This window comes from Benincasa hispida, chromosome 6 (assembly GCF_027475165.1).
Source record: "Benincasa hispida cultivar pf3 chromosome 6, pf3_genome.v1.1, whole genome shotgun sequence".
In the NCBI taxonomy this organism is placed as follows: domain Eukaryota; kingdom Viridiplantae; phylum Streptophyta; class Magnoliopsida; order Cucurbitales; family Cucurbitaceae; genus Benincasa; species Benincasa hispida.
The window spans coordinates 4,906,774-4,975,981 of record NC_143483.1 but is presented as its reverse complement, the minus strand read 5'-3'; the positions used below and the strand labels follow the sequence as shown (position 1 = coordinate 4,975,981).

The 69,208-nt window shown below is 35.4% G+C and overlaps 1 protein-coding gene, 1 long non-coding RNA gene, 1 other non-coding gene and 2 pseudogenes across 3 annotated transcripts; 3 read left to right on the top strand and 2 right to left on the bottom strand.

Moving 5' to 3' along the window:
- Positions 1–19,229: 19,229 nt before the first annotated feature.
- Positions 19,230–21,140, bottom strand: LOC120080513 (transcription termination factor MTEF18, mitochondrial-like; annotated as a pseudogene).
- Positions 21,141–33,823: 12,683 nt separating this feature from the next.
- Positions 33,824–43,026, bottom strand: LOC150035370 (uncharacterized). The gene is made up of 3 exons (XR_016530343.1): positions 42,872–43,026; positions 42,227–42,764; positions 33,824–33,994 (listed from the first exon to the last, which is right to left on the bottom strand). It is a non-coding gene; the product is annotated as an uncharacterized LOC150035370 (long non-coding RNA).
- Positions 41,641–41,740, top strand: LOC120080655 (U6 spliceosomal RNA). The gene has a single exon (XR_005482606.1). It is a non-coding gene; the product is annotated as a U6 spliceosomal RNA (small nuclear RNA).
- An 18,753-nt stretch (positions 43,027–61,779) lies between the features above and the next one.
- On the top strand, positions 61,780–62,849 carry LOC150035369 (uncharacterized; annotated as a pseudogene).
- A 699-nt stretch (positions 62,850–63,548) lies between these two features.
- On the top strand, positions 63,549–68,509 carry LOC120080546 (Thioredoxin superfamily protein). The gene is made up of 5 exons (XM_039035241.2): positions 63,549–63,928; positions 65,995–66,358; positions 66,729–66,872; positions 66,979–67,184; positions 68,055–68,509. The coding sequence occupies exons 2-5, from the start codon at positions 66,111–66,113 to the stop codon at positions 68,219–68,221; spliced, it is 765 nt and encodes a 254-aa protein (XP_038891169.1). The 5' UTR covers positions 63,549–63,928; positions 65,995–66,110; the 3' UTR covers positions 68,222–68,509.
- Positions 68,510–69,208: the final 699 nt, after the last annotated feature.

Here is a 69,208-nt window from a genome sequence, read left to right as displayed (position 1 = left end):
GTAGAGAAACCGCCCCTTCGCTATCTAGGTTTCACAGAAATTCTAGTTTTGGTACAAGATGGCGACGTTTAGGAACCGTTGTCTTATCAGAAGGCAATGAAGGATGTTGACCGGGATGAATGGGTCAAGGCCATAGATCTCGAGATGGAGTCGATGTACTTCAACTCAGTATGGGATCTTGTAGATCAGCCTGATGGGGTAAGACCTATAGGTTGTAAATGGACCTACAAGCGTAAACGGGGTGCTGATTGAAAAGTGCAAACCTTTAAGGCTCGACTTGTGGCAAAGGGTTATACCTAGGTATAGGGAGTCAGCTATGAGGAGACTTTCTCGCTTGTTTCCATGTTAAAGTCGATCCATATCCTTCTGTCCATTACAGCTTATTATAATTATGAGATCTAGCAAATGGACGTCAATACGGCCTTTCTGAATGGCAATCTTTAAGAGACCATTTACATGGTGCAACCCAAGGGATTCATAGCTAAGGTCAAGAGCAAAGGGTTTGCAAATTGAATCGGTCCATTTATGAGCTAAAACAGGTGTCTGGAACATACGGTTTGATAATACGATCAAGTCGTATGGCTTTGACCAGACGTTGATGAACCTTGTGTCTACAAGAAGATCATCAACGCTTCAGTAGTTTTCTTAGTGTTGTATATAAACGATACAATACTCATTGGGAATGATGTAGGTCTACTGACTGCCGTTAAGAACTATCTAGCGACCCAATTCTCAATGAAAGATTTGGGAGAGGCTCAGTTTGTTCTGGGTATACAGATCTTTCGGGATCATAAGAACAAAGTCCTAGCACTGTCTCAAGCATCGTGCATTGACAAGATGTTGCTCAAGTACTCGATGCAGGACTCCAAGAGGGGCCTACTGTCGTTCAGGCATGGAGTCACTTTGTCTAAGGACATGTGTCCTCAGACGCCTCAAGAGGTTGAGGAAATGAGACGGGTCCCATGTGCATCTACCGTTGGCAGTTTGATGTACACGATGCTCTGTAATTGACCAGACATCTGCTACGCTATGGGCATAGTCAGTAGGTATCAGTCTAACCCAGGTAGGGTCACTGGATAGCAGTGAAGAATATTCTCAAGTATCTTCAGAGAACGAGAGACTACATGCTCGTGTATGGATCTAAGGATTTGATCTTTACTAGATATACGGATTCTGACTTTTAGACTGATAGGGACTCTTGTAAGTCCACGTCAGGGTCAGTCTTTCCTCTTAACGGATGAGCTATAGTGTGGCGAAGCACTAAGCAGGGGTGCATTGCCGACTCCATTATGGATGCGGAGTACGTAGCGACTTGCGAAGCTGCTAAAGAAGTCGTCTGGCTCAAAAAGTTTTTGACATAAGTAAAAGTTATTCCAGATATATCTAGGCCAATCATCCATTATTGTGACAATAGTGGGGCTGTGGCGAACTTCAAGGAGCCAAGGAGTTACAGCCGACAAACACATAGAGCAGAAGTATCACTTGATCCGCGAGATAGTGCATCGAGGGGACATGATTGTCACGAAGATCGCTTCAGAGCACAATGTTGCTGATCCGTTTACAAAGGCTCTCACGGCTACAATGTTTGAGCCTTCAGACCATAGGTCTATAGGACCGCCTACGGCTGGACTAGGGCAAGTGGGAGATTTTCTTGTACTGGGCTTTTATACCCTAGTTTATTGTTTTGTACTAGTTTTGTACACCCCACTTCGCTTTAGGACAAGTGGGAGATTGTTGGGATTGATGCCCTAAAGTCTCGTGTCCTATAGTTTGTAAACAGTTTGTACGAACGATTGTGATTTATAATATATGATATTTTACTTCACTTCTTGATTTTGCTCATCTGATTGCTTTATTTGCTTTACACAAACCAAAAAACTAACATCCCTGATTATTTTTATGTAACTTAAGCATGTACATGGTGACATACAAGTGGATCATGTCTTAAGGGATAGCCAAAATGGTCTGTAGTATATGGATAGGAGGGAAACCTTATCCTGGTAACGCTACGAATGCGGCTCGCTTTGTGGAATAGTTGCAAGTATTGTGACTTTTCACAGATGGTTTGATCCTAATCATTCATGTAGGGGACATGTGAGTGGGGGCATCCTATACAAAGAGTTTGTATCAGACCTAACCACAAAGTATTAACGTCTCGTTATATAACATCGTTCATGACAGAGACTTCACTTCACTAGGATGACCATAGGTAACATGACCTCAATCTTGCGTGAGTTGGGAACTGCTGCCATTGAGGGAGGTCCTTTGATTTTCGTAGGTGCGAGTGGCCAGGCCGCCGACTCAAACCTACCACTTTAGGGATTCGTCTGATTTCGGAGCTGGAAACTCAGCTACACAAGATGAAATTTGGGTAAGTAGATAGATAGCTCCCTTAAAGACTGATTCTAGGGCTTGAATGATGTGGCGCCACACACATTCTCTTAGCCTGAGAGGTGTTCACACATAGTTGGACTATGTTTTATTTTTCATTAGAGGGATCAATGGTACTTAAAGAGTGAGATGTAACTAGAGGGGAAAATGGTAAATTGGCCCAGCTGTACTTATGAACATCTGTGAAGGGTTATCATACTCATGATTAGTTATATCCAATGGACATAAAAATATATCTATGGTAAGAAGAGTTCAACTATCGGTCTTTAGTGGAATGCCTGGTAGTTAACGGGTGGTAGATCTCGTGGCTAAAGAGTTCAGTCAGCTATTCACGTACCGTTGGAGCTTCGAGCCATAGGTTCATAAGGTTCCCTTGGTAGTTTGGATACAAGTTGAGAATCAGTTTTTGGGTCAATTTGAAATGTTTAAATTGACAAGAGGAAGTTCGATTATATATGATATAATTGGGCTGGTTAATTATATATGTTATAATTGACTAAATGTATGGGATACATTATTTTAGAGGAAATTGGATATAAATATTATTTATATCAAGTAGAGGAGAAAACACTATAGTTGATATATGATATTAAACTATAGATTAAGAATATAATATGATTATACTCATTAATTAATTAATTAGGTGATTATGAGATAACTGGCCATGTTTTTCTCCGGATTCGTGAGAAAGTGGGAAGTTCAATTCAGTTATTGTAACTGAAGAATAAAAATGAAAATAGTTTTCATTTTGCAAAAGATACGAAAATTCACTCACAGTGTGATTACTATTCGATCACTTAGCATTGAGATCCTTACGATAGTGCCTGTCTCCTAAACAATCGCACACCCGCGTTGCCTAAGCGATTGCCCGCGATTATTTAAAAGATCGCTTACGTTTACTAGACGATTGCTTAGCACGTCGAGCCCAACTAAACGATCGCTTACCTTGTGATAAACGATCGCTTAGTGTTTACTACACGATCGTGTACCCTAACCTAAACGACAAGCACCTGACTATGTGGTAGTCTTTTCCTTTCTCCTACTTGTTTATTCGTTTTACACGATCACTTTTCCTCCTCCCCTCTACCAATTCCATCAAAGTCCACCCTTTGGATTCTCACTCTGAGAATACTGAGGGTTTCGAGTGGTGGTGTCATCCCCGATTGCTTGTTGTTCGTGCGTTACTGATCGTGTAGACGACCGGGGTGCTGCTAGGCGACGGCTTGCTGGACAAGAAGAAACGAGAGGAGTTTGTTTGCGTTGGACCGAGTTCTTGTGAAAACTGTCTTCAACTGGTAGGTCTCTCGGTCTTTTGTATTTATTTGTGAAAGCATGCCAGTAATTAGTGTTTACAATGGATATCTGTATGTTAGAATGTGTGTGTGGAAATTTTGTCACAATAAAATCAGAAAGATCCGCTTTCATTCCTAAGTACTCTTGTATAAGAGTTCCTTCACTACTGACCATACTTGTTGCATAGGACAAGTCGTAAGATACATAAGAGATTCTACTGCTTGGGAATAAGGGACAAACTTCATATGGTTTAAATGCTTTTCATTTGTGCTCTTTGGACTACTGTAGCTGAAAGCTTGAAGTGAGGTGCAAGAAGAGTACCTACTGGCTTAGCATTCTCCATTTTAAACCTCTGTAATATCTTTGAACAATATTCAGATTGACTAACAAGCAATCTACCCTGTTTTCTGTCTCTTTCGATCTCAATGCCTAGGATCCTCCTTGACTCCCCTAGGTCTTTCATATCAAATTCCCTCTTAAGAAGAATTTTCACTTTCTTCAATTCCTCTTTGGATCTCTCGATCAGCAGCATGTCATCTACATAGAAAAGTAGATAGACTGATTCCTTGAAGCTACTAGAATTTGTGTAAACACACCAATCATATGAGCTCCTCATGAACCGCATCTTGGAGATCACCTCATCAAATCTCTCATATCAGCATCTCGGTGACTGTTTGAGGCCATATATGGACTTGTTCAAAAAACACACTAGGTCTTCTTCTCCACTTTCCACATAGCCTTGAGGTTATTTCATGTAAATTGTATTCAACAGCCCATGTAGAAAGGTTGTCTTTACATCCAACTAGTCTAACTCTAATTCCTTTTGCACAACTAAGGAAAGGAGTAGCCAGATGGAAGTATGCTTCACAATTGGAGAAAACACCTCATCGTAGTCAATGCCTTCCTTTTGAGTGAACCCCTTAGAAACAAGCCTAGCCTTGAACCTAGACTTTTGTACACCTGAATCTCTTCTTATTTGTAAATCCATTTGCATGAGATAGGTTTGTACCCTTTAGGCAAAGGTGCTAGTTTCTAAGTGTCATTTTGATTGAGGGACTTCATTTCATCATTCATAGCCTCAATCCATTTTTTAGCATCCGGGCTGTTTGTTGCTTCTTCAAAGCTGGAAGGTTCATTATTACTCGAAGAAATGGCAGCGTTCAATGCTATGCTAGCAAAATCAGACTCTTGGTAACTTGCTGGTTGTACAATTGTTCTTCTAGGTCTGTCTCTTGCCAATGAATAGTTGTGTAACTCCACACGTGTCTCAACTTGATCACTTGACATATGCTCACTGATTTCAGCAGCCTTATCACCTTTTAACTCTAGATTTTGAGAGGAAGTAGAAGCTTCATGATCATTTTGAGGCTTCACCTTAAATCTAGTGTTACTAGTCTTTGTAACTGTAGAAGATGGTTGTTCTGACATCATGAACATCTCATTTTCTCTAAAAACCACATTTCTACTATTCAGACACCTCTTTTCAACTGGATGCCACAACCTAAAGCCCTTTACTCCTGGTGTAAAGCCTAAGAACATGCACTTTACAGCCCTTAGTTTCAACTTTTCTTAGCGTTGGTGCACGTAACCTACACAACCAAACACTTTTAAGTGTTCCAGCTTAGATGGTTGCCCTGTCCACCTCTCTTCAGAAGTCTTCAGCTCTATGGATTTATGAGGACATCTATTAAGAGTGTATATAGTGTAGGAGACAGCTTCAGCCCAATATTTTTCAGGCAATAAGGCATTGGACAACTGACATCTTACTTTTTCCAGTACTATTCTATTTAATCTTTCAGCTACTCTATTTTGTTAAGATGTGTGCCTCATGATTCTATGCCTTACTATGCCATGTTCACTGCAACAAAAATTGAATTTCTCTCCATAAAACTCTAAACTATTATCAGTTCTCAAGTGTTTAATTTGTTTAGAGGTATGCTTCTCAATTAAGGTCTTCCATTCTTTAAATCTATTAAATCCTTCATCTTTGGATTTTAAAAAGTAAACCCAACTCTTCCTTGAGTAGTCATCTACAAATGAAAGAAAGTACCTTGCTCCACTAAGAGATGGAGAGTGAGGTGGCCCCCACAAGTCTGAATGCACATATTCAAGGATTTCCTTTGAAGTGTGTTGTCCTTTGGGGAATTGTTGTCTTGTTGCTTTGCCCAATATATAATGTTCACAGAATTTAAGGTTATCTCCAACACCCCTTGGTAGAATTCCCTATTTAGATAGCACTTGCAGCCCCCTCACACTGATATGAGAGAATCTTTTGTGGCACAACTCATCTTCAATAGGTTCCTCATCAGTTGCTAACAAAGTCGACTGTGCCATTTGCACATCCTTGATGACATATAAACCATTTACCTTGGTTGCCACCAAAACCACTTTAGAATCCTTAATAATTTCAAAGGTGCTTCTCATACCCCTATATTCACAGCCTATGGCATCGAACATCCCCAAAGAAAGGAGATTCCTCTTCAAAGTTGAAACATGTCTCACGTTCCTTATCAATTTGACTAAACCATCTTGCATTTTCAAGGACACAGACCCTATTCCCCCAGCTCTGCAAGTATTGTTGTTTCTCATATAGATCAGCCCACCAACCCACTTCTTATAAGTGCAAAACTATCCTTGGATGGTATCATGTGGGACTAAGCAACCAAAATCTAACACCCAATCTTGAGTCTCCATTGTATTCTGATCTCCACCTTCTTTAGTAGCAGCTAAGGCATCTGAATAAACTAGGGAATTTTCTCCTACCGCTGCCTCAGTCTGTTTACCCTCCTTGTTCTGATAGTTCAATTTTCTTTTCAAGGCATAGCAGTCCTTTTTCATGTGCCCCATTTTGTGACAAAAATGACACTTTATCTTGGACTTATCACCATTGTTCTGTTTGCCTTTCTCATTGTTCTTGTTCTTCCCCTTTGAGAAAAAGCCGTCACCTCTTGGTTGATCCTTCTTAGTCATTTGCAATTCAAGTTCTCTCTAACTCTCATAGCTGATATAATAGCTTCTGTGGTAATTCTTTCTTTGTCGTATTTCAATGCAATCTTCACATCTTTGAAAGATTCTAGTAGAGAATTCAATAGTATGAATGCTTTATTCTCTTCTCCAATATTATCTCCAATTGATCTGAACTCGGAAGACAGTCTCTTGAACTCATTAAGATTATCTGTGAGAGACTTTGTTGCATAAATCCTATAAGTGAAGAATCTTTCCCTCAAGAAAGCTTTGTTGGGTAGATCTTTATTGAGATATATCTCTGTCAACTTATTCCACAAGGCATAGGCAGTAGGTTGGTCGACAATCTGCCTCAAAACACTATCTATGATATTGAGAACAGTGGTTCCATATGCATATGATTCAATAGTCTCTTTGTCTACCTCAAAAAGTGTTTCAGGGTACTTTGCATGGTCCGTAATGGCCAAGAAAGCCTTTTGCTGCCTCAAGACTGTCTTAATCTTTGCTTTCCACAATTTAAAGCCTGTCTTGCCATCGAATTTCTCAATCTCATATCTGGTAGTTGCCATTCTTGGTCTTCAAGATTAATTATTTTGAATCAAGAATTCAAATCTTGGAGCTGTCTTGAACTGTTCACTATGCTCTCATACCACTTGTTGTCCCAGATGACAAGATCTTCACGTTAACAATCACAAAACACTTAGATACAACAGTCGATAACAATTCAAGAGTCAAGGGAGATAGAATGTTGAAGCTTGAAAAACCTTCTGTCGTTTACCGAATGGTTACACGATCATATAGACGATGCACCAAGAATTAAACCATAGATCAATTAAGTAAACTATTGGAGGAAACATTAAACGATCGTGTAGACGAAAGTTGATTGAAGCTAGATGATCGTGTAGACGACAGTTGAGGAGCTAAACGATCGTATAGACGATTTAACACGGAGCTAAACGATCGAGTACACGATGCGATAGGAACTACATGAACATGTAAACTATACTTTAGTGTAAACAATAAGAGCGTAAGACAAAACCGAAGAACAATAACAACTCAGCTTATTCGAGAGAACGAGAATTTAGTAGCCTCTCTAGTATTGAATGTACTTGGAACTTCCCTTGTCAAGCCTAACACCATTAATTAATTCTCATCATCCTTGTAACAAAACTGAAGTCAATCCTCGCTTCAAGTAGTAATATTTCTTCCCAAGGAATTTTAGGACCTATTCGTGATTTATATGGTAGTTGATGCTAGTGTTGTTCGTATTGATGCATGGTACAACATTTTTATGTGTTCCTCCAAGATGATCTTTCAAACTTTTAATATACCCTTTTGATAATCTTGTTGCAAAAATTAAACTTGACATAAATATAATTCGCCAATTCTACGTTCTTGCACTTCAGTACCATACTGGAATATTCAATCTTTCCTACCCCTTGAATTGTTTTCTTTTAAATGTTTCCTACATCTGAATGAAAGAAAGGAAAAACAGGGAAATGAAAATATTGTTTAGCCTTAATCCCAAATTAATTAATTACTTAATTATTTGATGATAACTAACCTTCTTTTATTTACTAATAATTTGAGTGTTTTGAAGTATCAATTGTGTAGAGCTTGGAACAATGGTTCCAATGCAATTCGAATCACTCAAATCGGAGTTCAAACGAAGAAGATATGACCGAAATAATGAAAAAATCGATAAGTTTTCTCATCAAAGTGGACCAATTAAAAGGTGCCACTTGAAACAATAGAAGAGTGGGTTTTTGGTCTTTGGATTGATTTTAAAAAGAAAATGTATATAAAAGAAAAAATGAATTTAATATTATTTTATATTTGAGTCTAATGGCTAGTTTTGGACACATGGTATATTTTTGCATTCTGTTGAGTTTTTTTCTTAAAAAATGAATTTAAAAAGAAAAAAAATTTAATATAATATTTTTTTTTGTATAACGGCTAGTTTAATTTAAAATCTCCACCATTGATTTTTCTTTTCCAATATCCAATGGTCTAAATTAAATGTGATTTTCAACAACTTTTCCTCTTTATTTAAATTCATCTTCTTCTCCAAATCATAACAACTTTCCTTATTTTCCATCCTCCAAAAATACAAAGTCTCCATTAACTTTTCCTCTTTATTTAAATTCATCTTCTCCAAATCATAACAACTTTCCTTATTTTCCATCCTCCAAAAATACAAAGTCTCCATTATTGCTCTCTCCAAGTTTCAATTTTCTTCTTTTCATCTTATTCTTGAGAGAGATATTTTATGTGGTGAGGATTGGTTTGTTGTAAGCATAATATTATAACTTCACTCTATTAAAAGAGTTGTAAGAGTATTCTTTAACAATTCCAAACTTTTGTAAAGGTTGCTCTTGAACCCGAAAAAAAAAAGCGGTTGTAACGGTTTGATTGTTAACTGTGGAAATGATTGAGTTTGTTCTTGAACTCGCAAAAAGAGCGGAGTAGCAGTTAGACTTAAATCCGTGGAAAGAGTCGATGAGATTTATATCCGCATACCCAAAAAGAGCAGAGTAGCAGTTTCACTCTAACAATTGGTATCACAGCGAGAAGCTCTTCTACATAAATTATTTTTTAATATTATTTTGATATATATAAAGTATCTTATTAATATTTTGAAAAATTATTTGAAAGTTTAATTGCTAGAGTTATAGCAACTTTAGATGATTGTGTTGTTAGACCTCCATTCTTTGATAGTAATAGAAACTATGATGCTTGGAAAAATAGAATGAAAACTTTTGTGCTTGCTATGGATTTCAACATTTTGTATTTTTGTGAGTTTGATTTATCTGAAGCCATAAATATCATATATTGTGCATTTGATAGACAAATATGTGATAAAATCTTACATTTTGAATGTGCATATGATATTTGGAATTTTCTTGATAATATGTATAGTTTAGAAAATTCTCCTTGTGATACTAATGATTTATTTGATATGAAGGAGAATTATAATTCTCATAATCAAGAAAAGTTTCATGAAGTAAAAAAGGAAAAATGTGATCAAATCTCTTTGTACATAATGGTTAATTCGGATAAAGAATATTTCGGTGATGGAAATGAGGTAAATCACAAATCCCCAACTTATGATGAGTTATATGATGCATTTAAAAGCATGCAATGTGATCTTGAAAATGTTAGCTCTAAATATTTAAAATTATCAAAGAGACATAAGATCTTGATTATTGAGAAAGAAGTTTGAATGATGAAAATTCTTGTTTAAAGAATAGAGCTAATAACTCTTTGTTGCATGATGAATGTTGTAAGAAAGTCAGAGAGGCACGGGAAAGCTTTGAAAGAGCCTCCCCCTTAGGTCCCTCGCTTCCTCGAGAGTTGGATCTTCTGCCACACCACTGAGAAGATTGTATTGAATGATAGAATTACTTTTTTTTTTAAAAGAATAATGATGAACTTAAATCTTTACCTTGTGAGTTGAAACTTGAAGTGAATCATTTAAGAAATAAAAATGAGAAAATTAGATATTGTTCTTTAGAGTTGAAAGATGAAATTGCTACCTTAAAAGATAAAATTCTTGATTTGAAAAATAGCAATAAATGTTTAGAAAAAGATAAGTTTGTCTCTTGTTGACCAAATTAAATTTTTTGAATGTGATATTTATAAGAAAAATGATCTTTTGCATATGCTTAAAAAGAAAGGATTGTTTGCTAATAAAAAGCTTGAAATTACAAAAAAAAAAAAAAAAAAAAAAAAAAAAAAAAAAAAAAAAAAGAAGGTCCATAAATAAATTGGCTAGTGGTGCACAAAAATGAAACAAAATTATTGACATGAGTAAATCTTCCAATGATAGAAATGGATTAGGCTATATGAATAAAAATTGGTCATTGTTCATCCACTCCTAAAAGCCCTACTTTTGTTAAAAGCGTCTCTTATATGTATCAACTAGGCTACATGCTTTGCCTAGTGTATCTAATTTTGTGCCAAAGCAAAGTTAAACATATTCATGAAGATTCAAAGTTTGTGCATAAATAATTTCATACTAGACCAAATCTTGCTCATAATGTGAACTTTGTGGATAAGCTTGAAAAATCAAAGTTTAGGCCTAAACATTCATTTGCTAAAACTCATTGCATGAATGGTGCTAAACTTGTGTCTAATCATAAAAAGGCTAGAGATATCTATGTGAAATCAAAATTTGTGTCTATATATCACTTTTGTGGAGTTAAAAGTCATGTTAGACCTATATTGTTTCAAATTGAAAAATACTCATAAAAAGAATATCTTTGAGAAAAAGAGGGTGAAAAGTCAATTAGTTAAAAAGAAAATCTTATCTAATGTTGCTAAAATCTTATCTAATCTTATTTATTAATTATTTTGGATTAAATTTATTGTTTAAATTACTTTCTAAAAAAGGTTTATTAATTTGGTTAACTGAACCTACTTAATTAAAAAGTTTTAATTAATATTAAGAAACTCTATTCACCCCTCCAAGATTGCCATACCGATCCCACAAATATGAGAACTCTCAGAACATTTTGAGCAAGAATTAGAAAAGCAATGAGCCCTTTGCCTTAATGCACACCTTGGCCTATGCTTTGAACTCATTTTAAAAGATTGGTAGATACACATTTTCATAAATATTTACAAACATAATTAAACTAAGAGAGGGGGACTCTGATAAGATTCCCTAGTCAAGAATTCAAAAGTAAGAAGTAATTAGCAACCCTAAGTAGGAAACCACAAAATCACAAAAAGTAGCGAACAAACAAACAAACTGTAAAAGGATGTCCTCCATATACTAGCAAATGAGCAAACAACGAAGTAGAGTATTAAAAGTATTAAGGCAAAGGGTCTTACACAAGTCTGAACCACTAATTTTATTTCCGAGAAAGACAGAATCTGATGAAGAAGGGAGTCGGATAGAATGCTGATACTATCCAGGTCATTCATGATCGGCAATCAAAGGGCACAGGAGAGAGATTTTGAAGGTCACGTTCGCTGCAAGAAACTGAATCCCTGGTTTTTGAGACGAATTTCCTTTGGAATTTGGAGTATATTTTTGAGAAATGCTAAGTCTGTCTCATGGACCAACCACTCTATTTTCTTATTTTGATTACACTGTTGGGTGTTTGAGACACCAACGTGAGTTATAATAGCCAATACATCATAATAATCTATATTTAAGGTACAAACTAAAAGAAGAAAAAATTGTACGAATGACCTCTATTAGGGCCCAAATGAAAAATGGCCCAGAGCAAAAAAAATCTTAAAAAATAGGCCTTCTCTTCTGTTAGCCACGTGCGAAGTACCGATTTGTTCCTAGAACACACGCGAAGGCTAGACGCTACTGTGAATTCTCGTTCATTCCTCACTGTTAGGCCTGCACACTTGATATCATGAATTGTGAAAGCCCAAATGATGAAATGTTGCCCTTGTTTGTTGATCCAAATCGTGATCCACCAAGTTATTTTGCCCCAAATTAAATTGGTTGGTAGAAAACTTGGTCCTCCTTTCTCCACGATCTTCCAGCTGATGTGCACCACATGGAATAATCCACTATCTTCTGCCTGACGGAAAGGAATGACTATTCTGTTTCTGATGGGATTTTTTCAGAACAATAATTTCTTTCTCTCTCTCGTTCTCTCTATCGTATGCAGAAAATTTGCTAACCCTTTCTTTCTTTCTGATTATTTCAAGTGATTGCCATGAGTATGAAGAAGATGATGAATATGCAATCTTGTAAAAGAAAAGAAGAGGAAGAGATCTACACAAATGTTATACGTGGTTTGGCAAACGATGCCTACATCCACAGGAAGGAGAATAGTTTTTATTCAAGAGTTAAGTCATACTTTTTCTTTACAGATTTTAGCTTTCTTGTAAGCTTCTGTAGTTGTTTCTACGAATTGTAAATGATGCATATTTATACATTTGTCTAATACAAGTAGTTACAAAAACAAACTGTAAAGAAAAAGAAATGTAAACGACTGTTGAATATATGGTTGAATGATTGAGCTTATTTTACTTCACTCATGTACTGGATTTCTTCCTCACTTGTTCGCTTGTTCTTCATTTCTTTTCCCTCATTTTGTTTCTTTTTTTTTTTCTCTACATATGTGTTCTTCTAACTCTTGATCTACAATTTTTTCTTCTCCTTCCTTCTGCTTCTGCGTATTTCTTCTTATGCCTTCTTCTTTTGCAGTAAGAGGAAGAAGCAAGAAGCAAGAGGAAGAATCTAAACAGAACAAATTGCAGTTGCATCTAATGAGGAACGAGAGAAAGAAGTGAGATGAAGGAATGACGTGCGAGAGGAAGGAATGAGACTAAATGGGAGCATTAGGCCTTCGTGCACGTTTTGGGGTCAAATTGGTACTTTCACAAGTGGATGACGTAAGCAGAAGACCATGTCTTGAGCGTTTGTTAACCTTAGACCATTTTCCATTTAGGCCCTGGAAAGGGGCATCTGTACAAAATTTTCTAAACTAAAATAGTCTAGGTTACAATAGTCTATTTTTTGGGGTGAATACCAAACGAAACTATCTAAAACATGTTTAAACCTACTCTAAATCACCTAAAACACATCTAGAAGTGATTTGGGGTTGGACATTCCAACTTCGGAAGTTGGAAAGCTGGGAGAATATACATACACACATGAACATGCCTACGTGTTATTATGTTACAAAAAAGAACTCATTATTAGATGAGCAAAATGCAAATATGTTAGCGGATAGAATGAAATAATTTTCATTTAGGGAAGAAAAAAAAAAAAAGACCATGGCAGAAACTAGTTTTGGTTGAGATGAATGAAACTAGAACGAAAATAACCAAACCAAACCAAACTAAGGTGAGTGTAAACAAGAGTTTAGATGCATGAATCTAAAAAGAAAGATGTAAAAAATCCTCTTATAATATAGAGAAATTATAAGAGGCCGCCAATGTTAGATGTATGAAAAAACTACAAAAGTACTTTGAATTTTGTAGACAATGTTACATCTCGACTAGTGCCTAACGGGTGTTCATGGAAAGAGAAGATTAAGTTTGTGAAGTTTAACAATGGAGAATGGGCAAGACAGTGAGTTAGAACGCACAAAGTACACTATTCATCGGAGATGAGGGCAAGAGTAAGAGCGACGGTGGAAGCTTAAAGATGCGGTTGAAAGCCAAAAGATTTTCCATTCTTTTTATACAAGAAAAAGGATTCCAATGAGGATTTGAGTATCAATGAAAGAAAGAATATTGCAGAGAATGTCATCTGGACATGATCATCCAACCATCGATTGCTGCACCTAGTTGATCGTTGTACTTTTGGGTTCTTGATTTATAACATTTAACAATTGTCACAATCAAAATATTTGACACTTATTTTGTGTCGTTATATTGCATATAAAGGTATGAATATAAATGACAATTTAAAAAAAAAATGTTGTAATTAAATTTTTAATGACAATAATGAAACTTAAAATTGTCACTGTCAAGTTTACTATGACAAGTTATAATTGTCATCAATTAACTCAAACTGGCTTTATTGTTGTAGCGCAATGAGTATTGATGACAATAATAAAATGTCGAAAAAGAATATATAGTGACATTTTTTTCTTGTCAAGAATATATGATCCATGACACTTTGTCGTTGAGAATATTTAAACCATGACAAATACTTTAAGTCAACCAGTGTTTTATCACGACACATTTTTGTTGATACAAAATTTCATATTTAAGACACTTTTATATTGTCAATAAAATATGTCTTGATAGTTTGTTATTTCTTTGAATCTTGTTATTACACATATGATTTACATTATCAAGTAGTCTTATTTTAACCAAAAAAAAAATACAAACATAAATAAGAACTTTCGTGTATAACAATAAAAATAAAATAAAATAAAACTAAATACAAGCAATAATAACCAAACTTGGTAAAAATTTTACAAAGAAACTAAATACAACAAGATATTGTCACAAGTAACTATATTACAACAACTTTTGTCACTAACCAGATGTTGATCACTTGCTTGGTAGCTTCACCACTTTAATTGATTCGTGCAAGATCTAGTAAAAACACAAAATTCATTTCAAAATTCAACTCAATGCATCAATATCAACGATAATCACAATAAATCTAATTCCCCTATAAAAATGTCTTAGTCATAATTTAAAAGGTATAGTGACTAAATCATTGATTATCAAAGTTTTAAGATCAATTAAAGCTAATAAAGAGAGAGTACTACAATCCACCAACTAAATAAAACATGTTATCCATGTAAAAGGATTCGACCGTGGAAACGATCCGATGCAATTAATTTTTCGTAAGGATATTGAATAGTTAGAAGCAAACGATTTGCATGGGATAAAGTAATCATGAAACCCTGATCAATGTACCTTGCGGCTCGTACTGTTCGTTGACCATAATTCATGAACCCAGTTACCATAGGGAACATATTGTAATATCTCTAAAGAATTTTATGTCTGTTTCTTTCTCTTGTTTGAGCAAGTCGTGAATATAGAATATGGTATTCCTTTTACAGTGAAAAGAATTTTAAAGAAGCTGTTAATAATAGATTACTGAGAGATATAGGTAAAAGAAATTTTCATCTTAGATTTAATAGTTGATCTATTCTTAGTCGGGGTAAAGTCCATCTTGTTGCTATAGAAATGAACAAGAACAAAAAAGTTTTTGTTAATGTAATAAAGATACTAATTGTCATTCCAAAGACTTTATATGCTTTATTTATTTCAAAAAATTCATAATCGAATATGTATGTAATAGAGATATCCCAACCACCCAAGTAAAGAACAGTTACAAATAACGAAGAAACTAATAGATTTAGATAGGAAGCAACATAAAATAAACCAAATTTTATACCCAAATACTCGGTTTGATAACTCGCTACTAATTCTTCTTCTGCTTCTGGTAAATCAAAAGGTAATCTCTCGCATTCTGCTAAGCAAGAAATTAGAAAAATAACAAACCCTATAGGTTGAAGCCACAAATTCCTCCCCAAAAACCATATTTTGATTGAGCCTCAACTATATCAACGATACTCGAACTGTTAGAAAATCATAACCGATAATAACATCAATGTTCTCATCGCTATTACAGAACCGTACATGAGATTTTCACCTCATGCGGCTCCTTGAGGACTTTAAATAAATATAAGGAGCGTATCAGGGTAATAGCTATGAATAGTCATCGACTCCTGGGAAAAGGTAGAAAAATGGGACCTATTATGGGATATACAATGCATTACATACATATGATCATTACGCTTCAACCGGGTTATTCTATTCCACCTATTAGAAAGAAAATAACTTAAATCAAAATACTTAATAGCATGGCGATAGATTTATACAAAACTTCTACCCCAAACAAATGCAATGCAGCCGTATGGTTTTTTCATGTTGTCAAAGAGTTAAACAATGGTTTTTTCGTGTTGTCAAAAAGTTGAAAAATGAAAATATACGGCGAGTGCCTAATCGAATTGATCGAGTTATGTAGGAACAAGGTTCAAGTCTACCAGTTTGTTAGGATGTCTCAGCTGCATACATCACTGCACTTCCACTTAACACCTATCATGATGATAAACGGCTCATCTCACTGTGACCTTCTCTTGAATTCTCAAACCTTCTGTCACTCCATCCCCGTAGGGGCAGAGAACCCATCGTTGTCTCAGTTGTGCTACCGGAGGCTCTGGGGAAGTCGGAATATGGATCCCTATCTACCAAAATTTTGACATCTAGTTCCAGCAAACGAAAAATCATTGAGTCCTCCTCTTTCCAGACAACACATACAAAGAGACCCGCCAACAGTTAAGTAATTAGTGAACCAACATTTATTGGAAAAAGCAACCCCAAAGATTTGGGATTGCGAGTAAAGGATCGTCAACAAGGGCATTCTAGCGCGTTGTAGATTCTTATCCAAGACTTGTGTCATTTGATGATGCCATGTGAATCGCTAGAAACATGTAGTGGTTAACCCAATAATGAAAGTTTCGTAAGGGAACTGGAGCAGGCTACCATGAGACAAACAAAATGTCTTCTTTCTAAAGATATTCGATTCAAAACTATTATATGTCCAAGGTCCAATATTGAAATAATTTCAGAGGTTTTCCTTAACTTTGTCTGTGTCAACAAACAATTCGAAATGCCTCATTATTCCTACCAAGCAAGCCACATGTCAGATCTGGGGCATCCCAATTCGATTAAATGGAATGATAGTTTCTCCTTCTGAATCTATAAAATCAAAATTTTGATCAAATCACACATCCAATATACTGAGCCTTCTAATTCTTTAAGAGATTTATCTAAAAGATACGCGATATAACTAGGAAGATGTTTTAAATACCACACATGGGTTACTGGGCATGCTAGTTTAATATAGCCCATTTGATATTTCTGTATTCGAGAATCAACAAATTCGACTCCGCATTGTTCACAAAATTTCGAATCTTCTTTTTTATCTCCGATTACTTGATAATTTCCACAAGCACAAATCCCCGCCCAAAAATTCTTTCACAAAATAATCTATCTTTTTCAGGTTTATTGGTTTTGTAATGAAAAGTAAGGGTTTTGTTACCTCTTCAAGGTTTTGTTACCTCTTCAACTATCTTGCCATTAGGTAGGGCTTTATTGGCCCAAACACTTATTTGTTGAGGAAAAACTAATCCAATTCAGAGTTGATGTTTATACCGATCAATCTAAATTTCTGATTCATTTTGATTAAGCTTCCTTCCTATTAATCTGAAAGTTATTCATGTTCAAGCAAGTTTCAACAATACAATTGTGACTGTTACATACATACAGGATCGGATAATTTCTTGGTCCTCCACTGATACGTGGACATTCCAACTTCAGAAGTTGGAAAGTTGTGAGAATATATATACACACATGTACATGCCTATGTGTTATTATATTTTACTAAAAAGAACTCATTACTAGATGAGCAAAATGCAGATATGTTAGCGGATAGAATGAAATGATTTTTGGAAGAAGAAGAAAAAAAAATGACAGAAACTAGCTTTTGAAACAAACAAAAATAATCCAGCCAAACCAAACCAAAGGCGAGTATAAATAAGAGTTTAGATGCATGAATCTAGAAAGAAAGATGTCAAAAATCCTCTTATAATATAGAGAAATTATAGAAGGCCGCCAATGTTAGATGTATGAAAAAACTACAAAAGTATTTTGAATTTTGTAGACAATGTTAGATGTATGAAGATTTACTTTTTCTAAATCTATATTGCTGTTGGCTACTTCATTCCAAAATTTCCCTCCCGCCAACCAATATTCAAAATTTCCTCATTTAAAAAAATATCTTATACAACCATGAAAAAATAAAATTGCCAAAACATTGGGGTATTCCAAAATAAAAACAAAGGTTTTTTTGTTTTTTAGTATGATATGAATTGCCATAGCATATATACAAAATAATTCTTGCAATTACAACAGGCCAATCTCAAGATGTATCCTTCCTCTAAGTAATATGGGCAAAGAAATCCTCCTAATAATAATAGGCCTGTTTGAGAGGCTAAAATGCGGTAGGTTTGTAATGAATTGTAATTTCAAGCACACGTTTGGATTGAGGGCTTTGAACCTGGTTTGTAATCCCTATTACATTCCCTACCAACCGTTTTCAACCCAATCCTCTTTTGTACCCTTTTCACGCTTTACGATCTCATTCCAACATCAGTTTTAATATTTCATTGTAATTCTGATTACATTCCAATCTCCCAAACTTGCCCAAGAGTTTACGAGACAACCATTTCTCTCTATCTTGTATAGAGATGTATTATGATCACAAGCTAAAGATACAATTTAAATGACAATAATGTGGAAATTACGCAACTCAGCAGTAATATATTCAGAAAGCTCCAATTCTTCTGTGTTAAATAAATAGTTAACAAGTTGCACAAGAGAGATGGTCTACCACACAACACCTACAGAACGTGCCTATCGACAACATTTAGAAATTTAGACGTCAATACTATGCTCGCCATGTATCCACAGAAAAAGTGCCATAAATACTAAAAATGCAATCATAAGATATACTTGGTCATAAGCTAAAGTGCCATAAATACTTGGTCATTGATAGAATGAGAGGTATAACGCTTTGCCGCAAAAGCACATAAGATATACCTCTAGGGCATTTAGTGAGTAAAGAAAAGAATGTCTCAAATTTCCATGATTGGTAATTACTATGTTAAAAGAAGCTTGAATAGTGAGTAATGAGCAAAATAATGTTGTGTTATACTGCCCCAAGAGGACCACCAAAACCTGCAAATGGTTAACGAGGTAAAGGTTAATTGGAAATAATTGAATTCGGAAGGAAAGGAGTTCCGATCGTGTTGCAAGCAACAAACAATTTAGTATGTTAACTTACGTTGTGAAAATGATACAGTATTTCGAATTTCAACTGTTATTTCACTGGACAAGGAAAACTTGCTCTGGTTCAATAGAATATCACACTTCTCCACAAACTTTACAGCAGATTAGCCTTCAATTCCATTAATTATTGAAAACTTGTAGTATAACAGCTATGAAGCAATTGGTTATCGATTGGTGCAAAGAATATGTTAAAATAAGATCGGTCTAATGAGCTAGAGAATATGTTGGCATAGAATCTGAATATATTTCTCTCTTCAACTTCTGCCAAACTTCCATGCCTCTGGGATGATGATTGACATACTGTCTTAGAAATTTTTTCTCCGAACACGCAACAATAGTGCTCAATGCCAACATCGGGTCGGCTGTTCCTTGTTCCTTGAGCCAACTATACATTAAGAACCTAAGAGTGACCCTCTGAGTTGTATAGCTAAGATATGAAGGGAAACTTACTAATGATGAAGCAGGGTACCCCAAATTATTCAAAAGAAAATCTATCTTTTCTTCTATTATATATTTTGTTTGGTTAAGGATTTGTGGAGAAACTTCAATCATTTTGTAAACATCCTTCTCATCAATGCCAGCTTCAACAATACAATCAAACCGCTCTTGAAGCTCTGCTCCCTTACCTCGAAACACCTTGAATGCTTCTTTCATCTCCCTCGAGTTTTCTTCTAGACCTAATTTCAACAAGAACTGAGTTTTCTGTTGCTTTGATCGCTTTTCAGAGTCTGGAAGTGGTGGAACTCTTGTCCCGAGCTTCCAGTTCTTCAATTCTTCTGGTTTCTCTAAGATAAATTGACATAGCCGTTTCTTCCCGACGTTCAAGTTAGCGAGCAAGCTGCTAGTCTTTTTCAGGGTACACAATCCCAATAACAAGGGATGTGATCTGAAAAGGTATCCTATCTCTTGCACACCCATGTCTATTTCACTGAAGAACAAAAGGCATTGCCTCATATTTGATACAAACTTACTAACTCGGATTTGAGGGAATTGCAGGAACACGGAACATATCTGGTTCATTGAGGATCCCATTTTCAGTAATAACCCAATTAAGGAAAGTGATTTACTTCCTGAATCCTCAAATAAAAAATCTGGATGTTGCCTGATTAAATCAGCCAACTTCTCATTACAGTAACCCATCTGTTTAAACCAGAAAAGCAACCCAAGAATTTTCTTCCAGTTATAGGAACTATCATCAGTCAGTTGTTCTTCAACCCAGCTTGATTCAAATCCAATGTTCTTCAATTTGTCCAATACCTGAGCAAACCCATCATTAACACCACCAATTAATAGATAGGGGCTACAAACAACAAATTTAGCTACGGTAGCTCGGCTGAGACCAAGTTTTTCATATGCTTTTAATTTCGACAGCAAAACACCATAATCACACTGAAATATCTGAGTTGCCTCCTTGTATATCTTTCCTATCTTATTTTGTTCAATTCCATAGCTACACAACACAAGATAGTTCTGAAGCAATAAATCATCATCATTCAAGAACATCAAATTGCGTGGAAGAAACGCATTATACTCTGCAGGTTGCAAGCCCAGACTCTCGAAGAAAGGCTCGAATTCATTAATCGGATGGTAGCGCAAAAATCGCAAAACTGACCGCCCAATATCGCCCTCGTGTTCAACTCTTTCCAGAAGTTTTTCAAGAAAGGTTGGCGAATTTCTACTCATATTCTCAGCAACCATTAATTGAATTCCTCTAGTAGAATTCAAATACTCCAATAACGCAGCCTGAGCCTCCTTCATAGTGGCCCGAGAAATCCGACGACCGTTTCTATTAACCTTAGTCGAATTCCCCCCAGAATTTTCACATTCTTCCGATTGGGGAGCCTTTTTAGTTCGATAAAATCTAGGATTTGAGGCAACAGGGGAAAACCCAATTCGCCAGTACAAGACTCGAACTAATTTGAACTTGTTATCAGCAATAATCGAAGAAGAAACCATGGAAAGTGCTCTGAGTTGCTGAAAGTAGAACATGACAAAATACACAATGTATGCAGTTCAAGCTCATTACATATATCAACAATGAAATTTCAACGGGTACCTCTCCACAAAAGATTGAGAACTTCAGCTGTTTGAGATTGAAAAATCTAACGGTTTCAGTGAAGATTTCAGTAGAAAAATGAGAGAAGTAGCTCCTGGAATTCGCTATACCAGTGATTGGACGTTGAGAATACGAGAAGTTTTGATGAGTGCGTCGGCTAGGTCTTTTCTGGGATCTTTGAAAGATTATTTTTTCACCAGCACTTTTATGTGAGATATTAGGAGGCGTTGCGACTACGAGACAAATACATAGTACCTAACAAACTATATATAAAAGGGAAATTCTTATAAATAAAAAAAATCTAAAAATATATTTACACTTAAATCACATAAAATACATATAAAAATAATTTAGGTTAGACATTTTAATAGATTAAAAAAAATACTTATCTCACAACCTAAAAAATGTCATGTTTGATCCGTTATAGTTGAAAAACTTTTTCGGAAAAAAAACTATATTGCACCAGATTTCTATGGGATATACATGAATTAACTCGTTTGATTGGAGATGCTAAACACGTTTTCAATGAGATTGTTAATTAAGCATCAGATTCATTCTTTTTATAATATGATTGTTAATTAAGCATCAGATTCATTCTTTTTATAATATAATTGTTTGTTCGATAGATAATTTGAAAAACAATATTTAAAAACGAGAAATTCAAAGCAAATGCTTATTTGCTTATAAATAAGTTTATATAACATAAATTGAAACTTATTCTAAACATATTTCAAAATGTGTTAGATAAAATATTTTATAACAACTATTAATTCATTTTATGAACATGTTTTATGTTAACATTTCTATATAATAATTTTTTTTTTCAAAGAATAATACATCTAGTTTGAAAAAGAATAATTTAGTTTATAATATAAAATATTATATTTGTTATCGTTTTAATCTTTTTTAATTTAATTCTGTTATAGAATTTTTAATTTAAAATTTGATATACTTAACCCATAAAAAAGTTCCTTTTTTAGAATTTGCAAATCTAAAAATGTAAAATAAAATTTGGATGGTCTATTAATCGAGTCTTTATAAAATTAAAGTTTGTAAAAAAAATATATAAAAAAATAGAAATGAACAATTTTTTTTTTTATTGAAAATATGCTTCTAACTTGAAATTCACATCATCACTTGGTATTTAATAATCAATCAAACTTTAGAATTTGAAATCAATCTAACCATAAGTTAACATGCACCTTTTTACTTTTAAAAACACAAAATACCTATAAGAAAAAACACTTGAAATATAGTGCAAGTACATTTCCAAACTCTATATATCTAAACTATGGTTTCAAATCATATCACATCATTCGTACTTTAAAATGTGCAGTTAAAAAAGGTATAGTAAATTTTTATAAAAATATAGAAATTAAAATAGAACCATAAAATGTAGTTATGTAAAATTACAAAGTTGCTTCATTAGTGATTTTTTTCTTAAAGATAACCAACACACATCTGCGACCTTAAAAAATAAAAGCACCAATTTTTTAAAACCAAAAGATATGTTGATTTAGTTTTAAAAAATCATATAACATTGTTTTCAAAGAAAGGAAAACAAGTCAACTTATTTATAAAGGAAGTAAAATGTCATTGTCTAAATGTGATAAAGTAACATTTTGCTATACTTGAAAATATTTTCAGTAGTTCATTAAAATCAACTACCAAAGATCGTTAAGAAGTATGATTTGCTAGATTTTTGTTTTGTTTTTATTTTTTTTCAAATCAAACTTTAAAATCTGCTACGGTACCAATTTATCTTATTAATTTGGTGCAAAGCTCATCCCATAGTTTGCATAGAGTCATGAATTTATCTGTTATTTTTTTTAAAAGTATCTTCGTCCCAAAGTAATTTGAATATTTTATTAAAAATCACATTTCGCCATTTTTTTAAATCCTAACTCATTTAGGTCCCATTTGGTAATCTTTAAAAAAAAATAAAATCTATATTATCTATATTTCTCATCATGATTTACATATTTCTTGTACAATTGTCGAATTCTTAGTCAAATTCTAAAAACAAAAACAACTTTTTGAAAGTTCATTTTTTTAGTTCTCAACATTTGACTTGGTCAAACCATTGGCGAAAAGTAAATAATAAAGAAAGAAATTTGGGGGTGGAAGTAGTGTCTATAGGCTTAAATTTTTTTAGATAAGAAACAATTTCATTGATTAAATGAAATCCATGGGTATCTATTGGTACACAAGGACCCCAATCATAGGGTATACAAAAAGACCCTTTCAAAGGGAGTGCAAAAGGTGTTTCCAATTTACAATAAGGAAAGAAAAATTTTGATTGTGTATAACCTGTAAATCTTTGCACAAAAAAATAAAAAATAAAAAAATTGTGTATGATGGTATCAATAATGTTCTTTGTTGTCTTAGCCTTGTCTTGGACGATTCTAGCATTTCTTTCATCTCAAATCTTCCACAAAACAGCATAAAATGATGCTTAACCAGAGACGTACTTTGTCAATTTTGAAAGGAGTCTAGCCGATTAGTAGGTGAAGCCAACTTTGCAAATCATTTGGAAGGACCACGGACCATCTGAAAGCAGAAAAAACTTCCATCTATATCCTTCTAGAGAAAGGGCAGTCAAAGAAAACATGTTGGGCATCTTCATTGTTCATTTGATAAAGGCATCACCATGAGGGAGATAGGTGGATGTAAAGGCATCGTTTTTGTAATCTATCCATAGTGTTTAGACTAGAGTTAGTGATTTCCCATAGGAGGAATTTAACTCTCTGGGCAGGAACAGCTCCACAATTTCCCGAAAAGGTCGGTTGAATGTGAGAGTGGATTGGATATGAGGGAGGAGTATAAAGATTTTGTATTGAAACTAGTGTGGCTAAGCTTCCATATCCATTGGTCCTTTCTATTAGTAAGGTTCAGACTTGGAATAAGATGAATAAGAGCAACCCATTCTTCAATCTCATCTTCTTTAAGATTTCTTCTAAAGTTTAAGGACCAAAAACAATTTCTAGTATTCTAAGCCTCCTTAATAGAAATATTTTTCTAGGTAGATAGTCGATAGAGCCTAAGAAAGGTGTTAAGGTAGAATCAGTAAGCTCTGTCCAAAATGCTGTAAAGGAACCATCACTAATCTCACGCTGTATATTCCCATAGATAAAAATAAAAATAAAAAACAAAATAATTACTAAATTGGGTCTTACTCTTTAAAATTAAACAATTCTCTTGTTGTCGTTCACTATTGATAACAAAGATTTATATTTTAGGTTTTAATGAGAGTGAAATTAAAAACATAAAAAAAAAAAAAAGTTTGAAGGAACCACCTACAACAAGTCTCGTTCCTATAATTGCATGATTTGTTTTTACTCAATTATTCGATTACTCGTTTACTCGATGTTCGATGGTACTCAATGAATTTTTGCCCAGTTCAACCCAATTTTGAGAATTTGAGGTCAGATTTGAGAGGTTAGGGTTCGATTCAGGGCGGTTTGAGCAGTCCAAAAGTGTTTTGGAGTCAGTTTGGTTATTATTGTAATAATTAGACCTTTGTTTGTTTGAGAATGTCGAAACTAAACCATATCAGTTTGTGTTTAATTATTTATGCATGTGATGTATGTTATAATTAAATAAATATTGTATGTTCTATAGTATGCCATGTAGATTTAAAATCCCACCACAGGAAGCATGTTACATGCATTGAAAGTATGTAATAAGGTGTTATAATATATAATATGCATGTTTAGGGTTTCAGATGTTTTAATATAAGTGTTATATTATAGGTTATTATGAAATTGGATTAGACATGAAAATCCATAACAAAGAGAAGTTGCATGCTCACATAGGCTAACTACTTGTTTTAATAGTTAAAATAGGTCGCAATCTTATAAAACTTTGGTTACAAACTCAACCGGTATATAATCTTGTCTAAGGTTGGGGGTATTTAAGTTGACGATCTATGACACACCTCCTACCTGGGGATTATGGCCGAATAATTGAGCGTTGTTAACCGATTTTATGAGCACACAAGAATAGTTGAGGTGTTAAAATTTGTTTATTGCCTAGACATCATAGGTTATATCCAATTATAAACGTTATACTTGGATAAATAACTAGACTAAGGTTGTTTAGTTAGCCAGAACATTTCTAAGTAAAGATTTACCTAAAAACAAATAGAATACTTCAGTGGGAGATTAATAACATATGAGATATGTTGTTCTTAGCTCTCATGTCCCTAAGAGTTTACACTGTGAGATCCATGCAACACTTTGTGTCACCCTAGAGTGACCTCCATTTAGAAAGTGTTTGCATGGGACAATAGCAAGGTGAATAGGGGAAGTAGTTCATAGTAAGTGGGTGAAGGATGTGTGTCAACGTGTCCTATGGTCTCTTTCATTGGTTTAGATCATGAAATTTCTATGTTGCGCTGTTTGTCGTCCTTAAGGTGGCATTAGCTAGTCGCTAACCATGACTATCCCCTCAGAAGGTTGTAACATAGGATTCGAAACAACTCAAACTCTAGAAATAGATAGGATTTCTTATGTCGTTTCCCACTTTGACTCTCCAATTCGGTAGCATCGTTGGGGCCGCTAATCTCTAAGATTTAAAAATGGAGAGTTACACTTACAGAATTACTAAATGTTAGTAAGTTCTTGACCGAAAGCAGTAGCTAAATGACTATCAGAATATGAGTTATTCTGGAGATAGTATTTAGCCATGAATAACTTGCTTTAGTAAAGAAGTATTTGACTACCCCTTGGTAGCATTTACTCTGACTCACTATAGTATCGTTGCAAATAAAATAATGAAATTTGGGTACATTATCACTTTGCTAAAAATTTGATTAGGTTTAGAAGCAATTCACTAATTAGAATTTGTTTATAATTTCAGCATGTTGAATTCTTCAACTTTACTCACTTTCGACACTTTTAAACGTTAAATCAACATGGAAATCGAATATACTAGCAGTTGATGATTTAGACTATGTTTTATCAGAGGAATGTTCTCTATCTCCCAATTTTTATATTGACCAGAAGACACAACAAAGTAAATATGATTTACTTGTCATTGTGACGTGCTTGGTGAAAAATGATAAGTTAACTTGGATAATGGATTCAGGAGCCGTTAATCATATCTGTACTTTTGCTCAGGAAAGTAGTTCCTGGAACCAACTTATAGAAGGTGAAGCAACATTTAAGGTAGGGACCAGAGAGGTTATTTTGGCTAAAACAGTGGGAGATATAAAGTTATTGGAGATAGATACATTTTACTTGAAAATGTTTATTACATTCCTTTTATGAAAAGGAATTTAATTTCTATCCTATGTTTGCTAGAACAAAATTACAAAGTTTCTTTTGAATATAGTGAAATGTTCAGTATCTCAAAAGGTAATATAGTATGCTCTACAAATCTAGAGAATAACTTATACGTGTTAAAACTAACTGAGGTAAAAGTCATTTTAAATAAAGAGATGTTTAAAACAGTTGAAACTTATCATAAGAAAAAAAATTCTCTAAATGCCTATCTTTGGTACCTAAGACTAGGTCACATTAATCTCAATAGGATTGGTAGATTGGTTAAGAGTGGACTTCTAAACCAGTTAGAAGATAGCTCTTTACCACCATATGAATCTTGTCTTGAGGGCAAGATGCCCAAAAGATCTTTAGTAAAAGATCTTAGAGCCAAAGAACCCTTAGAGCTAGTATATTCAGATCTTTATGGTCCGATGAATGTTAAAGAAGGGTATGAATATTTCATCAGCTTCATCAATGATTATTCAAGGTATGACTACATTTATCTAATACATCATAAGTCTGATACACTTGAAAAGTTCAAGGAATATAAGTCAGGGATTGAGAACCAATTAGATAAAAATATTAAAACACTTCGATCAGATCAAGGTGGTGAGTACATGGATTTAGTCTCGTGATGAAGAGAAGTCTTTTCCGATCTTCCACTAGGAAAAGAATTGGTTAGTCACAACTCACAACGCTTGACACATCTTAACAAAATGGCATTGCAAAAAGAAAAAATAGAACCCTGTTGGACATGATTCGTTCTATAATGAGTTATGCTCAGTTGCCAAATTCTTTTTGGGGTAGTATGGACTGCGATGTATATATTCTACATGATTCCCTCGAAAAGTGTTTCAGAAACACCTTACGAGTTATGAAGAGGACGTAAAGGTAGTTTACGTCACTTCAGGATTTAGGGATGCCCAACACATATGTTGATGAAAAATCCAAAGAAGCTGGAACGACATTCAAGGGTATGTCTATTTATAGGCTATCTCAAAGAAACAAAAGGTAGTTTCTTTTAAGATCCTTGGGAAGATAAAATATTTGTATTGACAAATGCAACATTCCTGGAGGAAGATCACATTAAAAATCATCAACCTCACAGTAAGCTAGTATTAAGTAAGATAACCAGAGAAACTACAAATAGATCAACAAGAATTGTTGATCGAGCAGGTCCTTCAACAAAAGTTATTGATGGAACTGGTATTTCACGTCTTTCTCAAGAGTTGAGAATACCTCAACGTAGTGGGAAGGTTGTGCAACAACCTAACCGGTACATGGGTTTAACTAAAACTCAAGTCGTCATACCTGATGATGGTTTAGAGGATTCATTGACTTTTAAACAAGCAATGGTGATGTGGATAAAGTAAAATTTCTGGATCTATATGTTGATGATATTCTACTCATTGGGAATGAAGTAGAATTTCTAGTTGCATTAAGACATGGCTAGCCACGCAATTCCAAATGAAAGATTTGGGAGAAACACAGTATGTTCTTGGAATCTGAATTATTCGAAAACACAAGAACAAAATAATAGCCTTGTGTTGGACATCTTATATAGACAAGATGTTGTCTCGATATAAGATGCAAGATTACAAGAAAGATATGTTGCTTTTCAGGCATGAAATTCATCTATCTAAGGAACATTGTCCTAAGACACCTCAAGAGGTTGAGGTTATGAAACAAATTCCATATGCATTAGCAGTAAAGAGTTTAATGTATGTCATGTTGTGTACTCGTCCCGACATATGTTATGCAGTTGGAATTGCCAGCAGATATTAGTCCAATCCTGGATATGATTATTGGACTGCTGTTAAAAACATCCTCAAGTATCTTCGGAGAATGAGGGACTATATGCTCATATATGGTGCTAAGGGTTTAATCCTTACTAGATGCACTGATTTTGACTTCCAAGCCGATATAGATTCTAGGAAATCTACTTCAGGGTCAATATTCACTCTGAACGAATGAGCTATAGTGTGGAAAAGTATCAAATAAAGTTGTATTGCTGACTCCACCATAGAAGATGAGTATGTACATCGAAGAAACGTGATTATCACGCAGATTTCCTCTAAAGACAACTTGGCTAATCCATTTAGAAAGGACCTCTCGGCTAAAGTGTTCGAGGGTCACCTAGTGGGACTAAGACTAGGACTACAAAATAGATAGAACTAGGATAAGTGAAAGAAGTACTGGGTATTTGATGTCCTAGTTTATTGTATTTATTCTCTTATTACTCAACATTGTATATATATTTGTGTATATATAAAAATCCACTAGAGGTTTAGTCCAAGTGGGAGTTTGTTGGGTTTTATGTCCTAATTCATGGTTCGTAAAAGAATAAACTTATTCTGAAATTCAATAATGTTATTATTGAAGTTTGATTCAATAAAGTTGTTATTGAATTTATGAATTGCTTATTTTGTTTTAGAAATGAATCCAATAAACTAAAAGATCCATGACTATTATATGAGTAATTGAACTTTATGTAGAGACATAAAAGTGGATTAGGTTCGAGTAAATAGTCAAAATGATCTATAGTATACGAATAAGGTGTTGGGAATGGCGTCCTAAATCTCCTTGTAATCTCGTAGTTTGTAAACTCTGTATAAACATATTGTTGTTAATAAAATAAGTGTTATTTTATAAGCATATACTCAATCCAATAAACTAAGATCCGAGGTTATTTCATTTAATTTAAACAAGTATATTTAGACATACAAGTGGATCTTGTTTAAATGATAATTTAAATGGTCTGTAGTAAATGGATAATACCGGGTACCTTATCCTGGTGACACTATGAATACGACCCGCTTTTTAAGTGTTACAAGTGTTGTAACGTGCTATAAATGATCTGATCCTGATCATTCATGTGGAGACATGCAAAATGGGATATCCTATACAAAAAGTTTGTATAAGACCGGACCATGAAATGATTAGTCTCTTTATATAATGTCGTTAATAATAGAGATTTACATTTTACTAGGATGACCATAGGTGACATGACCTGAATCCTGAGTAAGTTGTGAACTCCTGCTCATGAAGATAGTCCTTTGATTTGTATGGGTGAGAGTGGCTAGATTGCCAACTCAACAAGTCTACCATTTTGGAGATTCGTCTGATTGGGGAGTTGGGAATTCAGCTACACAAGATGGAATTCACTCTTTCCCCGATGCAGGGACAAGTAAATAAATTGCTCCCTTAAAGGCTGATTCCGGGTCTTGAACATAGTGGCTACACCCTCTCTTGGCCCGAGAAAACTTGGTTATAGTGGGACTATGACTTATTATTCATTAGAAGAATCAATGATACTTAAAGAGTTAGATGTAACTACATGGGCAAAACGGTATTTTGGCCCAGTTGTACTTATGAGCAATTTGTGAAGGGTCATCGCACTGTTGATTTGTTATTTTCAATGGACACAAAAATTTATCTGTAGTGCAAAGAGTACACTTGTCGTCTTTAATGGAGTGACCGATAGTTAACGGATGTTGGATAATTTAATTAAAGAGTTTAATTATTTATCCGAGTATCATTGGAGCTTTAATTTATAAGTCTATAAGGTCCCTACTGTAGCTCAACAGAGATTTAATATTTGGATTAATTTGAAGTGTCCAAATTAATTATATTTGATATAATTAATTATAATGTATTTGATACATTATGAGAGGAATTTAAATATGATTCAAATACCAATTATATGAATGAGATTCATAAAGTTAAATATAAATATGATTTATATTAAGAGAATTAAAATATTCGGATATGATCCAAATATCATTTATATGGATGAGATTCATATAAATGGATTTAATATAAATGTGATTTTATATTAAATGTCATGTATAGTTAAGAGAGAATAAAATTTATAGTTTATGTTATATTTGAAGCAATATAAAACTATAGGCTATGTGTTATATTTGATATAGCATATAGTGTACATATAATAAAGTAGTTACTATATATTTTATTAATGTATTTGAAATTAATAAAAAGGAAGGAGTTATAACTCACTCCTCACATTCTCTCAAAAAAATAACTAACAAGTGATAAAAGAAGTTGAGAGATCATCTTCTTCATTAGGCTTTTATGTGAAAAACTTCCTCTAATCCTCTCCTTCTACTTCCCTCTACCAAGGATTCAAGTAAAGCTCACAACTCCTGCTTGATTCCTTTAATCCAAAAGAGAATACAGAGGGTTCTCAATTGGTAGTGTCCCTGCGTGAAGAAAAAGGAGATCCACGAAGAAGAAATTATGTTCGTGAATGTTCGAAGGATTCATGAATAAAGGTTCTTCAAAGGTGATATCTCTTGAACTTGTTTCTTGTTTAAAAACATGTTGTAATTTAATTGTTAAATGCAAATATCTATTGTATGTTTACTGTAAATTTTTTATTAAATAATTAATGGAATTTGGACGATCCGCTTCTGCTCAAGGTTTTGGGGTTGATGCCTTAAACTCTCGTAGGGTCTTGTAGTTTGTAAACACTTGTATTGAACAAACACTTGTGATGTAATAATATGAGATTTTTTCTTCACTGTTGTCTATGAAACATGAGATATTTTAATTGCTTTACCACAAACCAATAAATTAAGATCCCTGGTTATCGTTGTAACTTAAGCATGTATGTGGAGACATACAAGTGGATCATGCCTTAAGTGATAACCAAAATGGTCTGTAATATATGGATACATGAGGGAAACCTTATCTTAGTGACACTATAGATGCGGTCCGCTTTGTAGATAGTTACAAGTGTTATGACGTGTTACAAATAGTCTGATCTTGATCATTCATATGGAGACATACGAGCGGGGTGACCTATAAAAAGGAGTTTGTATAAGATTGGACCATGAAGTATTTAGTCTCGTTAAATAACACTGTTCATGACAGAGACTTCACTTCACCAGGATGACTGAAGGTAACATGACCTTAATCCTGAGTGAGTTGGGAACTCCTGCCTTTGAGAGCAGTCCTTTGATTTGCATGGGTGCGAGTGGCCAGATTGCCGACTCAAACCTACCACTTTAGGGATTCGTCTGATTGGGGAGCTGGGAACTCAGCTACACAAGATGAAATTCACCCATTCCCTGAAGTAGGGGTAAGTAGATAGATTTCTCCCTTAAAGGCTGATTCCGAGGCTTGAATGATGTGACGCCACACATATTCTCAAGACTCGAGAGGTGTCCATTCATAGTAGGACTATGATGTATTGTTCATTAGAGGGATCAGTGGTACTTAAGGAGTTAGATGTAACTACAGAGGCAAAATGGTAAATTGGCCCAGCTGTACTTACGAGCATCTGTGAAGGGTTATCGTATTGTTGACTGGTTATATCCGATGGACACAGAAATATATCTGCAGTGAGAAGAGTACAGTTGTCAGTCTTTAGTGGAATGCCCGACAATTAATAGATGGTGAATCTCGTGACTAAAGAGTTCAGTTAGCTATTCACGTACCGTTGGAGCTTCAAGTTACAAGTCTATAAGGTCCCTTTGGTAGCTCAATGGATTCGAGTTGAGAATCAGTTTTTGGGTCAGTTTGAAGTGTTCAAATTGACAAGAGGGAGCTTGATTATATATGATATGATTAAACTGTTTCAATTATATATGATACAGTTGACATGATGTATGAGATACATTAATTGGAGGAAAATGATATGAATATGATTTATATCAAGTAAAGGAGGAAAAGACTATGGTTTAAATGTTGCATAGAAAAGGACTATGGTTTAAATGTTGCATATGACGTGATATTAAAACTATAGGTTATAAATATAATATGATAAGTTAGTTATTATATTTATTTATAATTAAAAAAATTATGAGATAATTGCTGGTGGTTTCTCCATAACCATGCATGAAAGTAGGAGGTTGTATTCAGTTTTCATAATTGAAGAATAAAATGGAAAATGTTTTCAGTTTGGAAGAGAATCGCAGAATCGCTTAATTTGAGTACACTACCTATCGTTTAGCTCACGAGAGACTCACGACAACTTCAAGTGTTTGTCTAAACGACCGCATACACGCGTTGTTGACTAAATGATCGTGTAAAGTTTTACTAAATGATCGCGCACCTTAGCGAGATTCTCTAAACGATCAAGCTACTTTTTCCTAAACGATCGTGTACCTGCTGATCTTTACTAAACGATCAAGCACCAAAGTCTATACGATAGACACTATACTCTCCCACTTGTTTGGTCATTGAGTTCGATCGTAATTTCCTCCTTCCCTCTACCAAATCCAATAGAGCCCACACCTTCTGGATTCTCACTCTGAGAATACCAAGGTCATTGAGTGGTGATGTCCGAAAGGTTGCTTGTTCGTGGAGAAGGTTGTACGTGATTGACCAGACGATCCACGAGAGCAAGAGAAATTTAGAAGAAAAGTTCTTCAAAGGTAAGTCTCTCGTTCCCTTTGTATTTAATTTCTAAAGCATGCCTAATTTTGTTAATGATGCATAACTAGTTTGTATGTTTGTGAATACTTGTAATTATGTCACAATGAATTTGGAATGATCTTGCTTTTCCATTCATAGGATCTCTTTGATAAGAGTTCCTTCAATTAGTATTAGAGTCAGGTTACGATATTCCAAATTCATTGATGTATAGAATAGAATTTACATTCTTGGTGGGTGTAAGCATGTCTACATTCTGTTTAAGTGTTAAATATGTTTGTGGATGTAGATTAATGGAGTTTCTGGGATGGTTGCCTCTAGTTATTGAGTTTTTTTACATTCAAAGTTAACTGTAAGGGCCCTTTGTGTTTTTGGGCATATTAACTTGCTATCGAATCTGTAATTCCAAGTTTTTGAGTTAGTGTGAGTCGCTTGTGATGAAGCTTCATGGCAAGGAATTGTGTGTTACTTCAAGGAAGAAGAAGACCAAGCATTGGTCATATCGTGTAAACAATGGGGAAAACGACAATTGAGTATGAGATACTCGACACCAAGATGAACGTACGCACACTAAACGATCGTGTAGCTCAACAAGTACTAGAAGAATTTTGGGCTTTAATGTCGGTTGACAACCGACATTAAAGATAGTGTTAGTAAAGCCCTTTAATGTTGGTGTTTTTAATGTCGATTTTAAATCGACATTAAAGAGCTTTAATAACATTGTCTTTAATGTTGGTTGCAACTGACATTAAAGACCTTTAATGTCGGTTGACATTAAAACCCTTTAATAAAATTTAAAACTGACATTAAAGCCCTTTAATGAAATTTGCAACCGATATTAAAGCCCTTTAATGTCGGTTGCAGTTGAAGCCCAAGAATCAAATGAAGCCCTTTAAATCGACATTGAAGCCCAGAATCTGTCCGTTTTATCAATTATTGTCCATTTTTTTAAATTCCGTTGTCAAATCCATTTTTTCGGTCAAAAAGTATAACATGACACATCATCATCGAACACTATGGCTATGACATATTATTCATGTATGGATTGTAAATCTATTACATTTAATCCGTAAATAAAATTATAACTTAAAAGGTCGTACAATAATTCAGGCCTTGAAAACACAAATTAAAAGTAATACAAACATTATGATTTTACAAACATTATGAGTTTACTATCCCTCTCCACTTGGTAAGTATGGATTCCTTCATAATTCTTCTTGAACATACCCCCCAGCTTCAGCAGTGTTTGGTTATAGGCATCTTTGTCTGACCACTGTTGTTCAAAGGATCACAAATAATAAAGGTTTAAGACAAAGGATTGCTTAGTCACTGACTACACAATCGTGTAGTAAAAGTTACTTAAACACTTGTTTTATGATCGTCTAGACGATTGTGCTTCATAGCAACGTAGTCGTCTAAACGATCATTTAGACTTGCATGTTTAAATTAGTGCGCTAAACGGCTGAGTGGCCTCATGCTTCATCACATTGTAAATGGTACTCTATCATAGCTAAGCGATCGTGGTTACTCGACCAGTTTACTAAACAATGAGGGAGGCTTCGGCCGGGCAGTTCAAGACTCGGTTCGCTTGTGAACTAGTTTGCTCGATGGATTTATGTAATAGATAGAATTATTTTCTGGTTTTTTAGGCTAATCATCTCGGTCCATTAATTGTGATGAATGTACATGAGATGTATGTTTTATTATATGTCATATGGTATGTCATATAGTTGAAATCCCACCTTAGGTTATGCATTGGTCATGCATCATCTCTATATTGTAAGTGTTATGATATAGTAGTTTGCATGATTTAAATTAAATAAGAGCATACTCATGCATCATATAATATAAGAGTTATATTTATGCATGCATTAAGCATAGACATGCATCATTTTTATATTATAAGTGTTATAGTATAAGAGTGTATGGAGGCATGTATACTTAGTTCATTACGAAGTATATAAGAGTTATATATAGTAATGAATGGATATTGCATGAAGCATGACACATAGATTAAATTTATAAGAGTTATAAATACCTAGTTATGCATAGCAATGTGGAATGATTTTGGTTGTTTCTTTTATAAGTGTTATAAGGAAAAATAGAACTAAAATCAATAAGAAAGACAGGCATGCAACTTAGGCTTGAATCATAGTTTTAAAAGAGTTTTAAAACTTGGTGGAGATAGACCTAAGATCACAGTTCTAATGAGATTAGCAACCTAAGGTTAATCTTTTAATTAGTTTAATATGATTAAATTGACTAATAATAGATTAAATATGTAGCAAATCTATCTACAAGGACCTTTTGTCTAAGGCAGATTCTGTCTAGGCTGAGGTACTTGAGCTGACAGAAACGGAACACCCTTACCTGGGAACCTGCCTGAAAAGGTGAGTTGGATAGATTTGATGCATGCATGAAAATTTAAGGATAATCCGTTAAAGAGTTTAATGGGACTTGACTTGAACTTGTTTAATTTCAAAGACAAGAGTTGGTTTTTAGCAAATAAAACTGACTTAGATAGAATCAGTAGTCGGATGGTCTAAGTTAATGAACCCCTAGGTAGAACATTCAACGGGAGGTACTTGGGGTATATGATACTTCACTTAAACCTAATCACGTTTCTCCATTTATGTTCATGTCGTGAGATCTATCCTTGACCTCGTGGCACCCTGGAAGTGTCCCCCTCAAGGATGGTGTTTGGGTTGGTCAATACCAAGGTGAATGGAGAGAATGTTCATAGTAAGTGGGAGCGGGACATGTGACAACATATCCCACGGTCTCTCTCATTAGGTTGGATAATCATTTATGTACATCGCCTCGAGGCACCCAGGGAGTGTCTCCCTATAGGGTGGCAATTTTGCATGACTCTTTATCTAATCTCCTGTATAGGATAAGGTCACTTTAGTCTCTTGTCCTAATATGCTTTTTCCTTACAGTGGACATATTAGGGCAGGACTCCAAGGCCGATGAGAGGTTACACTTATGCAAAATTGTTAAAGGTTTAACAGTTCTGGACCGAAAAATGGTGATTGTTAGGGTCAGTTACAAAAGTTGTTTCTGCCTAATGGTTGAGAGTGTCTCATCCTAGTGAAGGGGCATTTGATCACCCCATCGGTGACATTTGTCCTACCTCGCTAGGGCATCATTGCAAAATAGATGTCTTTTCATTCATGGTACATGGAAATTATTTTGCTAAAACTAAAATTGGTGTTAAAAGTGGTATTGCATAGACTCATTAAGTTTGTTCGTTTTTCAGCAACGTAAAAATGGCTACAGCCACATTAGCTCTATTAAGTGTCGATAAACTGATTAATGAGAACTACGCTAGTTGGAAACACACAATCACTACAATTTTAATCATCGATGACTTGAGGTTCGTACTTACGGAAGAGTATCCTTCTATTCCCCCTCAGAATGCCACTCGAAATGTTCGGAAGGCCTTGAGAGATGGACACGGGCGAACGAAAAGGCCCGAGCTTACATCTTGGCTAATCTTAATGACGTTTTGGCCAAGAAGCATGAGCCTATGGTTTCAACTCGTGAGATCATGGAGTCCCTACGGGGAATGTTCGGACAACCGTCTGGACAGCTCAAGCATGAAGCTCTAAAATGCATCTATAACTCCAAAATTGAGGAAGACACTTATGTTCGTGAACATTTACTGAACATGATGGTCCACTTCAATGTGGCGGAGATGAATTGGTCACGCATCGATGAGGGCAGACAGGTTAGCATCATTCTGCACTCGTTTCCAGATAGCTTCTTGTACTTTGTCAGTAATGCTATACTAAACAAAGTTGACTATATCCTTATAACTCTCCTCAACGAGTTGTAGACATTCCAATCCTTGCTGAAAAGTAAGGAGAAGAAGGTTGGTGAGACAAATGTTGCTTCATCATCAAAGAAGTTCCATAAAGGTTTGACCTCAGGGACTAAGTCTGCACCTTCTACTTCTAATACTTCCAAGTGGAAGAAGAAGAAGGGTGGTAAGGGGAAGGGGAAGGCACCTGCTAACCCATAGCCTGTCGTCTAGCAGGGTAGCCGACCAACGCCAGTTGACAAAAGAAAGTGTTTTCATTGCAACCAGGATGGACACTGGAAGGGGAATTGTCCTCGTTGGATAAAGGAGAAGAAGAAGGCTAAGGCCAAGGGAAAAAAAGGTAAATATGATTTACTAGTTTTGGAAACTTATTTAATGGAGAATGATGATTCTGCTTGGATTATTGACTCTGGAACCACTAATCATGTTTGTTCTTCTTTTCAGGAGATTAGATCCTGACGATAGCTTGAGGCTGGAGAGATGACGATGCCTAGGCACCGACCACATCATCTCATCTGTGGTAGTGGTAGGGAACTTAATTTCTGTAAAGTGTCTGATACAATGTAAATATACTTTTCATTTTGATTTGAATAAAGTGTTTATTCATAAAGATGGTGCTGAGATTTCTTCAGCAAAACTAGAAAACAACTTGTATGTGCGAAGGTCATTAGCAACAAGTTCCCTCCATAACATAGAGAAACTTAAAACTGTTGTAACTCAAAATAAACGACTAAAGGTTTCTCCAAAAGAAAATGCTCAACTTTGGTACCTTCAATCAGGACATATCAATCTCAATAAGATTGAAAGATTAGTGAAGAATGAACTTCTAAGCAAGTTAGAGGAAAATTCTTTACCTATGTGCGAATCTTGCCTTGAAGGCAAGATGACTAAAAGACCTTTTACTGGAAAAGGTTATCGAGCCAAAGAGTCTCTAGTGTTAGTGTATTCTGACCTTTGTGGTTCAATGAATGTGCGAGCCAAGGGAGGCTATGAGTATTTCATTACTTTCTCTAATGATTATTCTCGGTATGGGTATATTTATTTGATGTAGGGAAAGTCTGAATCATTTGAAAAGTTCAGAGAGTTCAAGGCTGAAGTTAAAAACATATTGGATAGATGGATTAAAACACTTTGATCGGATCAGGGCGAAGAGTTTTTGGATTATGAGTTCCAGAAATATATGATAGAATATGGAATCGTTTCCTAACTCTGAACGTCGGGCACCTCGACAGAATGGGTAGTAGAGAGGAGAAACAGAACCTTGTTGGACATGGTTCGGTCGATGATGAGTTACACTTCCTTACCTGATTCGTTTTGGGGTTTTTCAGTGGAGACTACAGTGTATATCCTCAATTGTGTTCCTTCTAAGAGTGCTGCAAGAACACATTTGGAGTTGTGAAACGGGCGTAAAGTTCACTTCTGCATATGGGATTGCCCAACACATGTGTTTGAGGCTAATCCAAAGAAACTGGAACCACGTTCGAGGTTGTACCTCTTTGTAGGCTACCTCAAAGGTACACAAAGGGGTTACTTTTATGATCCTACGAAAAATAGAGTGTTTGTGTCAACGAACGCTTCTTGGAGGAGGATCATATGAGAGAGCACAGTCCACGTAGTAAGATCGTGTTGCGTGAACTTTCCAATAAAACTACTAAAACTTCAACAAGAGTTGTTGAAGGGTCTGCTCCATCAACAAGTGTTGTTAATGGAAGTTCATCTAGTAGGTCAGTTCCACCTCAAGAGTTTAGGGAACCTCAACGTAGTGGGAAGGTTGTGAACCTACCTGTTCACTATATGGGTTTCACGGAAATTCTGGCTATGGTAGTCGATGGCGAGGTTGAGGATCCATTGTCTTATCAGAAGGTAATGGAGGATGTTGACTGGGATAAATGGGTCAAAGCCATGGATCTCGAGATGGAGTCTATATACTTCAACTTAGTATGAGATCTTGTAGATCAACCTGATGAAGTAAAAACTATAGGTCGCAAATGGATCTACAAGAGGAAACGAGATACCGATGGGAAGGTGCAAACCTTCAAAGCTAGGCTTGTGGCAAAGGATTATACCCTAGCGGACAGAGTCGACTATGAGGAGACTTTCTCGCTTGTTGCCATGTTGAAGTCTATCCTCATCCTCATGTCCATTGTCTTATATTATGACTATGAGATATGGCAAATGGACGTCAAGATTTCCTTTTTGAATGGTAATCTTGAAGAGACCATTTATATGATGCAGCCCGAGGGATTCATAGCCCAAGGTTAAGTGCAAAAGGTTTGCAAACTGAATCAGTCCATTTATGGGTTGAAACAGACGTCTCGATCTTGGAACATTCGGTTTGATACTGCGATCAAATCGTACGACTTTGACCAAAACGTTAATAAACCTTGTGTCTAAAAGAAAATCAACAACAGTTCAGTAGTTTTCCTAGTGTTATATGTAGATGATATCCTACTCATTGGGAATGATGTAGGTCTACTAGCATTAGTTAAGAACTAGCTAGTGACCCAATTCCAAATGAAATATTTGGAAGAGGCTCTATTTGTTCTTGGTATTTAGATCTTTTGAGATCGGAAGAACAAAGTGCTAGTGCTATCTCAAACATCGTAAATTGACAAGATGTTGCTCAAGTACTCGATACAAAACTCCAAAAGGGGCCTACTGCCTTTTAGGCATGGAGTTACATTGTCTCAGGAAATGTGTCCTAAGACACCTCAAGAGGTTAAGGAGATGAAACAAGTCCCCTATGTATCTGTCGTTGGCAGTTTGATGTATGCAATGTTGTGTACTAGACCGGACATCTGCTACTCTGTGGGGATAGTCAGTAGATATCAGTCTAATCCAAGACATGGTCACTAGACCACAATCAAGAATATCCTCAAGTATTTTCGTAGAACGAGGGACTACATGCTCGTGTATGGATCTAAGATTTGGTCCTTACTGGATTCTGACTTTCAGACTGATTAGGATTCTCGAAAATCCACTTCAGGCTCAATGTTCACTTTTAAGAAGGAGTTGTAGTGTGGCAAAGCACTAATGAGGGGTGTATCACCGACTCCACGATGGATGCCGAGTATGTAGCAGCTTGTGAAGCTGCTAAGGAGGCCATTTAACTCAAGAAGTTCCTGACTGATCTGGAAGTTGTTCCAGACATATCTAGGCCCATTACCCTCTATTGTGATAATAGTGGTGCTGCGGCGAACTCCAAGGAGCCTAGGAGTCACAAGCACGACAAACATATAAAGTGGAAGTATCATTTCATCCACGAGATAGTGCATTGAGGGGACGTGATCATCACGAAGATCGCTTTGAAGCACAACGTTGCTGACCCGTTTACAAAGGCTCTCACGGCTACAATTTTTTAGGGTCACCTTCAGAGCATGGGTCTACGAGACTGCTCGCGACTGGACTAGAGCAAGTGAGAGATTTTTGTATTGGGCCTTAGTGCCCTAGTTTATTGTTTTGTACTTGTTATTATGTACACCCCACTCGCTTTAGGACAAGTAGAAAATTGTTGGGGTTGATGACCTAAACTCTTGTAGGATCTTGTAGTTTGTAAACACCTGTATTGAACAAATGCTTGTGATGTAATAATATGAGATTTTTTCTTCACTGTTGTCTATGAACACATGAGATGTTTTGATTGCTTTACCACAAACCAATAAACTAAGATCACTGGTTTTCGTTGTAACTTAAGCATGTATGTGGAGACATACAAGTGGATCATATCTTAAGTGATAACCAAAATGGTCTATAGTATATGGATATAGGAGGAAAACCTTATCCTAAACTCTTGACTAAAATAATTTACATCCTAAATAAAGACCTCTAACACAGACTTTCTAAATTTGGAGTAGAAAAGTATACACCCCAATCATAGACTACCTAAACCCAAGCTAAAATATTCACTCCAAACACAAACCATTCAATGATCTTATTTGAACATGATTTGTTCTACAAGTCGTACAATTATGTTCTTGAGTTCTAAAACAGAAACTATTGAACTCTACATACTACTATAATCTTACATATTATAATAAACACAAACTATTATAACCATTTTTTCCTCTAAACAATTTCTTAAAGACAAATAATATATATGTATGTGTGTGTGTTTGTGTTTTTGAAACTTGAGAACCAAAGTGACCTATGAGTGAAACTTAAGGACTAAAAGAAAAGTAGATTTCTCTATTTTTTTCCTCTTCAATTTAATCATCTAAAGCAGACAATTTTTTTCTCCACTGAATTTTCTCTCTTTAATTTCGTCGATAAACACATCGACAAGTGATTTTTCTCCCTTCCAATCGATTCTTTTAACAATCATTGATGACCTTTTTCTATATAAAAGATCAAGATCAACACTTCGTAGAATTCAAGAAATCTAAAAATAAAATTTCAATGCAATTTGTTTTATTCAAATAACAAAACACAAGAACAAACTAGACTCAACAAAGAAAACAATTAAGTAAACACATACACCCCATTTAAAGTTTAGGCTCAACTATCAAATGGTAAAGTTTACGCTCTACTATCAAATGGTATGAAACTCTAGTAATTTGAAATTAGGAACTCTTTTTGTGTTAAGAAAACTCCCTAATTATCAATCACAAAAAATCATTACACAACTCCAAGGAAGAGTTAGAGAAAATTATAAAAAAAAATGAAGAGATAAGAAGAACTAATTCCTAATCAAAATTTAAATACTCCATAAGCAAGTCGATCAATCTTATCTAAATGCTCAAACATGCAAAATCAAGATTATAAAAAGATGGTAATGGAACTTTTTCATTAGCATAGAGAAAAATTTTCATTCCAAAATTCCACTATATATATATATTGTGCAAAAGTTACTTGTCAAAGCCTTAAAACCATTCTACTTAGCCTATTATATGAAGGATCATTTCACCCCTAACTAATAAAAAAAAAAATACACAACTTTCATAAGCAAATAAAACACCTAACATAATGAATCTATCTAACATAAAGCTCTTTTTTCTTCTTGTAGCATCATTTGAAAGAATATATCGAGTTTTTACGTATGTTTCCTTCTTTGACCTTCCTTGATTGAATTGAATTCACCACTATTTGTGCGCAAGAATGTCCCTTTAGGGACATCTGATGAAATTGGAACGATATAGAGAAGATCATAGTCCTTGTAAAAGGATTGTGTGCGAGAATTGAAAGCCAATCGTAGATGTTTGGACTTTGAGTGCGTAATTGGTTTTGGAAGTAAAGCAAGGACATCCTCGATCATATCACTAATTATCAGAAAGAGATTGGTTATCACCCAATAACACAAAATCCATACGAGAACCTACTTGATTGCCAAAAATATAGAAGCGATCGACAGTCTCAACTCCAAATGGGGACGTTATCCCCAATAAATTCTTCAGTATGTGACTGCTAATAACGAGTCTTAAAGGTTTGCCGCAATTAGGAAAAGCCAAAAAAATGAAAAGAGATCGAAAGAAGTACGGTTGAAAGTAAAAAAGCAAGAAAAATGAGTATAGCACTGAGGTAAGTCCAATATTGATAATGGATAGTAACTTATTATAAAAAGTTCTTACTAAATTTAAGAACCATTCTCAGATTTTATAGCCAGCATTCTTCAAATAACTCAAAACTTAAGAAATCAGAAATAAGAATGATCAACACGTTAATATCTAAAGGAGCAAAAGCACGTACCAGAGAAAGATAGGTACAAAGAGCACAGGTAAATTTCAGCAAACATTCCTCAAATAGGGCAACACGCATTAAGATTTGTTTTGTGTCATCCATATCTCTGTATTTTATGGAGGAATTGAACCTATTGCCACGTTTTGGCACAGGGAGCTTCAACCTCTCCTCTTACTCTGTGTTTAAACCTCTTCCCACCATTCCATTAAAGTCTTCCAGATCTAATTGCTTAGACTCTTCTTGAATCTTAGAACCTCTTACAAATGGGGGAAGAAAAAAAAAAAGAACAAGAACATCGAGAAAATGGGAGGAAAAATCAAAGATTAATTTCAGCTAAAGTCGTATAATGGATGATATTGATAACCACGGAAGATATGATGGAAGTTCAAATGGAAATGAATCGATTGCGAGTTGAAGGAAATATTCAACCATGGTACCCACTTAGCTAGTAGAGAGAAAAATTACAGCATATGAAAACTGTACAAGGGCGTCCACCATGAAAGTCATGCAGCAGCCAAAAACCCCATAATGTATTTGGTAACTACTCCTGCAAATTAAGATTAACGATATTATATTACACTAAAACAAAAACATTAGAAGCTATGCTACTTTCTCCTATCTTATAAAACAATACTTAAGACAAAATAGTTTTACCTGATTGAGATCAATCTCCAACTTTTCTAAATTGGGGCATTCAAGTGAATCCATCAATGTACTAATAGAAAAACTTGTCATCTGGTTGGTTTCCTTTGATTTCAACTTCACATATCTCAAATTACAGAAAGACATATTGCTTAAAGAGGAAGCAACTGACAAAAGCACCTTGTAAACAAATAAGCAAGAATTCAATTAGGAAAGTGCTGAGAAAGAAATTCATAAAAATGAAGAAAAGAAAAAAAAAGGCAATATTAGATACCTCCATTGCCATCAAAGGCAATGAGAAGACCTTGCATTATGAAACACTTTAAGCAACTGAGAGATGTTAGCTTCCAAATTCCCCACCAAAATCAGACTCATCAACTGCTATATTTACTTGATGAAGACATGAAAATTCAGAATTCACCGTCACAGTGGGTAAAATATTGCTAAACTTGACAGTTTTTAGGCTTGGTGCGAGTAATTTTACTTGTGGAAAACTTAATTCCCATACGAAATAACAAAAGAAAATTCAAAATTCTCAAGTTTTGGAGCAGAGATATCAACACGTTCGCAAAGATAATTAACTACCGCCAATGATTCCAAATTTGGACAGTGCGAGAACATATTAGTTCCATGACTAATGTTTAACATTAGGTTGAGATTTGGTGTATTTTCTCTAAGGGCATTTTTGTATTTTTACATGGTGTCTACTGCTCTAAGATTTTAGTCTTGGGCTATTTTCTAGGTCTGGGTGTTGTGTATTGTGTGGTAAAAATTAATAAAATTTCTATATCGTGGTTTTTTTTCTCCCTGGTTTAGGGTTTTCCACGTAAAATCTTATCTTCTTTCATCATCCCTTTTTCAATATGGTATCAGAGCAAGGCGATGAACCCCTAGCTGCTATGGAAGAAATTCAATTATCCACCCTAGCCGACGAAGGAAACACAACAAAAACGACCAACACCCCTGTGATCAAGTTGTTGTTGATCGGTATCTCCAATCCTTCCTTAACCCGGCATAATCGCAACAGTTGATTGGAACCAGCACCAGCCAAGCCCCGTTTGAAGGTAGACCACCAACTGTGCAGGATCTTCTAGGCGCACGAGACCCTCCAGCCGCACAAGGTAGTGGTGCGGCACTTCCAGCCGCTTAGACAATCGGCGCTATTCCTCCAGCCGCACAAGGGATCGACGCCGCTCAGCCGCTCGGGTTCGCAATTGGCCTTCCTATCGTGCAGCCAATTAGAGTCGCTTCCTTCAGCCAATAGCCAATTACGCTGCCTTCCAGACAGGAGATGTCGAGCTTCAGCGCCATTCAGACGGGTTCGATTCAGCCTTCCTTCAGCTATTCGATTTCGTTCCTCCAACCAGCTACAGAGGACACTCAGACGGGTTGTGCCTCCACATTCAGCGTCAAGTCCTTCGTGAAGGAACTCTTATTCAAGAGTACCTACAAGCGGAAGCTAATCTTTCTAATTCATTGTGACAGAATTACCGCATATACATTCAAAACATACTAATATGCATTCATAATGCTAAAGAGATCAAGAGATCATACCAGATGAAGATTTCTTCTTCACAACGAGTCTAAAACCCAACCGTCTACCTCAAACAATCACCACTAGGATAGAAGAAAATGAAGAAGACACCACCACTCAAGCCCTCAGTATTCTTGGAGTGAGAATCCAAAGTGTGGGCTTTGTTCGGATTTGGTAGAGGGAAGGAGGAAGAGAGACCGTACACAATCATCAAGCAAGTGGGAGATGAGGTCGTCGATCATATGGACAAGATGCTTGATCGTTTAAGTAAAGTATATGATCGTGTAGGAAAAAGTAAGCGATTGTCTAAACGATTGTGTAGGAAAGGGTAAGTGATCGTCTATACGATCGTGTAGGAAAAGGGTGAGCAATCGTCCAAACGATCGCGTAGGGAAAACTAAGTGATTATCTATACGATCGTTTAGTAAATACTGGGAGCTAAACAATCTCTTAGGAAAAGGTAAAGAATCGTTTAGTTAATAGCACGCGACGGTGTAATCGATAAGAGATCGCTTAACAATATCGTATATGTAAGCGATCGTGCAGTCACTATCGTATAGGCACTGATTTTCTAAATGATGACACTATCTTTAACACAATGCTCGTACCTATGACTCCTAGGTATTATAATGCACTCATCCATTATTTAGAACAAAAGAGACGCCGTCCCATTTTCTTTATAACCGTCCAATGAATGTGATCTTATCATATTCATAACATATAAATTAATATCATATATTAATTATAATATTTTCCTCTACTGGATATAAATCATATTTATATCCAATTTCCTCCAATTTAATATATCTCATACATAAAGCTAATTATATCATATTTAGTTAACGCGTTTAATTTTATCATATATAATCAAACTCCCTCTTGTCAATTTGAACATTTCAAATTGACCCAAAAACTGACCCTCAACATGTATCCAAGCTACCAAGGGGATCTTATGAACCTATGGCTCGAAGCTCTAGTGGTACGTGAATAGCTGACTAAACTCTTTAGTCACGATATCCACCATCCGTTAATTGCAGACATTCCACTAAAGACCGAAAGTTGAACTCTTCTTGCGATAGATATATTTCTATGTCCATTGGATATAACCAATCATCAGTACGATGACTCTTCAAAGATGCTCGTAATTACAGCAGGCCAATTTACCATTTTGCCCCTGAAATTACATATTCCTCCTTAAGTACCACTGATCCCTCTAATGAACAATATAACATAGTCCTACTATGTGTGAGCACCTCTTGGGTCATGAGAAGGTGTATGGCGCCACATCGTTCAAGGCCCGGGATCAGCCTTTAAGAGAGCAATCTATCTACTTACCTCTACTTTGGGGAAGGAGTGAACTCCATCTTTTGAAGTTGAGTTCTCAGCTCTCAAATCAGACGAATCCCCAAAATGGTAGGTTTGAGCCGGCGTTCTGGCTACTCGCACCCATGTAAATCAAAGAACCGCCCTCAATGGTAGGAGTTCCCAACTCACTCAGGATTGAGGTCATGTTACCTGTGATCATCCTAGTGAAGTGAAGTCTCAGTCATGAACGGTGTTATATGACAAGGCATTAACACTTCGAGGTCAAGTCTTATACAAACTCTTTGTATATGATGCCCCTGCTCACAGGTCCACTACACGAATGATCAGGATCAGACCATCTGTGACAAGTCACAACATTTGTAACAATTCCACAAAGCGGGCCGCATCCGTAGTATTACCAGGATAAGGTTTCCCATATATTCATATACTACAGACTATTTTGTTGTCACTTAAGAAATGATCCACTTGTATGTCATTACATACATGCTTAAGTAACATAAAGAAAACCAGGGATATTAAGTTTATTGGTTTGTAGTAAAATAAAAAAAAAATTCTAAATGTACAAAGCCAAGTAGTGAAGTAAATATCATTTATATATACATCACAAATGTTTGTACAAAGTTGTTTACAAACTATAGGACACGAAACTTTAGGGCACAAACCCCAACACTTCGATCCCCATTTGGGGTTGCCCGTTCTGACCAGTGTCATCCTAGCTGCACCGCTCCCACCTTCGCGTCAGTTTCCGGCGTCAGCTCTATTCCTGGCCGACCATTCGAGTGAAGCTTCATCTTCGTTCAGCTTCTGCTCAAAATCATTGTTGAGGTTCAATTGCTAACATGATATGAAGAAAAGCTAGATGATCGTATAATAATGGGCGCTGGTCGTTGTGATGTTAGATGCTGAACGATCGTGTACCTGTGGGAGCTAAACGATGCGTTCAAATGCTATACGATAGCACTACGTGATTGTTTAGCTTTTGCGTAGGAATTTAACGATATGTTTGATGTGCTATACGATGGCACTAAGCGTTTGTTTAGCTGCGACGCGGGCTAAGCGATGCGATGATATGCTATACAATAGTGCTAAGCGATGCGATGATGTGCTATACAATAGTGCTAAGCGATCGTGTAGATGCGATGCTAAGCGATACGTTGAAGTTTCTATGTAATGGAGTTAAACGATCATTTAGCTACGGCACTGAACGACGCGATGATGTTCAATACGATGGAACTAAGCGATCATTTAGCTACGGCAGACAGTAAACGATAACATGAAGCGCTAGATGATGGTGTTAAGTGATCGTGTAGTTCTACCCGAGAGCTAAGCAATTGCACTATACGATAGACAGAAGACACAAAGCGATCATGTACCTCTTCTCAACACAAGGTGATGGTGTTAGACGATTGCCCTCAGTGCTACATGATCGGCCTTAGTGAGACTTAACCGAGAACAGCTAGTTCGACCAATTTTCTCAAGGTTCAATTCGGTTCAGCCTCAAAGGGTTTTTGGCTGGTCTAGCTCAGACTCATCCAGTCCGGTTCAAGATTCTTGAGTTCGGTTTGGAGCGATTCAAGCGGTTCAAAGACAGTTTTGAAGCTGTTTGTAATAGTTAGGCATCTGTTTTCTTGTTTATGTCGAAACAAAAACCATATTAGTTAGCATTTAATTGTTTATGCATGTGATGTATGTAATAATTAAATAATTTATGTATATGCATATAGTATGTCATATAGATTTAAAATCCCACCGTAGAAAGCATGTTATATGCATTGAAAGTATGTTATAATTGTTATAATATATAGTATACAAGTTAGAGTTATGTTTAATATAATGGTTATATTAGATGCCTTTGTTGAATGTTGTGGATGTTAAACATGTCTAAAATTTTGTAGATTGTTAGAAAATTGATTAGACGTTTAAAATCCATAACAAAGAACAACTGCATGCTCACTTAGGTTAAAAACTAGTTTTAATCGTTAAAATAGATTGTTACCTTATAAAATACGGTTACAAACTCATATTAGTTCATAAACCTGTCTTAGGCTAGGGGTACTTAAGTTGACGGTTTACAAAACACCTCCTACATGGGGATTATGACTGAACTATTGAGAGCTGTTAACTAATTATTGAGCTCGAGTGAGCAATGTGAGGTAATAAAATGGTTTATCACCTAGACATTGTAGGTTAAATCCAATTATAAGAGTTATACTTGGATAAACCACTTAGACTTAGGTTATATGAAATTAGCCGTCAGACCTAAGTAAAATACTTAAAACATTTAGAACACTTCAATGGAAGATTAACAATATATTTGATATATAGTTATTAGCTCTCAGGTCCTCAAGAGTTCACACCGTGAGATCCATGCTCGGCTTCGTGTCGATTTTATCTCGATTGCTCCATACGGAAAGTGTTTGCATGGGTCAATAACAAAGTGAATGAGGGAGGTATTTCATAATAAATGGGTGCAGAAAATGTGTCTACATTGTCCTACAGTCTCCTCCATTAGTTTGAACTGTGAGATTCTTATGTTGCGCCTGCTGTCGTTTTTATGCGGCGCTAGTTAGTCGTTAACCGCAGCGATCCCCACGGAGGGTTGTAAAATAGGATTCGAAACAACCTAGGTTTCAGTAAAATGAATAGGGTCTTATAGTTTCGTCTTGGATATTGTCTTCTATCTCGAAGACATATCTATACCGTCCTATAAAATCTAAAAATGGCAGGTCATACTTACAAGAATTACTAATTGTTAGTAAAGATCTTGACCAAAAACAATAATCAAAAGAACTATTTGAATATGAGTTACTCTGGAAATAGTATTTGGTCAAGAACTGTCTTGCTTCTGTGAAGGAATTCTTGATTGCTCCTTGGTAGCAGTTGTTCTAAATCACTTAAGTGTTGTTGCAAATAAATAAAGATTTATTGGGTACTTTATTAAAGTTTTGCTAAAAATGGATTTAGATGCATATTTAATAGAGTTTGTTTAAAATGTTTCAGCGATGTCGAACTCAATCATACAATTGCTTGCTTTTGATAAATTTATGGAGAGGGTTATTCGAACTGGAAGTCAAACATCAATACGATATTAGTAGTAGATGATCTGAGGTTTGTGTTGACGGAGGAGTGTCCTCCAATTCCCAGTTCAACGGCCACCCGAAATGTTCGAGACGTTTATGATAGTTGGGTGAGGGCGAATGAGAAAGCCCGAGCCTATATCTTGGCGAGTATATCCGATGTACTCAATAAGAAGCATAAGGTCATGGCCACAGCCCGTGAGATTATGACATCATTAAAGGAGATGTTTAGGCAACCATCATCTTCTGTTAGACATGAAGCCATCAAGTATGTCTATGTTACACGCATGAAAGATGGAACCAACATAAGAGAATACGTTCTCGACATAAGGTTCATTTTAATATTGCGGAGGTTCACGGGGCAATGATAGACGAGATAAGTCAAATGAGCATGATATTGGAATCTCTCCCTGAGAGTTATCTGCCGTTCAGGACAAACGCTGTCATGAACAAAATCACCTACAACTTGATGACGTTGTTGAATGAGTTGTATGCTTATCAATCAATGATGAAACTGAAGGAAAAAGAAATAAATTATATTTCAAAACCGAAAAAGTTCTATAAGGGGTCCACGTCAGGTACGAAACCCACTAATGATAAGAAAGCTGGTTCTTCTTCTTCTAAGGATAAAACCGTACAAATGAAGAAGAAAGGAAAAGGGAAAAAGAAAGCAACTGCAAAGAAAAACAAAAACAAAACTCCCAAAGGAAAATATTTCCATTGTGGAGAAATTGGGCTTTGGAAGCGAAACTGCCCAAAATATCTGGCTGAAAAGAAAGCAGAAAAGGCTAAACAAAGTAAATCTAATTTACTAGTTGTTGAAACATGTATAGTGGAAAATTCTCACCTTACCTGGATATTGGATTCAGGCACCGTTAATCATGTTTGTACTTTTCTACAGGAAACTAGTTCTTGGAGAAGTCTTTCTGAACATGAAATTTTCAAGGTGGGAATAGGTGAATTCATTTCAACTGAAGCAGTGGCAGATGTAAAGTTTTTTTTTTTTAGATTCTTTTATCTTGCTTAAGAATGTGTTCTATGTACCAAAGATGAAAAGAAATCCGATCTCCATTTCTTGTCTATTAGAGAACATGTACAGTGTATCTTTTGAATGTAATGAAGTGTTTATTTATTCAAGAGGTGTTCATATTTGTTCTGCTAGACTTGAAAATAATTTATACATATTACATCCAACTGAAACAAGAGCCATCTTAGATATAGAGATGTTTAAAACGACTGAGACTCATAATAAAAAGCGGAAAATTTCTCCTAACGCCTATCTTTGGCACCTCAGGCTTGGTCACATTAATCTCAACATGATTGAGAGATTGGTAAAAAATGGTCATTTAAATCAGTTAGAAGACTGTTTCTTACCTACATGTGAATCAGTCTTAAGGGAAAAATGACAAAAAGATCTTTTTCGAACAAAGGTCTTCGTGCCAAAGAACCTCTCAAACTTATACATTCAAACCTATGTGGTCCAATGAATGTTAAAGCTCAAGGAGGATATTAGTACTTCGTTAGTTTTATTGACGATTACTCTCGATATGGCTACATTTACTTAATTAGTCACAAGTCTGAAACTCTTGAAAAGTTCAAAGAATTTAAGGTTGAGACTGAAAATTTGTTAAGTAAAAGAATTAAAACACTTCGATCTGATCGAAGTGATGAGTATATGGATTTGCAATTCTAGAACTATCTAGTAGATCATGGAATTCAATCCCAACTCACAGCACCTGGAACACCACAACAAAATGGTGTTGCAGAAAGGAGAAATCGAATCTTGTTGGACATGGTTCAGTCTATGATGAGTTATGCTCAGTTACCTCAATCCTTTTGGGGGTATGCATTACAGACTGCAGTTTATATTTTGAACGTTATTCCATCCAAAAGTATTTTAGAAATATCGTATGAATTGTGGAAAGGACACAAAGCGAGTTTACGTCATTTCCATATTTGGGATTGTCCAGCACATGTGTTAGTACAAAATCCTAAGAAATTGAAAACACATTCGAAATTATGCCTATTTATGTAGGATACCCCATAGAAAAAAAATAAGATACTTTTATGATCCCCAAGAAGATAAAGTATTTGTATCGACAAATGCTACGTTCTTAGAAGAGGATCATATTAAAAATCATCTACCTCACAGTAAACTAATATTGCAAGAACTGACTAAAGATACTGTAAAAAGATCAACAAGAATTGTTGATCAAGTTGGTCCATCAACAATGGTTGTTGTCCCGTCACGTCCATCCCAAGAGTTGGGGATGCCTCGACGTAGTGGGAGGGTTATTCAACAACCTAAACGCTACATAGGTTTAACAGAAACTTAAAACATCATACAAGATGATGGTTTAAAGGATCCATTAACCTTTAAAAAGGCAATGGAAGATGTTGATAGGGAACAATGGATAAAAGCCATGGACGATGAAATGGAGTCTATGTACTTCAACTCTGTTCGAGAACTTGTAGATAAAACCATATGAGGTTACACCTATAGTTTGTAAATGGATCTACAAGAAAAAACGAGACCAAACTAGCAAGGCACGGACCTATAAAGCCAGATTCATGGCAAAGGGTTTTACCCAAAGAGAATAAGTTGATTATGAAGAAACCTTTGCTCCTATTGCTATGATCAAATCAATAAGAATACTTATTTCCATTGACATATATTATGACTATGAGATATGACAAATGGATGTCAAAACAACTTTTCTAAATGGCCATCTTGATGAAAGTATTTTTATGTCTCAACCAGAAGGGTTCATCGAAAAAGGACAGGAACAAAAAGTCCGTAAGCTTAATCGATCCATTTATGGATTTAAACAAGCATCTGGATCCTGGAATATAAGATTTGACACTACGATCAAATCTTATGGTTTTGAACAGAATGTTGATGAACCTTATGTATACAATAGTATAAGATTCTTAGTTCTATATGTTAATGATATCTTGCTCATTGGGAACGAGACAAGTTTTCTTGCTGACATAAAGAGATGGTTAGCAACATAGTTTCAAATGAAAGATTTGGGTGATGCTCAGTATGTTCTAGGAATACAGATCTTTTAGAACCGAAAGAATCGAACATTGGCACCATCTCAGGCATCTTATATTGACAAGATGTTATCAAGGTATAATATGTAAAATTCCAAGAAAGGTTTATTACCTTTTAGGCATGGAATTCATTTGTCAAATGAACAATGTCCTAAGACACCTCAAGAAGTTGAGGGAGATGAACACGCATCTGCAGTTGGGAGTTTGATGTACGTTATGTTGTGTACACGCCCTGACATATGTTTTGCAGTTGGAATCGTCAGCAGGTTCCAATCCAATCGAGGACACAGTCATTGGACTACTGTAAAAAATATCTTTAAGTATTTAAGGAGAACGAGGGACTATATGCTTGTGTATGGACCTAAGGATTTGATCCTTACAGGATACACTGATTCTGATTTTCAGACTGACGTAGATTCCAGGAAATCTACCTCAAGATTTTCACTGTTAACGGAGGAGCAATAGTTTGGAGAAGCATTAAGCAAAGTTGTATCGCTGACTCCACAATGGAAGCAGAATACGTGGCTGCATGCGAAGCTGCTAAAGAAGCAGTATGGCTACGCAAATTCTTGGCTGATTTGGAAGTCGTTCCAGATATGCACCTGCCTATCACACTGTATTGTGAAAATAGTGGTGCTGTTTCCAACTCAAAAGAACTTAGGAGTCACAAACGTGGAAAACACATTGAAAGAAAGTACCATCTCATCCGAGAGATAGTGCACAGATGAGATGTGATCGTCACAAAGATTTCCTCTGAAGACAACCTTGCTGATCCATTCACAAAGGCCCTCTCGGCTAAAGTATTCGAGGGCCATCTAGTTGGACTAGACTCCGAGTATTGTAATCTAGGGCAAGTGGGAGAATGTCTATGGTATTAGAGATGCCTTAGTTTATTGTGTTTTTCCCATTATGTTTCTCAACATTATATTGTATATATTTGTTCTCACTGGAGTTTTAGTCCAAGTAAAAAATTGTTGGGAATGTCTTAGAACTCACAGTTCGTGTTAAACATTATATTTATCAATAATAATGACTTGTTGATTTTGCATCTTATTATGAAAATTCAATAAATATATCCATGGCTATAGTCTGAATACTGTAACTTTATATAGTGACCTAAACAAGATCAAGTTGACAGTATATAGCTTAAATGGCCTAATAAGTACATGGATGAAATTGGGTATCTCATCCTGGTAACACTATTGGATGCAACCCACTCTAAAGTTGTTACAAGAGGTTGCAAAGTGCTACAGTGATCCATAAATTGCTCATTTTGAGACATATGAGTGGGAGCATCCTATGCAATGAGTTTGCCTATAGATTGGACCATGAAAATAGTCACTTTTCTTTATAATGACTGTTTACTGTTAAAACTGACTATTTCATTTATCAAATAACCTAGGTTAATTCGATCTTAATCCTAAGCTAGCTATGAACTCCTGTTTATTGGGGTTATCATTTGATTTGAAAATGGTGAGAGTAGTCCAACAATACTGCTCAATAAACTTTCCATTTTGGGGATAAGACCGGATGAATAGCTGAGGACATAGCCTTGCAAAATGGAATTTACTCCTACACGATTTAGGGTTAGTAGTGATTCTAGGTCTTGAACAATCAAGGCCCTGCCTTCTCATGATAGAGAAAAGATTTGATTCATAGAGATTATGAATTAGAATTGTTCATTAGAGGGTCAGTAGGAACTTAAAAAATAAAATGTATTCACAGAGGTAAAATGGTAATTTTGACCTAGTTGTGATTACGAACAACCTGTGAAGGATCGACTTACTGATTATGATTATAAAGTGGACATAATATGTCTATAGTGAGGGGAGTTCAACTATGGGCTAGAGTAGAGTGTCCCATTAGTTAACGAATAGGGGTAAGATCGGTCTAATGAGTTTAGCCGATTAATCTCGAATTGTTGGAGCACATGATCCGTAGGTCCGCGATGTCCCCCTACTAGCATGTAAATGGTTAAGCTTTAGAGTAGCTTGAGAAATTAATTTAAAACGTTCAAATTCAAATTAATTTAATATTTTACATAAAATTTATTAATATTTTTTTAATTAATTTTAGAATTTGATTTTTCAGTTTTTAAAATCAAAATTGAATTTTGAAATTGGTTTTAGTTTCAAAGAAAAATTAGTAAATTCGGATTGCATGCATAAATGGAACAACATTGTTTTCCATTATCATCTTCTTCATGCTCACATAAAGCCCACTTTCTCTTCTTCATTAAACACCAAGCATGAGCTGCAAGCCATGCACATCTCTTCTTTGCATGTTCATCTACAATTAATAAAGAAGAATGGAATAATTTGAAGATATGCATTACACATAAATTTTGAGAGAAAATTTCAGCTGGAAGAAAGAGTTCTTCGGTAGTGTGCTGCTGTGAGCTTTTCTCTGTTTTACATTGCTTCAAACTATTCTTGAGTCCCACAACTCGGTCTAAAGCTCCAAGAGGACAGTGAGGAAGATCTTTAGATGGTTCACGGTGATCTTTAGTGAAAACTGTTGTTGTTTGATCAAGATCTTGAAGAGTTCTTCAAAGGTATGATCTAAAACCCTCTTATTTAGATGAGCATGCTTTAGTTTCTACCAAAAATTCTATGCAGAGTTTGTTGTCTTACATTAATCTTCTTTGGGGTTTAAGGCCTTCACTACCAACCTGGATACTGTGATGATATCGACTAGTGTGCATAAGGCCATGGAAATTCCCAAATGGAGAGTTGCGGTTATGGAAGAAATGAAAGCACTTGAAACAAATAAAATTTGGGATCTAGATGTACTTCTTAAAGGCCATAAATCTATTGGGTGCAAGTAGGTGTTTACAATTGAATACAAGTCTGATGAGACTCTTAATAGGTACAAGGCCAGACTGGTTGCAAAAAGGTTTACTCAAACATATGGGGTAGACTATTCGGAAACTTTTTCTCTAGTGGTGAAGCTTAACACGATTTGGGTTCGTCTTTCAGTTGCGGTTAATAGAGATAGACCCTTACATCAACTGGATGTAAAGCATGCTTTCTTGAATAGTGAGTTAGAAGAAGAGGTCTATATGAGCCCACCTCCAGGCTTTGAAGCTTGTTTTGATAATCGAGTCTGTAAACTGAAGAAATCCCTATATGGCCTAAAGCAGTTTCCAAGAGTTTAGTTCGATAGATTCACCACTTTTTTTAAGTCCCAAGGATTTGTTCAAGGGCATTCTGATCATACCTTGTTTACTAAGAGATCAGCATCAGGAAAGGTACCTATTCTAATTGTCTATGTTGATGATATCATTTTGTCAGGCGACGATACAACTGAGATTGTCAAATTAAAACAGAGGATGACAGATGAATTTAAGATTAAGGACCTTGGTAGTCTGAGATATTTTCTTCGGATGGAGGTAGCGAGATCAAAAAGTGGAATATCCATCTCTCAACGGAAGTATACTAAAGAAACATGAATGATTGGGTGTAAATCTGTTGATACACCTATAGGAGTTAATAGTAAGCTGGGAGATTCTGTTCAAGATGCTCCTATAAATAAAGAGAGGTATCAATGACTCGTGGGAAAATTGATTTACCTTTCTCGTACCAGACCCGATATATCATATGCTGTCAGTATGGTTAGTCAGTTTAAGCAGGCTCTTTATGAGAGACACATGGAGGCCATTACCCGGATTTTGAGGTATTTGAAGTCGACTCCTGGAAAAGGCTTAGTGTTTAGGAAACATGATAAAATGTGCATAGAGGCCTACATTGACTCAGATTGGGCAGGTTCTATCATAGATAGAAAATCTACCTCAGGATACTATACCTTTGTGTAGGAAAATTTGGTTACCTAGCGAAACAAGAAACAAGGCGTCGTTGCTAAAAGTAGCGCTAGAGCATAATATAGAGCTATGAGTCTGAGAATATCTGAAGAAATATGGTTAAAGAAGGTTTTGTCTGATCTTCATCAGGATAGTCATGGTCCTATGAAACTCTACTGTGATAATACGGCTGCTATCAGTATTGCCAACAATCCTGTACAACACGATATAACAAATATGTGGAGATCGACAAACACTTTATCAAAGAGAAACTAGATAGTGACAATATTTGTATTCCCTATATTCCTTTGAGCCAATAGATTGCTGATCTTCTCACTAAAGGATTACCAAGACAGAGTTTTGACACCTGTGTTAGCAAGTTAAGTCTTATTGATTTCTATGCCCCAACTTGAGGGGGAGTGTTGAAATTTGGTGTATTTTCCCCAAGGGCATTTTTGTATTTTTACATCTATTGTTTTAGGGTTTTAGTCTTGGGCTATTTATATCTTGGTTTGGGTGCTATGTATTGTGTGACAAAAATTAATAAAATTTTTATATCGTGGGTTTTTCTCTTTGATCTAGGGTTTTCTACATAAAATCTTGTCTTCTTTCTTCTTCCTTTTTTTCAATATATTACTTCGTAAAACAAACGCTCCCATTCATATTCAATCTCTAAAACTCTCAACCATGGTAAATTCATAAAATCCCAGTCCTTCGTAAAAGAAAGTCTCAACTTCAGCACAATTAGCGAATTACATGTTGATAAACCCAATGGTCAATTGGGGTACAAAGTATTAAAGGTATTGAAGCAAAGTTCTTGAACCGTATAGAATACCATACCAACAAATCTACTATTAAAGGCACTTCATCAGTATGAACAGAAGGAGAGAAACTCAAATGTTTAATAAATTTGACACAATGTTCAGATAAAAACCTACAGACGAAGCTTAACTGAAATTGCTTTGGAACTGATAGCATTTGCAGAAGATCCATCAAACAGGTAGGAGTTGAAATCGAAGTTGAGAGTGGGGATTTGGGTCCAAAGGGTTTTCCATAGTTCAATAGTATTGACATGACCTTCGTCCCTAGATGTTGGAAGTTTAATCTCTCTGCTGTAATGATTGTATTTCACATTCTTCTTATCAAGAAGTATAAAGAACAAGTTGAAGAGGAGTATGGAGTAGATTTGATGAAGAAAAAAATCGAAGAAATAAGAGGAAGGAACAAGATCCACCTTTGTGATCTACCTTCATCCCTCGATCCATCTAGCACATTCTTGTGTTAAATCGATAATTTTTCAATTATGTGAGAAACAAAACATAGAGAAAAAAAAAACTAAAATAGTTTTGTTACTAAAGACAGAATTTTTTTTAAAAAAAATCCTCTAAATAACCCTTAACATCGAGACTCTTTATGGAAATTTTGTCAAACCATAGAAATTATTTATATAGTTTTGTTTGGTTAAATTCTAACTAACTTTCTCCGACTAAATTTGTAAATTAACATTTTTAATTTCAATTTTTTTTGCACCATTTTCAATTACGTTTTTTTACAGGAGCTTTAATATTAATATTGTTGTTTTCAAAACTTATTAGAGAAATATTTTTGTTTTGAAACTTATTAGAGAAATATTGTTGTTTTGGGAGTTTGAGGCTAGAAGTCAAGGGTTGAGGATTCGATTAATGTAGAGGTCTAATGTTGAGAACTCGACAAACAAAGAAAAACTTGGAAACAATATGTATATTAGGGTTGTCGAGGGTTGAAGTTTCGACATACATAAGTCAAAACTTCAACCCTCGACAAGGAAAAGGAAATCTCGCTAATTTTGTGATGAGGATCTCGCTCTAGAAGGGAATCTCGCTAATTTTGTATATTAGGTTGTCGAAGGTTGAAGTTTTGACATACATAAGTCGAAACTTCAACCAACGACAAGGAAGATAAGTGGGTGAAGCTAATTTTGTGATGAAGATCTCGCAAATTTCGCTAATTTTGTGATAGAGATCTCGCTCTAGAAGGGAATCTTGCTAGAAATGTGGCTTGAATCTCGTGAGCATCGCTAGAAAGACAGTTTGTTAAAAAATGTTTTAGGATCTCGCTTTAGAAGAAAATCTCGCTAATTTTGTGATGGGGATCTCGTTCTAGAAGGGAATCTCACTAGAAATGCGGGCTGAATCTCGTGAGCATCGCTAGGAAGACAGTTTGTTAAAGAAATGCTTGAGGATCTCGCTCATACTTGTCTTCACTTTATTTACTTTCCATAGAAATATATATATATATATATATATTATACATGACCAATGAGAAAAAAAAGCTAATAATCATTAATGAAAAAAACACAACAATAACAGAATTTTGAATTGTATGAGAGAGCGAGATTCTGAGCAAGATTGTAAGAGAAAGCAAGGTTAAGAGCGAGATTGTAGGAGAGAGCGAGATTGAGAGAGCAAGATTGTGAGCGAGAGCGAGATTGAGTCTGCCACATGAATTAAACGGTCAACCAATTAGCTGACGTGGTCTGCCACATGGAAATTATCTTCACTTTATTTACTTTCCATATATATATATATATATATATACATGACCAATGAGAAAAAAAAGCTAATAATCATTAATGAAAAAATAACAACAATAACAGAATTTTGTTACAACTAATAACTATAGTTGAGTAAGTTTAATGAAAATGCATATATTAAAATTGACTATAATTGAATAAGTCTGAAAAAAGGTGTGAGGTCCTATCACCATGCTACCCCTGCTCCGATTCCCCTGCACGATTCCCTGCATGCATAGACCGACTGATTTGATTCCCCTGCTCCAATTCCCTGCATTCATTGACGCATTCATGCCTCTCTGCCATATAGCCTTAATGCCTTTTCAACCACCCCAAACCCGTGGGTCGAGTGGATCCTGATACATTATTTAACCAGTTTGAAGATCCAACTCAATGTATTGATTCTGATCCGGAGTCAATTGCATCGCCATATGATAATGAAGATATGGCGGCTAACAACCTGTATAGAGACTTCAAAATAGAAACAGGTGACAAATTTGAAGAGTTGGATTTCGATGGTCGTGAACATGAGATGCTTTCCGATACATTCAATGATTTGGATATGAATGTACTGGATAACATTCGGGAACATGACCCAATTGTAGCTCCTGTGGATGTTGACAATACGCAATTGTATAAAGGGATGATTTGTCAAGACAAGGAAATGCTATAACACGCGGTCAAATGTTTTACAATAAAGTGTCACGCACCATATGAGGTTGTTGAATCTACACCGACAATTTGGACAATTCGGTGTAAGAAGTGGGAGGAAGGTTGCAAGTGGAGACTTCATGCAATAATGAAAAAATCACATGGCTTGTTCGAGATCACTAAGTATGATGAGCAGCAAACATGTTTTTATTCAGAACTAAGTCAAAGTCACATGCAACTGGATTCATCAATGATTACACTGGAGTTCTGTGACGCCGTAAGAGAAAAACCATTTATCAGTGTGGCACAACTGCAGTCCGACATCAAATCAAAATTTGGATATCATGTTCCTTACCATAGATTATGGGAGGGAAAAAGAAAAGCGTTGGCTAAAGTGTTCGATGATTGGGATGAGTCTTACAAATTGTTGCCCAGATGGTTATATATGGTTAAGCAGACCAATCCCAGAACACGTGTATAGTAGATAGTTAAAGAAACGCTTACTGAAGGCCATGTTATCCTAACTTCTGTATTTTGGGCATTTGGTCCTTGTATAGAAGCTTTAATAAATGTCAGCCGATCATTCAGGTAGATGGTACACACTTGTACGGCAAATATAGAGGAAAACTGTTGATTGCTACATCAGTTGACTCGAACGGCCATCTTTTTCCACTTGTGTTTGCTGTTGCTAATGAAGAGTCCGCAGACTCATAGGGATGGTTCCTGAAACACCTGAGAGAAATTGTAACACATGAAGAGATGTGTTTAATTTCAGATCGACATGCTGGTATAATTGCAGCAGTGAACAACCCAGCAAATGGTTGGACGGGACCGAAATGTCACCATCGTTTCTGCTTACGACATATCGTCAACAACTTCAATAAAAAGTATAAATTTAATTCATTGAAAAATTATGTTTATTGCGCCAGGTGTCAGTTTCAAATTCGAAATTTCAACAAAGCAATTGAAGATATCAAAGGAATAAATCGGAGCTGTTTAAGTTTTTTTGACAACATTAGTTTAAAGCAATGGACTCAAGCACATGATGGAGGATTTAGATATGGGTGGATGACGACAAATCTATCAGAGTACATAAATGGAGTCCTCAAAGGAGCTCGAATATTGCCTATAAATGCTCTTGCTCAGATTACATTCTTCAAATGCGTGAACTATTTTGAGAAAAGAAGAGAAGAAGTAAGGGATGCATTGGAGCGTCAAGATAAATACACCCGGTAATATTTTTATATATATATATATTTTATTAATAATTTATTTCAAACATATTTTATAATACTAAGTGGAGTAAAAATCTAGGTACGCACACGAGAAAATAAATAAATGGGCTGCACGATCTAGTAAACATGAAGTACAATCATACGATCGGTATGAAGGTATGTTTCATGTGAAGACTGGACGTCATAGTCTCAATGCAAAAGGAGGAAAAATTGAGGCTAAACAGGTCCGAGCGGTACTGTTCATGTAACAAGTGGCAAGCATTTGGCATTCCATGCTCTCATTTTATGGCCGTTTGCTCACATTTTAACATGAACTACGAAGATTTTATTGAGGACTACTACAAATTATCAACGTATGCTGAATGTTACTCTCCTCAATTTCAACCTGTACTGCATGAAGATTACTGGATCACACACCCTAATATGCCCGTTTTACATCCTGATCCATCGTTGTTGAGAAAACCTAGTAGACCGAAAAGTTCACGTTATCAAAACGAGATGGATTGGACAGAACCAGCCACTCGACAACGATGTGAATTTTGTAACCAGTTAGGACATAATCGAAAGAAGTGTCCTTCGTTACTAAGACGGGCTCTAGATTATTCTTCTAATTAAGTTGTACATTATTCTTCTAATTAAGTTGTACATTATTCTTTTAATTAAGTTGCACATTATTCTTCTAATTGAGAAACAAATATTTTTTTAATTGAGAAATAATTTTTTTTTAAATCATGGCTTTAAACCCAGAATCTGTTGATCCTGATATTTTGTACGACCAGTCTATTCATCGATCATCTGTTGTATGACGAGATCGTACTACTGGAGAAATATCTTGCAGGCGTCGAGAGGCAATTCTCCAGCGCACTATCTCGCTCCACCCTCGAATACTACTGCTACTACGCACATTTGGACTCTATGGGGTTGCTAGATTAGGATTTATTCAGTTGGACTGGCATCGATCACAACCTTGGTCGAGAGATGGAGGCCGAGACGCATACATTTCATATGTCTGTTGGAGAGTGCACTATCACTCTACAAGAATAAAAGTGTTGTTGGGGTTACCTGTTGACGGTGAGCTGATCACCGGAGTGATGTACGATGACTGGTTAGAAGTTTGTCAACTGTACCTCGGTGCGACCCCACCTGCCGACAAGATTAAAGGATCGAGGTTAAGATTAATATAGGTAGGAATATAATTTTCTGAGCTTACAGATGATGCAAACGAGGAAACCGTCATAAGATATGCGCGAGCATATATACTACAAATGATGGGTGGAAGTCTGTTTTCAGATAAATCAAGTCATTTTGTTCACTTGATGTTCCTGCCACTGTTAGCTAACCTCCATGATGCAGGGCGGTATTCGTGGGGTAGAGCATGCTTGGTATGGTTGTATAGACAACTATGTAAAGCAACAAGACCTGAGGTTCGAGAGATAGCGGGCCTCTCATACTTTTGCAATTATGGGCTTGGGAGCGATTTCCAACAATGACTCCATAGCTACAACATGTTAATGACGCTCAGTTAGTTGGACGAGCCTACGGTTCTCGATATGTTGTTTTAATTCAATTTAATTTTTATATCACTAATCTAGTTAATTTAAATTCTAAATTATCAATTTAAAAATTTAGGTGGAGAGACAAATTTTGTGTGACTAGGACAACCACACATGTAGCCAACCAGTATAGATACATGTTTGATCTACTTCAACCTGAACAGTTACATTACACTAAACCTAATTGATTGTTTTATACACATTTTTATTGTATTTGTCTTTAATATTCTCTAATTAATATTTTGTGTTTCAGGTTATTTGGGAGCCGTACAAAATTATTATACATACTTTGCCTAATTTTTGTACGAATGGTCAAAACATATGGCGGATGATGAGTCCTCTCATATGTTTTCACATTGGTGAGTGGCATCTTCCTGACAGAGTGATGAGACAATTCGGTTTTCAGCAGGATGTTCCATCGTCTTGTAATACTGAATCTGTATTGCATGATATTGACCTAAGGACTGGAGATTGGTTCGAAAAAGTTACACATTTGATAGTGTGATGACACTATCGTGCAAGGTTTATTGCAGTGGGAGTTTCTCTTGAACAGTTTGACACAGATGTCACTCTAAAATATATTCATTGGTATAATAATATCACAAGGCGCTACGTCACTCATCCGGGAGCAGCTGTGAGTCATCTGGTAAATGAATGAATATTATCTAATTATTTTTAATTTTAATTTATTTTAAATATTGTCTAATTGTTTTATAATCACAGAGATCGAATAACAGTAGATTCTGTGAGGTTGCAAATGATTCGAACCAGGTTCTTGCTATATGTAGTGACAACCAAAGCTAGCTATATGGAGAAAATTCATTATATGTATGATATACCTATTGTTCCTCCACTAGCTCTTAGACGTAGATGACCTGTTCGGGAAGAGGATGAGTTTGATGAGATTGCACATAATATGGAAAAGTTGCCCCCTATGATGCAGACGCAGAGTCAAACTGATTATGTTAGTTCGATGATGATGATGCCAACATTTGGTTCAGGACATTATGACTCAGAGGCTGGTCCTTCGTCTTCATACGTGCATGGACATGGTTGGGGTCGTGGAGAGCATAATGAATATTTATATTATGAAGCACTTGCAGAGGTACCAGAGCAACATCAAGAAGAACCCGAGCAACCTCAAGTTCGAAGTCGACGACGACAACTAGCTCGAAATCGACGACGTCTGCCTTGTGGGACACATTGATTTTTGTAATTATTTTTATATAAATGAGATATTTAATTTACATTCTTTTATTTTTATGAGATATTATTTTTTTAATTTATTCTTTTTAGAGTTTAAATAAATTAATAAAATATTTTTAGAAATTGTTTTTATAAAATGGAAAATTAAAAAAAAAGGAAGAAAGGAAGAAGAAGGATAATGTGTAATAATTAGAAAAGAAAAAAAAGAAAAATTTGTACGGATGACCCAAAAATTGAAGTGTACTCTCGCTCTCTATCAAAATCTCGCTATCTCGCTCTCTCTCTTTTATTTTTACAGATTATTTTTTTAAATTTATTCTTTTTAGAGTTTAAATAAAATAATAAAATATTTTTAGAAATTGTTTTTATAAAATAAAAAATTAAAAAAAAGAAAGGAAGAAAGAAAGAAAAAGGTCAATGTGTAATAATTAAAAAAGAAAAAAAAAAATTTGTACGGATGACCCAAAAATTGAAGTGTACTCTCGCTCTCTATCAAAATCTCGCCATCTCTCTCGTTCTCAATCAAAATCTCGCTCTCGATCTCGTTCTCTCTCAAAATAATAATGGAAACCTTGGAAAAGCGAAACGACAAGGTCGAGGGTTCAAAATTCGATTAGTACTTATTTAAAAAAAAACAATATTTTTACAAATAGTGAATAATTTTTGAAAGGATAATATTTTTAATTTTTCCTTTTTTTACATCGATATTATTCAAGTTCAACAAATTAATCTTCTTCTTCTTTCCCTTTTCCCCTCACTCACAGCCACAAGCAGCGCGACCGTCCCCACGAAACCTTTACCACCGCTTCGAGCGACGGCCACTCTCCTTCACGGCCAGATCTGTGACGGAGACACGATTCCGACAGCGAGATTCGATCCACGAGCAGCGTTTTCCAGCAGGCAACGCGAACACGTTGTGACAATATAAAGACCCACGAACCAGCGTCAGTTTCATTTCGTTGTGAGCTTTGGACATTGAACCGCGTTTTGTACGGCCTCAAATTGGTTTACCCACAACTTGTTTCAGATCTGCAAGTTTGGACATTTTCGAACACCAACAAGCAAGTTTGGTTAGATTCGGTAAGGATTGTAGCTCCTCTACCCTTTCAAATTTGATTCAACCGTTCTAATTATATTTTGAACATTTGGATGCTTCTATTGTGTTTGGTTCAGTTTTGTTCGAATAAGGGTTGGTAAGTATTAGAACTATTTCAGACTATTAAAGTATGTTAGATTAGTTTATAACTTGAGGGTAACAGTTTTGGACTAATTTAGTGTAATCGATTAAGGTTTATCATGGATGTTGGGTAAGAATTTTCCTCTTGAACACTCCCTCAATTTCATCAAGGTTTTCAAATTGAGTTCTAATCTCCAAATTTTGTCTTAATTGTTTAGGCTTCTAGGAAGTTGAAGATGATAATTGTTCAAGGAAGTGGATTATCGGATTAAGAACTGTTTTGAATGTTTGAAAATATGTTTTTATGTGTTCTTAAAAAAAGTATGTTTTATGTGATTTAAGAATTGACTGAAATTATTTTGCATGTTTTGATGGATTTTGCTAAAAGAAAGTATGTGATTATTTTGAAAGATTGTTGGAAGTGTTTTGATTGATTTTGAAGTGAAAGTGTTTTTGTTTTGATTTTGTTACGTTTGAATATTATCCAAAGGTTTAAATGATTTGATTTGATGCATTCTTCTGCTGAAATTGCTATTCGTAACTATGTGTTTTATTTCAATGTTTTTGAATGATTCGATGGGGCTATTTGGACATGCCAAATTCTTGATTTGAGAATTGTATGCTTATAGTTGTAGTAGCCAGAATTGAAATTGAGGGCAAGTTATGGACTAAAAATTATTTGTGAGAAGGCACATCTGTAGTTTGACATTCATTTGAAATAATGATTCATGTGTGTGTTGCACTCACATGGCCTTGCACCTAAGTAATTGAATGTTCTGGCCAATTTTTAATCTAATTAATGGACATCTTTGAATGAATGAATGATTGGTGTTACCAACAGTAACCACATATGTTTGAGCTACTTCAACCATGCATCTTTCACACTGTTAAATGAAAGTGTTTGATTAAAAGGTAAGAAGCACGGATACTTTAATTTGGCTAGTGTGTCTGTGTCCGACATGTGTCAGACACTTGGACACTTCATCATCACTTGTTACACTTGTTAGTGCAATAGAGATGTTAGACACTAGTTGTACAAAGTCAAAATAGAACCAAGAATTGGTAGACATCTATCAAACTCTTCTTACGTATACTAAGTCAACATATGTATGACAAGAATAATAATATTTGAGAGCGAAATATATCGAATTAATTTTTTAAGCATAGCAATAAATAAACTCATTAACTTTAAATTTCCTTCTTGTTTAAAAATGATTTATATGTTAAAAAATGTATGTTGTAATAAATGTGTCCTTGGCCTGTCCGTATCCTAAATTTTATAAAAATGACGTGTTGTCGTGCCAGTGTCTTGTCGTATCCGTGTCTCGTATCTGTATTCATGCTTCTTAGATTAAAAGTATAGACCGACTGAAAGTTTGTCTGATCAAAAGTATTAACCAATTGAAAGTTTGGTATTTGAAAGTATTGAAAGCTTTGTAATTGGCATTGAAAGTTTTACCGGAAGTCTTTTCGAAGTTTCGTTCTGTTGAAAGTTATTCAAACATCTTGGTTTATTGAAAGGCTATTTGAAAGTTTTAATTTAAAATGTTTGGTTTTGAAAGCTTATTTGATTGAAATATTTGGTTTTGAATGTATAGTTTGTAACAAATTTTTAATTGGAAGAGTTTTGCGATGACTTGTATTTTTGTTTGCAAAAGTTTTGAAAGAAAATAAATTTCAAAGCTTGATTTGGTCTGAATTTTTATACATACGAACAGAGGTTGGAGGGTTTGAATTTCACAATTAAAAGTTCAAGGGTGGGATTGAAACAATCACTATAGTCTAGCGGTAGTTCTTTCAGTTTTTGTTACATTTTCTTTAATATTATATTCTTGGTTTTAGTATTTAAGATTTTTATGGTACTTAGTAGTAGGGTTGATTAATGTTGATTTTACATTTTCGATTCGTAAAAAAATGTTGATTTTACATTCAATTCTTTTTTATCATTTCCTTGAATTATATTTTGCAGGACTTGCTACATGTTACCAAGAAGTTTAAAATAAACCTCTTGCAAAGTCATACACTTGATCCTCATATCGAGTATATTCTGCACAAAAGCGCGTGCCTTGTAGAACTCACTAAACAATGGGTGATTACCACTTCGTGTATAAGGATGTTGAAGGAGCCTCCACTCAGTGGGATGACATTCAGAGAAAGCTGGGAAACCTACCTCCGAAGCCTGCTCCATTCAAGCCACCAGCATTCACACCTGCCCAAGATGAGGCATCCGTCCCCAAAGACAAGTCTTGGATAGACCAGAAGAATGAAGAGGAGCTTGAGGAGCTTGAGGATAACCTAGATCTTGATGATGACAACTTCCTCCAAGAGTATAGGTTGGTTTTCTATTGGTTAGTTATGCTTCATGTTTGGTTGTCGCTTTTCTGTAGTTTTACTTTTATTCATCGTTGGGGAATTAAAGAAGTAATTAAATAAGTAGGAACTTAGATCAATTGATGCAGAATTGGTCAATCTGGTGGCCAGGAGGAAATCAAATGACATTAATTAATTTATTAAGTGAAGGTAATCTAAATTTTTCTTCTCTATTTAACAAGTTCGATATTTTTTTTCTTTAATTAGATTTTCACCATCTTGTCTATTAGTTAATTAATTACCTGATCTTTCCTCTTCATCCAATTTCTTACTTGAAGCTATACCCTTTGGGATTCTCTGACAAAAGAATTACAAAATCTCTGAATTTGATAGGAAGAAGAGGTTGGAAGAGATCAGAGAAGCAGCTAAAATCTCTAAATTTGGATCAGTAAATGCAATATCAGGATCGGATTTTGTGCGAGAAGTTTCACAGGCTCCATCTGATGTTTGGGTTGTCGTTATTCTCTACAAAGAAGGGTACCATCCATATCCAATGCCCTGAATGATTATGTTCTCTATATTCTGTTATTTACTCTCTGGTGTGTTAATATCATTGTTATGTTATATTATGATCTTATGATAGAATCCAGGAATGTGATGTGTTGATGAATTGTTTGCAAGAACTTGCCGCAAGATATCCAGCTACAAAATTTGTTAAAATAATATCCACAGATTGCATTCCCAACTACCCAGATTGTAATCTTCCTACCTTGTTAGTTTACAACAATGGTGCAGTGAAAGCAAATTACGTGGGCCTTCGAAGTTTCGGCAGAAGATGCACGCCAGAAGGTACACAGTTGTATAAAACTAAAAATGCCTCATTTGCTTTAGTTTGTGTCGTCTGCAACTTCATATCTAGTTAGTATAATAGTGTTAATGTTCAACAGTCAACATTCATATTTGGTTAGATATTTGAAGTTTTGTTATCATTTTCCAACTTTTTGTGATGTCAATGATTTTATAATGGTTACGCTTTGCATTTGAAATTGTGTTAAATGGCTGAGTTCTCCGCCATCAAGTTCTGTTGGTTCTGTGATCCTATGAAGTTGAATTTATGAGCTCCCTTGGCGTTTGCGATGAGGGCAGGATTTTGTAGTAGGCTTATTTCTTTGCTATAGTGTGTAGAATGTCTTGAGAGAAATGGTAGATTATTTAGGGAGGTTGAGAGATCACGAGAAAAAGGTTTGAGCTTTGGGAGGTTGCTAGGTTTAATGCGTCCATGGGTGTTTGTAACCTAACATTTTTGTGATTATGAGCTTGGTTTGATTCTTTTCAATTAGTTTGTGGGTGGATTCCTTTTTTCGTATGTCCCAATATATCTGTTCATTTCTCTCGATGAAAGTGCAATTTCTTACCAAAGATAAAACAAAACCAAACTTGGGTTGTTGGCTGTGTGAATTTTGCAAAGGGAACCTTTACAAACTTTGCTTGTGAAGTGATTAATGACTCTAACCTCTAAAATCCCATCTTCAGTACCGTAAACACAAATTATTTTATTTGCCAAATACACTGGATACTTCCAGTTGGAAAATTTCTGAAACAATTTATCCCAGATTTTACTACGTTGTTGACCATATTTGTGTTTTAAGCTATTGATATCCTGTAAATGATTATGTAATTTTTGTTCAACTAACAAATATTTCTTTGTTGTGGTTCTAGGTGTTGCCTTAGTTCTTTGTCAAGCAGATCCAGTGCTTAATGATGGTCAGTCTGGAAATGATGATGGATCAAGAAAATCGGTGCTTGAAGGTGTATGCAGAAAGATAATTGAGAGAGTGGTGAGAGATCACGAAGATGGGAATGACGACGGGTATTCGAGTGATTAGTTTTTGAATCATTTGCCGCTGCCTTTTCTAACGCCCTGTTTTTAAGTTGGAGGTTGAAAAGTAATGTTTGGTTATAATTTGTGGTCTTACGCAATGTGCATGTGCATTCCTGTTTCTATCAGACGTTGTGTTATCTAATGACTGCTTATGTGATGTATTGAAGTCAAGTTTTGGAGGTTCAACGATTTTGGTATGTAGGCAATAGGCATCCCCTATGTGCTTTGCTGGAAACTTCAGGACCAGACCTGAGGATTTAATGAAAAATAGTTGTGTATTGTGTTTTTACTATTTTTGAAAAGTTTATATTTCAAATTCAGCCCTTCCGGTTTGAACTTTTGAGTAAGGGAGAATTTAATTTCTATAGTTTTTAATTGGAGCTTAGTTTCTATGGTTTGATAAAATATTCATAAATAGTTTTTATTGTAGATATTATTTACGAAAGTTTGATCACACCATGTAGACTATTTTTATGGTTTTGATAAAATCATAAAGATTAAATTCTAAAACCATAAAGTTTAAAAATTTAAGAGATTATTTGGTAGAGTGTGAAAATAGAAATTTGAAAACAATGGATTAAATGAAAATAGTATTGTATTTCATATTCTAGAAAAAACTCTTTGAATACAACGCACTTGTTTTATTTCCTGTAAATCAGAGTAGATGTTGACTAGTTTGGAGACCAGGAGCGATCTGATCAAATAAGGGTGGAATAGACTGAAAAATCCGAACCCTAATTATTTTAAGTAATGTGATGTCCTCTAATAAGCTAAATGATACCATGTCTCAGGAAGGATAGAAGATGGAAGCAAGAAGAAATAAGCTCTTGGGTAGCTAAGTATAAAAGTAGGACAAAATTCGGCTAGGCTAAAGAAGGTCATGCTTGATGATGGAATGCATAATAAGCATATGAATGAGAGCATGCCATCTAATGAGGTGTAGAGGTAATATAAGCAAGAAGTTTGAATTCATTGGGTTGGTTTGGACAGA

Bases quoted from the DNA above. Each gene is read 5' to 3' on its own strand.
- LOC120080546 (XM_039035241.2), top strand. From the start codon at position 66,111: ATGGGTGATTACCACTTCGTGTATAAGGATGTTGAAGGAGCCTCCACT. The intron at 66,359-66,728 runs GTTGGTTTTCTA...TGAATTTGATAG, and splicing joins AACTTCCTCCAAGAGTATAG to GAAGAAGAGGTTGGAAGAGA. The intron at 67,185-68,054 runs GTACACAGTTGT...TTGTGGTTCTAG, and splicing joins CAGAAGATGCACGCCAGAAG to GTGTTGCCTTAGTTCTTTGT.